At 35.4% G+C, this 72,089-nt stretch overlaps 2 protein-coding genes across 4 annotated transcripts; both read right to left on the reverse strand.

Moving 5' to 3' along the window:
- Window positions 1-8,910: 8,910 nt before the first annotated feature.
- LOC142336035 (uncharacterized) lies at window positions 8,911-54,576 on the reverse strand. 2 transcript variants are annotated; one of them, XM_075384524.1, is made up of 13 exons: window positions 54,254-54,576; window positions 53,549-53,824; window positions 48,595-48,813; window positions 40,508-40,654; window positions 39,963-40,114; window positions 33,956-34,302; window positions 31,247-31,395; window positions 30,934-30,960; window positions 25,976-26,132; window positions 22,431-22,689; window positions 22,100-22,234; window positions 19,540-19,710; window positions 8,911-9,298 (listed from the first exon to the last, which is right to left on the reverse strand). In XM_075384524.1, the coding sequence occupies exons 1-13, from the start codon at window positions 54,438-54,440 to the stop codon at window positions 9,140-9,142; spliced, it is 2,385 nt and encodes a 794-aa protein (XP_075240639.1). In that variant the 5' UTR covers window positions 54,441-54,576; the 3' UTR covers window positions 8,911-9,139. The 2 variants fall into 2 exon arrangements, with proteins under 2 accessions (XP_075240639.1, XP_075240648.1); XM_075384533.1 differs by lacking the exon at window positions 30,934-30,960.
- Window positions 54,577-56,469: 1,893 nt separating this feature from the next.
- Window positions 56,470-68,290, reverse strand: LOC142346476 (ataxin-3-like). 2 transcript variants are annotated; one of them, XM_075398868.1, is made up of 7 exons: window positions 68,206-68,290; window positions 68,086-68,134; window positions 67,847-67,957; window positions 67,347-67,497; window positions 66,670-66,736; window positions 61,895-62,152; window positions 56,470-56,836 (listed from the first exon to the last, which is right to left on the reverse strand). In XM_075398868.1, exons 1-7 carry the CDS (start codon window positions 68,227-68,229, stop codon window positions 56,549-56,551), a joined length of 948 nt encoding a protein of 315 aa, XP_075254983.1. In that variant the 5' UTR covers window positions 68,230-68,290; the 3' UTR covers window positions 56,470-56,548. The 2 variants fall into 2 exon arrangements, with proteins under 2 accessions (XP_075254983.1, XP_075254982.1); XM_075398867.1 differs by having other exon boundaries at window positions 67,347-67,500.
- Window positions 68,291-72,089: the final 3,799 nt, after the last annotated feature.

Here is a 72,089-nt window from a genome sequence, read left to right on the forward strand (position 1 = left end):
TTCTTGGATCTACTAATTATTTATATCAAAACGTCAAGAAAACGTTTTTTAAATTTTTAAATTAAAAAATGCAATTTTGCCAAATTCTAAGTGCCTCTATGCTAAATTGCAAAATCCATAAACTAACTTTAAAACTTGTATTATAGCAAACTGAGGGGGTCCAATCAATTGATTGTCTTGGATTTATTAAAAAGTTTTCATTTAAAGGTTGGAATAACGTTTTTTGATTTTTGGCGCTCATTAAAGCACTTTTCCGACTTTTTCGTTTTTTGAGCAAAAATTTTACATGAAAAACTCGACTAAAAAAATCAATTCAGGGTCCAACTGAGGTGCTCTCTTCAACTAGTAATTTTACTTTCATGTAGATTTTTTGCGACAAATTGAGAAAGATGTTTTTAAATTTTTCTGATGCAAAAAACGCTATATCGTTTTTTTTCGTACAATCTGTGTGTTTTTTGTTGCTAAATGCTGACATGTGGTTTCTTATGGCTATTTCTTTCATAAACCATCGACAAAAGCTCGTTGGGGAACAATTTTTATATTTTTGAGATTTTTGTCGCAAAAAAATTCAAGTTTTTTGGATACGTCTAACCGGGGAAGGGACTTCTGAGGTGACGTCTGGAACCTCGGGCGATCATCTCTTGATGACGTCTGCAACCAAAAAAAGTCAGGCATTCTTGATCGGGTGACGTCTGGAACCCTTGAAAAAAAATCTTTGGTGTCGTCTGAGACCAAAAACAAATCGTCGACTTGGGGGGAGGGGGTCTTTTCTTGATGCTGATTGCCTTCGTCTTGATCAGTATTGGTCTAAGAACCCATTGAATTCTCGTCAAATGGAGGTGTTGTGTAACTGGGGGGCAGATAGGCTCCGTTCGGACAATCTTGGTACGGTTTCTTTGTCTTTGGTTGGGGAGGGGGGGTCTTTTCTTGATGCTGATTGCCTTCGTCTTGATCAGTATTGGTCTAAGAACCCATTGAATTCTCGTCAAATGGAGGTGTTGTGTAATTGGGGTGCAGATAGGCTGCGTTCGGACAATCTTGGTACGGTTTCTTTGTCTTTAGTTGGGGAGGGGGGGTGATGTTACCCTCTTTGTTTTTTTTAAAAAATCCGTTTCAGAAGGTTGTCAATGTTTCTTAATCACGTCGGTAGGTCTCCATTTTATGTAATGAAACATATATTCTAGACTTTTGGTTGCGACTTCTTGTCAGATGTTTTTGGGAAAGAGTAACTCTCAGGTTTTTGGCGGTAGTTTTAATCATCAGCAAATGTCATGCTTTTCTTGAGTTCCCAAGGTCATTGGGAACAACGAGAGTGCCTTCTCAGAATCTCTGAATCTCAGAGGAAAAATCAAACTACTAAAAATCGAATATTTGGTTAGTATCTTATGATATGTGGAGACAAAGTCGATAGCACTTCTTTGTTTGGACGAATTGAGACATCGTTTAGATTAGGCTAGTGGCACCCTTTTTCACGAATTTTAAAATAAGGCGGGGAATTTATGTACGAAATGTGCTATTGACTTTCCGAGTTAGATCTACGATCTGGATGCAACATTTGAAACTTCTTAAAATTCTGAAGGCTATAGAAGTCTTTATCTAGGTTCTAAAAATGAAATTTGAAACTTCTAACATTATTAATTCCCATGATGTCAGGCTTCGAAAGTTTTTTCTTTTTAATAGTTTTTTCCATGATATTCGAAAAGTTACTGCGAATATATTGACATATAGATTTCTCAGGTGCTTGAGGCCCTGAGCAGAGTAATTAAAATCGTTGTAATAATGGCAAGCGGAATTTTTGGTGGTACAAACAAATGTTCATATGTTTTAGCGTTTTGAGCACCATAATATCAACAAATATTGGACTTGACCTAAATTTTATTGAGTGAATTATTTGTTTGTTTTGACTTCTTTTCTCTGATTATCATCAATGGAGAGCATGGATGCAACCAGCAAGAGCACCGGGAAGAGTATCGTGAGTATAATTGAAAACCATAAGGTAAATGATCTTACAAAATAAGTAGAACAACAGAAACAAATTGATGCGCTAAAAGATAAACAAGGAAATATAGACGACCGCCTCAGGACTCAAGAACGTTATACGAGGTAAAGAACGAAAAGATAGTGTACTAATAATAAACCCCACTTTTGACGCCAGAACAGCTACGAGTGAGACCATAGTTTTTTTTGAAAAAAATTTGCAAATCCAGCTGGTCTATTGTGATATAAAAGCATGTCATATCGTACCAGGGAAGTTGAAAGCTAACTTAATGCCCACCGTGATTTGCAAGTTTCTCTACTTCGCGTATAAAAACTTGATCTGTACAAAAAACGGAAAATAAGAAACTTGAAAAACTATATCAACGGACTGAATATCTACATAAACGAACCATTGCCTGAGTGCGAAGCACAAATCAAGCAAGAGGCGAGCAAACGAAATTTTATCAGGTATACTCATAATTGCACTGTCTCTGTTATGGTGAATGATGATAAATCGGATAAAACAAAGTTCGTTAGACTAAATGGAATCGAGGATTTGGACAAACTGGTCCCGGTTAAACAAAAACGCCCTTTCGAAATCACCTTCTCGGCAAATGATCGCTAGACGCCTGATGCTAAACGGTCAAACAACCAAGCAAACTAAACTGTTACCACTCTCAACTCACTATGGAGGTACATGTAAATAAATAACTGTAGCATAATTTTTTCTGCTTGAAGTAACTTAATTCCTTTTGCTGCTACAGCTAAATATAGTATCTTGTTTCTAGCGGATAGAAACTCTTTCGGCTAAGACCTTAAACCTAGTTTAAAACAACTAGTAGCTGCTTTTAAAAATATTGTCCTGTGTTCGCGGTTTTGGCTCCAACCTGTGATTTCCGCGGGAAACCTGAACCTGTTTTGTGATTTCACATTCCAGGTTGGGTTGTTTGAAGCTGACTATTTTTCCTCTACCTTCTCTTGGCTTTTTGAACTCCACTCTGTGATTTCTACGGAGTCTCTTCAAATTATCCAGTACAGTAATGGTAAAAAGAAAGAACAGAAAAAGTTAATGATAAAATGAAGTAACAAAAACCTTTTTCTTGGCAAAACTCTTAACTTTTATTTTTTTGCTCTCTTCCTCATATACGAGGAGCCGCAAAAATTATATATAATTTAGGCTAATGTTTATATGTGGCGATTGATTTGGCCTGTGTATTTGCCTTTTATGAGTATAAACTGATGATCAACAGAGACACAAAGGACGCTAGCATTACAAAAAATTCGTTATTCTCTCTGCAAAACATGAGATCACTGCCGCGAAACTTTGACGAGTTACATGTTTACTTGAATACCGTGGAATTGAAACCCGATTTGATTAGCATAACAGAAATTTGGTTTTGTGAACAGAAATACTGTGAAATTTTTAGTAGCGTAGAGAAAAAAATTCGAGGCGTAGATCTTTATGTGAAAGAAGACTTTTGTTACCGAGTGGAAAAGTCTAACAAAAAACAATCTGCAGATCATTAGTGTTGCGTTGCAACTGAAAAATCTAAGCTATTAATTTCATGTGTATACATTCCACATAACGCTACAACTTTTGAGACTTTCGAGATACTAGATCAATATACTAGATCAATATCTTAATGAATTTTTTGTTCCACCAAAATCTCATCAGATTATTTGTGGTTATTTTAATGTTAATTTTATTCAAAACGAAATTAAACAAAAAGCGTTTGAGAAATCTAATGAACGGAAACAACCTAGATATTCCAAAACTTTTGACAGCAACTAGAAAAACTGCTTCCTCAAAATGATGCCTGGACGTCCTATATTCCAACATTCCATTGAAATTAACATTAAACCAATCAGATGTTTCAAATCATCTCACCGTACTAGCAATTTTTAACACAAATTTTGAAGTTAGCTGCAAAGAATCGGATACTATTTAGAGAAATTGGAAAGCATTGAAGAATAAAGATGTGCTCAAAGAGGTCCAAATTTTTCTAGAACTGAAAAATTTCTCCAGCCCCATTAAAACAATATTTAAACAGATATCTGAGCTTCATAGCAGTTTTACGATAACGCTAGAAAAATTTTGGGTCGCATGAAAAAAGTGAAACCTAGTAAAAGAAAAAAACTGGATAGACTATGACACAAAAAAGAGGCTACTAAAAAGAAACAACTAAAAAAATGAATGAAATAAATTACGATCAAATAAAACTTGCATACAAAAATCAAAGCGCTCTTGTAAAGAACGCGGTAAGACGAAAAATTTGGACTTTCTTTCAAGAAAAATTACACGTGGAAAGTAGGCAAAATACGAGAGAACGTTTCAACATCTACAACGAATTAACGGAAAAAACACAAAAACCAGAACAAGATATTTTCAACCAAAGCCATGTTGAAAACTTCAATGACCTTTTCGCAAGTATAGGAAAAAACTTTTTTCTGAAATTGAACCCATCAACAAAATTAAAGTAACTCCGAAAAACAGCAACTCTTTCTTCAGCAAAATTACCAAGAAAAAAGAAGGGGTACTGAATAAAAATCGACCTAATTACTGCTTTGACTGCTATGGCCTAAACTACCTTTTTTTTTAAAAAAAATGTCCGATCTTGCAACCTATTTCGAACAATTGTTTCATAGATGCATTAAAAAAAACTATTTTCCTAATGCTTTAAAGATTGCCAAAGTTGTACCCGTACACAAGCAAGTTGATGAACTTGAGCCAACAAACCACAGGCCAATCTCCTTGCTACCGACAATCGCGACAGCTTTTGAGAAACTGATCTATAATAGATTGGTTCTGTTCTTCGATCGCTATAACATTCTAAGTGAAAAACAGTTGGGTTTTCGGAACAAACGGATCACATTTGATGCTATTGCTACCTTGGTGGAAACAATTTGTCAATTATGGACAAACAGAACTAATATGTCTTGCTGCACATTTCTTGACCTAAAGAAGGCGTTCGACACTGTTGATCAAACTTTCATTACAAAAAGTTTATTGTTACGGTTTTCGTTAGGAACATGAAACATATCAGCTTATTGAATCATTCTTAAAGAACCGAAAGCAATACATTCAAATTGAAACAAAGAGGTCTTCGTTGCCACAAGTAGAAACAGTTATCACCCATGGGACTTCTATACCGGGACCAATTCTGTTCCTTGTTTTTTTAATGACATCAAGTCAATGCAGAAAGAAACTGATTCAATTCTGTTTGCTGATGACACAACAATTATAACAGGAAGCAAAAACGTATCATTACTGGAAAATCATCAGTTAACACTAAAAGACACAAATCATTGGATAGAAAACAAGCTAGTCCTCAACGCAACGAAAACAAAAAAACGTGCTCCTGAATGGTCGACGGAATTTTCAGTTTGAAAAGGATTTTTTTGGGTAGAAAAACAATTGAGTCATTAAAGCAGTACAAATATATAGGTGTGATTATTGATTGTCAATTAAGTTTCCAACACCATGTAAGCCATATCGAAAAACGTCTTGTCAAGTTTTATGGCCTTTTGTACAGGCTCAGAAAAGTCTCATCAAATGGAACATCTCATAAAATGATCCAAAATTTTTTGACATACATCATGCCAATATTGCAATATGGACTTCTCGTCTATGGCTCAACTTCTAAAAATGTGCTAAAAAATCTGAAAAAACTTACCAAACGATTTAAATTATTTTTTTACAAACGGAGTTTCGAATCGCTGGGCTCATTGAGAGAAAATAAACTCAACACTGTTAGGGAACTTCAGATATATGAGTTTTTCAAAACTCTGATTAATAGACTTCGTGGCGAATGCAAAATTGGATCTTTGTCAGAATTGTTGAGTGGTCAGGATCTAGAAAACCTTTCAAGCAGTCGGTCTAAAAACTTTCAACTAGTAAACGCTCATGCTTAAAAAATTGTTCTTATACAAGATTAAGAAAGTTTTTAAACCTAGTTTTAATAATCGAACCAATGATTGTAGACAAAGTAAAAAAACCTCAAAGAAATTGAAATACGTAAACTTGCACCCAACTTTTTAGACAATTTCATACTGGAAAATGAACAACTAACGGACGCAATTTTTAGTTAAAACAAAAAATTACTGATTATGGCTTTTCTTTTCTCTCTTTTCTCTTTTGTTTTCTATTTGTTAAAAAAAATTTGTTTTTACCCTTAGTGAATACGTATTGAAAACTTATTTTCGGCTAGAGGCACTTGAAAACAGGTCAGTGAGACTTAATAGTGTGCTCTAGGTTGGTTTGATTGCTATTGATTTACCCAAAAGTGTTCTCTTTCTGCAATCTTTGTAAAATTAACGATAATGATTCTGTACCAATCATAAAAAATTTGTTATTATTAATTGTTAGCTGAAAATTTAAATCTTTTGACATTCTACTCAATCATTGCATGTCGCTCTAGCACCAAGCATTTTTGCAAGGCAATTCTCCAGTCACTTATTGCAACATCTTAAAATCCAGTATTTCATTATCTACTGTACGAAACAGATTTAGCTTCTCAGAATTTCACCTGTTTCAGATGGCAACCTTGTGCAAAAAGGTTTACAGTAAATGTCCGTTTTTACAATTAACATGAGCTAGTATTTCAAGTTAGTATTTCACACCACTAATTCACACTTTTCTTAATTGGTTATTTTCTTGCATCTTTAATAACTTAGAATTTTTTCTATTGTCGCCCTCGAAACGGATAATTTTCAAATGGAAGGAGGTGTCAAAAATTGCATTTTTTTCAAATGACCTAACTTAAGTCTTGTAATTTATTGACCTTTCCCAGAAGCTTATTCGTATAATGCTTCAATAAAAAAACGCTGAAACAAGATTAAACCGATTTTAAAAACCCAAAGTCGTCGAAACCCCCTTGCATTTTATTTTCAAGAAACTGCTTTTTTAAAACAATACAAATGAGATCCATTCCATGTTCGATGGGTTACAAAAAGAGTTCGAAGAATAACATACGTATTCCAGGTAAAATTTATAATAAATATGGAGGATGTCAGAACATGTTTCTGCTTTGAACACATTAAGGGATTCTCAAAATTATAGTAATCAACTATTGCCTGACGAATTGCTCTCGAATGACAAACTTCCGCTTGGTTTTATTGCAGCCAGCATGCTTGATAACATTAAAGCTGACTGCGTTTTGCGAACATCCCCATTCAAATTATAACTAACTTTACACAAGCAGATCTGGTAAACACACCAAGAGAGCGAAAAATCAGTATGAAACGATTAATAAAGTATCCCCGTTAAAAAAGACTAAACAACTAACGTCTGACAAATCGCTCTTAAACAACTGGCAAGAGCTTGGCTTCGTTAGTAGCAAACAACGGTTTAGGGAGGCTAGATTTAGCTTAACTAAGGGACCTGGAGTGAGCGCGGCTGGGAAGGGGGTGCACTTGGTAAGGAGTGGAAGAATGAGCAGGAGTTTAGATGGGGGGGGGGGGGGAGTAGTGGGGCGAGCCGCCCCTCACGCCGTGAATTTGTGTCTCCAAAACAGCTTCGGTGAATCACAATCCATAGAGTCTAGTAAACATTTTAGGGAACTTTTTGTCCTCTATTTTAGGGCTTTAACTGTTCATCCCGTTTTTGAAGATGAACAGTCAAAGGAGTCAGACAAATCGCATAAGCAACGAGTAGAAAACAGAAAACGAATCGAAGAGTCGTGCAATTAAACTCTCGCGGGGTGGAGGTAGGAGTAAAGTCGTTGGGGGGGGGGGGGGGGGGGGAGGGGTGTCATTAGATAGGTGCCCAGGTGGTGGAATTAAGTTTGTACGGGGTTAGGTTTTTACCAGCAGTTGATAATTACTGTACATTACAAGCAAAGCTACGGTTGAAATCCCATGTTCGAAAAATGTGATCTATTCCGTTTTGCCCCCCCCCCCCCGCGCGCGCTTAGTATGCTTATATTTCAACGCCTCCAAATGGCACGTGCTAATTTCTTACATAGCAACGTGCTATATAACAAACTTTTAACTGGGGGCGTAAAAAAACACGGGGAGCGGGGGGGGGGGGGTGGATAACAGAATAGATCCCAAAAATGTAATACAATTTCAAAAACCGAGGTAAATGTTCGAACAAAGTAAAAATTTTGAGTATAAACAAACTTGCTTCAGCTTAAAATCTGTGTAATAAAAAAAAGTCATAGTAGTAATATAATTGCTACAAACTGCGTCTTCATCAAGTCGTTAAAACCTAGGGCCAGTTAACAGCTCCGCGTCGCCAGATTTAAGAAAAAGTGGTTCCTGGCTTGCTTTTATTACAAAAATGTGTACTTCGCTCTTGTCACAATATTGCACTTAGTCATGGAAGATTGCCGTTTCCAATAGAATGTTGCCAAAAATTCTTAGCTCATTGTGGGGCACGCATCCATTGATATTCAATAACTATTGAGGGAGTTATACATTCGCTCCATTTTTCGCGAACTCTACATTGACCACATAAATCTTTCTCTCATTTTGAGCAAACTCCACAACTTTGCTCCCATCATCTTTTATCAAACGAACTTCGTTTCCCAGATATCAGAATTCTTTGCGGAGGCAACTCATTTTTGGCATCCAGAAATTGTAAATTAGTTCGGTTTAAAATGAATGGTTATTAGGTTCTCTGGCCGATTTCGCCTAAATAGGCATTGTGTCGAGATCTAATTGAGATCAGATGCTTTGGCTATTCGATCTGGTAAAAAATAAAATACTTCTAAACTAGTTGTTCCGTGATCCAATTTTGTTTCTCTATTCATTTTCCCTTATCCGAAACAGAATTTTTTTGTTTCAGCTGTATAGCAAAGGAGTTAAAATGGAAGAAAGCTGCCTCAAAGTATGTTAGTTTAACACTCGAAACTGCTTCTGGCACAACTTACTTTTGTTCTCATTAGCTTTTGCATTGAAGGCTGCTATTTTTTCTCCCCCAATCAAAACTCACAAAAAGATACAAATAAATTTTGCAACTAAAATACTGCATTTCAAGTACAACATAAATATTAATCCGAAAATCCAAATATATCTTTCTTTACTGATGCAAAGTTTAACAGTAAATCAATTACGAAGTCGTCACTATAATAGCTAAGGTGGCAGCAACACTGCATAACTGCACAGTGATGATTTTAATCGCTCATTTTAATATCTATATAATATCAATCGGCGAGAAAGTCTATGTAGCAGCAGGAGGAATAATTTCACTGAATCTTTGGGTGATGATGGCGACTTTAGTCCTGGCCAAAGCCAGAATGTCTTCAGCTAAGTCCGGCTCCGAAGAGTATCTGCACTGTGACTGATCAAACATCTTGCGCACAAAGTCTAACACTTCCCCCTGAACAACAGAAATATATACATCAGCTCCTCCTCACCGTAAAAATACGGTTGTTGATAATGAACTCTCAACACTGAAGAATGAAATTCATAATTCATAACCAAGTTGTACTAATTTACTACTGGAAATCGCTTTTCACACCATGAATTTGTCTTCTGAAAAGTTTCAGAGAATCGCTTACTTAGCGACTAGTACAGCGTAAGGCTCTAAGAGAACTTCTCAACAACTTATTTCCCGCCGGTCTTTACCTGTTTTCAGGAGGAAAAGTCAAATGTTCACCCATGAAAAATATATCAGAACAATAGTCGGTAGTACGCAAAATCGCACAAAAACAGACCAGCAGGACTAATTGAATTGCTACCAACTACGTTTGAGAGCAATTGAACAAAAGAGAACAAAATCGGAAAAATAACAGCAAAATATCGAAAAATGTTTAAGCGTGAATATCTAAAATTATTACCCGGAAATTGACTTTACTTGTCTTTAATAGCATTCACTTATACATCACAACCTCCACGTCATAAGCATAGTAAAAAAACAACTTACAAAAGCCAGTCAACTTCCGACAAATTGCTCTAAAACTAACTATTATCGAGAGGGGCAAGAAAACAGATGGTATGACAAAAAGTGAGGCTGATGGGGTTAAGAGGGGAAGACCGGTCAGACGAATAGCTGCTGTACAACAATTTGCATTAAAACAAAACAACAAAAATTTTTAAATGGTACAAACTTTGACTTAGAATAATTGAAAATCCTCAGTTTAGAAAAGATTTTTTTCACAGCAACTTTTTATCTGAAATTTATATCTGAGTTCTAACAAGAAGCGTTCAAACTGATTTCAGGTTGCTTGAAGCGCTTAACAGCTAAACCGTCCAAACAAATTGTTAAGCCACCAATGCTATTCGATGCACATCAGCAAATGCTATTCAACCCAGTTTTGAAAAGTAAACACTAGCTGGCAGATTGACAGAAAATAGCCACAATAGCTTCGTATATCTGCAGTCTCAAGAAGATCAAAAAATAAACAGACCAAAAAAGAACTTTACTTATTTTTATTAAATGCTGAGATGTTATATTTTGATTTAGACTTGTTAACTTATTGCTGCTTCTACTAGCTGTTCTCAAATGACATTCAATTAGAATGATACGCACTCAATTGACATTACCTCTTTAAATTAAAGTAAAGAAAAGTCTATTTCAGACTGAGGAAGTCATTTTTGAGAGAGTTAAGTCACCTGTGACCAACAATTTAATCAAGCAAATGAATAAAAAACTCGAGAAAAAAGTCACATACATAATACAGTTGAAATAGCATGAAAATACAGTTGAAATAGCATGAACAAAGGATCAAAAGGCAGATTTGAAGTGATGAAGACGTCATACGGCCGGAACAAAAATTTTGACGAAATAACAGGACATATCCTGAACTACAATCCAAAGAATTAAAATTACTAATTAGCTGACAACCAAAACTTTACATTAACATCAAACTAAGAAAATCAACAAAATCCATAACCAAAAACGCACAAAAATTTATTATACACCGACTAGAGTCGGATGAATTGCCCTCAAAAGACAGCCGAGAGAATTTAATTCAGGGCTGTAGCCTAGATAAACTTTTCTTTATGGGTGCAACAATAATTGACCACGGTGATTCGCACTATTGACCTCCCGATCCCTCACCAAAAACACTGCCAACTCGATTATCAGGCCCTTCTTTCTTGTACTGCAATAGATTTTAAATTACAAGCTTTACTTCGGAGTAAGAACAAAAGAGATCACTCAAAATGAAGAACGAAAGCGTGAAAAAGTCACTTGAGAAGTCACAGAAGGCTGTACAAAGAGAGAGCAAAAAAATCAAGCGCGAAAAATTTCCATAAACAAGACCAACAGGTTTACAATAATTACTACAAACTTTGTTCGAGAGCAATTGAAAACAATTTGAAGATAACTGTTTCAAAGTTCTAGTATTTTAAAAATAAAAAATATGAACATTACATTATGACGATATTTACTCTGCTCAGCCTTAGATTAAGCTCAGAACGCAATAACTCAGTGGGAATCAATGAAAAATATAGCAAAAGCAGGCAAAAGCCAAAAAATGCAAAAAAAAATTGAATGTTAGTGGTCTCGAAGAAAACCACATAACTACATGCTTAAATTCTTAATCAAAGAATAACATAAAACCATGAAAAAATCAAAACACATTTTAGCAGTTCTAATGAAGCAGAAGGTCATTCAAAAATCCAATTGATAATTGGGAAAACTAATGGTATCTCAGTCAATGAAAATAATAGATGAAAGTTGAAGCTAATAAGTTGACCAAAAGTACGCCTCACTTGAAGGCTAAGGAAAAATTTTATTATACAAAGCGATAAAACCGTTAAAAAACAATAAACACATAGCCTGCTGATTGCCGGAGTAGCTATGACTCAACAAATAGACTTGCGTGCCGTATAATAAAAATAGAAACATATAAATTGAAAAAGTTATCGACGCCGCTCAAAAAGCTATGTAAAAACATTCAGCGATAAATTAACAAAAGGTTGTTAAAAATTATTGCGCAGAAGCCTATCCATTAGAGACGTTTATCACACTTAAACTTAAGTTTTAAAGTAAAAAAGTCATTCTATTGAGTGAGGTAAGTCACGTATGATCAAAACTAATCACGCAAAAAAAAAAGTTGGATGAAGAGAATGAGAAATGACGTCACGCGCGCAAACGCCGTTAGTCAGAGGAAGAATTAATTCAGAAAATTTGACTTTTTCAGCTTTGCTGTGAGAACAAATTTAAAACGAAACGGAAAAGAGCGTCGGACGACGAAAGAAAAAAAAACAAGAGCACCGCATTATAACTCTGCTCAGCTTACAGCTTCACACCTTTAAACATGAAAAGCAAAAGAATCAACTTCTATTTTTGATGTGTCAAAATCGCGCTAATACCTTTTGAAAACAAATATTGAAAAAATCACAGAACTGAATAGCTACGGTCTGAAACAGTTATTGCAATCAATTCAAACGTCATTAGCAACCATGAGACCTGTCATTAATAAGACAAACTGACCACTAAAAACAAAGAAAGCATCATTACTTTTGAAATCAATAAGTTAGATCTAACAGCATAACCCCAATCAACACCCTATGAGACCTGTCTTTAACGAGATTAAGCCATAAGACAACAAAAAGTACAAATGTAGCAAAACCCAAAAATCGCCGAAAATGTAGCAAAAACCAAGATAGCCGCTCATTCAAACCAATAGTTATGCTCTTATGCCTCCTTAGCAATCAATCAAAACTTCAAAACTGTCATCAATGAAACTTAGTGACAAGAACAACGAAAATAGCAAAAGGGGGCAAAAATCAAATCTTCAATAGTAAATCACTCTCAAAAGCGATAATCTGTTAAAACACCAATTTCTCTCTTCACCTGAAAAGTAGTTTCAAAAGCATCACGCCTCAAACCTACTCCAGTATTCATTCATTACTTCAGCGTGACTAAAATCACTTTACTTGAATTTGACTTCTCTCTGGCTTGAAAAACCCATAAAAAGAGTGAACAGATCTGAAAAAAAGACAGCACAAAACAATCCAAATACTTGGGACTGTAAAAAAACAAGATGAGGCAAATAAGAGCTCCAGCTATCGCTTTGCGGCGACAAAAAAGGAAACCTTAAACACTTAAACAGTAGCATTGTATGCCAATTTCTTTCACACAGGAATTTGAGTACTCAAGTAGCATTAAATAAGACAAGACGCAATACACTACTCGATAAACAAATACTCGCTCGGACAACACAAAAACACTGACGGGTCATGTCGGTTAATTTTCCTATCTTTTTTTCCTTTTCGAGTTACCTCAGTTCAATAATTGCAGGTTTAAGAAAAAAAAGTTAACACTTTTTTATCCAAAAAAAACAATGTCAAGAGGCAACATTATCAATGGTAGTGTAGGTTAAAATAATAATAGCTTTCTAGGTAAAAAGACAGGTGGGTCAACAAACAGAAAGTATTAATTAATCTTGTAATGCACTAGAGAAGGATCAAAGAAAACGCACATCACGCCAAAAAACAACTGCTTTTGCCACTTGGTACGCTTCGCAAAAATCTTTAAAAAAATTCTTTTTAATGTTTTTTTGCATCTAGTAGGGATATTTTTTTCATCACCAAAATTTTTGAACGTCGAGTTATATAAGGGAACAGTTGTAATAAAAAATCAGTTCTGCATGTATTTCGTTTTTGGTATCAGTTTGCAAAGTAGCTGTTTGTTCGTTTGTTTCTAGTTACTTCGAAGGTTAGGTACTTAATTTTCCGAAATGCTGGTAAATGACCGATGAATATTTTCCACATATGGAAGGTCCTTTTATATTTCCAAAATTCAGTTGCTGGCAAAATTTCGAATTTTAATTTCAAATCTCTCGATGATTCATATTTTTTGAGATAGTAATGGTCTTTAAAGCCCAATTAATTTGTTTATCAAAGAAAATTTTCAAGTTTTGACTTATTCCTGATAGAATTATTGAAGAACAATGTAGATGGCCAAAAACCAGTGACTGTAGAAGAAGTAGGCGAGTCTGAATGTCGAATGGTTTTTCAATTGCGGTAATGATTTTAATTCGGCAATGGTTTTAATCCGCATGCCATTTTCTCAAGAATTTTCTTAACTTCTTCTTGGAAATTTAAATGACATCAACCATGATCTCTAAATATTTTACTTACTTTTTGGATTCAATTATCTTACCGCCAACTTTAATTGACCCTCCGGCAGTTTTTCCAGCAGTTTTTTTTCAGCTGCTAAAGGACCGCTGAATATATTCCACAAGTGGAAGGTACTTTTATATTTCAAAAATTCAGTTGCTGGCAAAATTTCAAATTTTAATTTCAAATCTCTCGATGATTCATATTTTATGAGATAAGTAATGGTCTTTAAAGCCTAATTAATTTGTTTATCAAAGGAAATCATCAATTTTTGACTTATTCCTGATAGAATCACTGAAAAAAATGTAGATGGCTAAAAACTAGTGACTGTAGAAGTACGCGAGTCTGAATGTCGAACGGTTTTTGAATTGCGCCAATGGTTTTAATGGTTTTAATCCGCATGCCATTTTCTTAGGAAATTTCTTAACTTCTTGAAAGTTTAAATGACTAACAATCATGATCCCTAAAAATTTTACTGACTTTTTGGATTCAATTATCTTACCGCCAACTTTAATTGACCCTGCGGTGTTATTTCTATTTTTCTTTGTAATTACAATTAATTCAGTTTTTCAGCATTAAGGTTTAGTGAATGTATATTGAAGTAATGATGAGCTAAGTTGCAAGATTCGTCAAGATTTTGTAAGCATTGCTTCAAATCCTTATGTTCTGTGAAAAGTAGAGTGTCATCTGCGTACTGAACAATTTTACAGTTACTTGGTATGTTTTTTGACAAGTCATTAATGTAAAGATTCAATAGAAGTTGGCCCAATACCATACCTTGAGGCACACCTTGATAAAGTTTTATCCAATCAGATTTGACGTTGTTAACAATGGTTTGCTGCCTACGATCTGTTACTAAATCAATCAGTACTTCAACAGCATTTTCACTGAAATTCATGGAAATCAAATTTTCAAAATGTTATGCTTGATGGAATCAAAAGCTTTTGATAAATCAAGAAGAGCAACTGTGATGATTTTGTTATTGTCAACAGCCAGTCGAAACAATTCGAAGCAATACAGAAGAGCATCAATTGTTGAATAGTTGTTTCTAAAACCGAATTGCGTTTCTGAATAAAAGCGTTCGTTATGCAAAAACTCTACGATTTGTAGTTGCAACAGTCTCTCGAAAAATTTAGACAGAGAAGATGTCACATAGGCCTACAGTTCTCAGGGTTATCAGGATCATCTTTTTTGAACAGAGGGGTAACATATGCGGTTTTTAAGGTTGTTGGGAAACTTTTTTTCACTGATGAAACTGTTAATGACGTTTGTGAAGTGTCCTACAATTATATCACAATCATCTTTTAACGCCCAGGGAGGTATACTTGAGGGTCCTATTGGTTATTGATTATTTAAAGACATTAGTTCTTTTTTTTAGCTCGAAGTCTGTAATGAATCGGAACTGAAACTGATTTTGTGCGCGTACTAGATGCAAGCTATTGGAAAAGCTTTTAAAATTTGCTGCTGCTAGAGTGTTTCTTTTACAGAAGAAGTCACCTAACATGGAAAATTGATAATTTAATAAATTTGCCATTTTAAAATTTTCCGACACGTAATTACCAAAAGAATCTCTTAGGCGAAAACTTTCTGTTGATGTCTTTATTGGGCTTCTATTGGGTTTTCCATTTTTCTTTTGAGAAAATCGACAACTCGAATAAACATTTTACCAATCTATCGCTTTGAAGCTCTTGAGTTTTTTATCATTTCTTATGAAAACGCGTTTCATTGGCGCATTTGTTTTTAATGCAAGAGTCATTATGCTGTTGAAGTACTCGAGTTTATGATAAGCATTGTCAAGGCAAAATAAATACGTCCAATACAAAGATCTCAAAGTTGCAGAAAAATCTTCCTTCGAGTAATGTTTTTTATCAAAAAAGAACTTTGTGGTGGGCAATTTTTTGAGCCTCATTCTAAAATTAGAAAATAGTATCGTTGCAAGATGATCGGTTGTTAAATAGGTTTTGAAAATTTTGGTTCTATGCTTGTCTGATGTATCGTCTGTAATGATATAATCTATTGATGAGGTAAATTTTTGCATAGTTGGCACAGGCTAATTACATGGTTGCAAGCTATATGGCGTTAGAATTGCATCTAGAAGATTTTTCGTTCGTATTTAGATAATTAATATTGAAATCGCATATCAGGACAAATTTACATTCTATAGTAGAAATTTTGTCAATCTTGAATACTAATTCATCTAAAAAATCAGAACTTAATGTTTTTGTGGATTGTAGTCTACGCAGACGATTAGTTTAATATATGCTAGGGAGATTTCTAAGAACAGCTTCGAAGCTGGTGTTCATCTTCAAATCGTTTCGATTCTTGTGTTTCAAACATTTAGGCACAAGTAGCATGACAGCACGGCCTCTGTTGTTTGCTATTACGCTTAAATTGCGATCACATCTAAAGGAAACTAGCTTTTCACTGTCTATTTACCATAGTTTAGAATCATTTTCCGAGGAAAGCCAGATCTCGGTCAAACCTATGATTGAATTATGCCCAAAATCTCTAATAAACCTCTTAGATCTCCGCGTTTGCGATTTAGACTCCTGCAATTCAAATTTATGAACTTCAATTGATCTTCTGCCTGTTTAACAAGTTTTAAGACATCAGTATAATTACTAACAGGGCCTGGATTTTTCTCAAAATCCCCAGATAAAATTAGTAATAGTGAAACAATTAAACTTAAATTGCTAGCATCAGCAAAAATGTTGAAAATGTTCAAATGAGTTTTTTTGTACCAAGTGTCATAAAAAGAGGGAAAATTTATCAATGTCTGGTTTCGCTCTTTGAGACACATTATACTCTCATTATCTGTTACAGTGCACAAGATATAAATGTTATATGAGTGCTGCTGGTTCAAAACACTTCATTGCAACATTTAAAAGAAACAATACGAAATATCATTAAAGCGCAAGCCAACAAAAACTAACAGCCTCTCAAGTAAGTGTAAGTCTGCAAGGGTTATATAGAGAAAGTATGGATATAACAATAGAGAATATTTGCCAGAACATTGTAACCAGCTCTGGATAAATAAATGTAATCTAACGCAAAAAATGCGTCAAAGAACATCTGATCATGACAAAGAGCCATATTTATATTAGGGCACAGAATTGATTGACCAAAAATTGAGTTAAAGTGACACAGAGCTTCTCGAAGTGCCAGGTTTATTGCACTAATTTTTTTTAAAAAATGTGAAAAATTGGCATTGAAATGGTTAGAGGCACTATAAGTTTTGCCGGCTGATACTTTTCTAACAAAATTGAGATCAATTTTATCCATTTTTTATCGCTCTCCATTTTGTTGCTGTCGTTGAAACCTGCCACAAGTATGACAGTATTCATTTTCTTTTTGGGATAGTCAGCGCAAACTTGACTCAAACCGTCAAGAGATCATGTTGGGCTGTCTATCTTCATAAGTTGATCAATTATTTTGTCAACTGCATAGCTTTTAACGCATTTATGACAATGCAGAAAACTAAGCTGAAAAGTAAGATTGTGTATCTTGAACTGTATTGCAGTTTTCTGGAAATATTATTTACAACCAAAATATTTCAGTTTCCAATTAAGAGAAAATGTGAAGTGAATCTCAAAATGGCCGAAAAAAGAGTCAAACTTATAATTTTTCGAAACATTATTTTACAGTGAACAGATTAATAAACTGAACACAAAACCACTCGCAAAACCACTCGCTTTTCGCTCCACTTCCTGTTTCGGCGTGACAAATCACTACTCCAATTTGACTTCAAAAATCATGAAAATGTGTGAACAGATCTTTGAAAAAAACATAGCCGGAAGAATTCCGGAAACCACTCGAAGTGAAAATCCATTTAAACGCAATCCAAATACTCATCAAACCAAATACTCACCAATCAAAACGTCCCTTCACTAATTTATGATTATCTTGAAACACAGACATGAAACTAAAAAGCAAAAAACAGTAAATCAAATCTGTCATAATATGATGAAACATAGCCGGCAGATTGCCGGAATAGCTGCGAAAGAATAGACCTGCGTGCCATATAATATAGACAGAAGCAGATACAGATCTAAATTGAAAAAATATCGACGCCGCTCAAAAAACTAGGTAAAAAACATTCAGCGATAAATTAATAAAGCTTGTTAAAATTCATTCCGCAGAAGCCTCTTGTTAGGGACCTTTACTGCACAAATGAGTTCCTTTGACCTTAAACAAATTCAAACTGAACTTAAGTTCAGCAGTCATTTTATTGAGTGAAGTAAGTCACGTATGATCAAAATCTAATCACGCAAATAACCTAAAAACTTTTGCTAAAGCGAGTGAGAAATGACGTCACGCGCGCAAATGCCGTTAGCGAGAGGAAGAAGTCATTCAGAAAATTTGACTTTCTCAGCTTTGCTATGTGAACAAATGTAAAACGAAAAAAGAGCGTCAGATGACGAAACAAAAAAAACAAGAGCACAGCAATATAGCTTCGCTCAGCTTACAGCTTCGCAGCTATAAAAATCTGATCAAATTTTGTTATAAATTGAGATCCTGAAAAAACTATCTCTGCCAAAATAACTTCATCAAAACAACTAGTACTTACAAAAACCAATTATGTGAACTTTAAATAAAAAACTGGAAAAAGTTACTAAATTTTTTAATATTTCAAAAACATATAAATCCAAAGAAAAATTCCCTTCAGCTAAAAGGGTATCCAGCTGCTCGCAAAACAAGAGGCAAGTCATAATAGGCAAAAAAACTTAGCTAAAAACAGAAAAAAACCGAAAAACTGCTAAAAATTAAGAAAAATAGTTCCCATTTTCGCTACTTTTTTGTCATTTTTCTCAACAAAAAAATGATTCTTACCCACAAAACTGTAATCAATTGTTATCATAAAATTGCTCAAGTAGAAGGCGTTTCTTCGATACCCATTTGAGCCAGTAAAACAAAATAATCGTCAAAAAACGCAAAAATTAGCCCGAAAATCAGCAAAATACATTAAAAACCTCTGACTTATCATAAAATTCATATTAATTTCCAGAAACCTTCAAACCACTACCGAAACCAGCCTAAAATTAAAACAAAATCATAACCAAACCTCTTAACCAAAATAAATGAAAAAACTGCTTTAAAATGCCGCACGAGAACAAAAAAATTTCGCTCGCTTAGAGAAAATTTTTTCACACATCAATTTCTCGCTCTCTCAAAAACAGCGGTATGAACAAAAACCACTCTCTTTTCGCTCCGCTCTTCACTTTTGTTCAGCGCCAAAATCACTCCAAATTTTTCACGCGTTTCATTTCCCGCTTCAAAAATCACTCCAATAAAATTGATTAAAAAAAGGACTTCTCCAATTCTCCTCTTCGAGTCGTAAAAAAGACAGCGCCCCAATACAATTCAAATTCTTTGAATTGTAAAAAAAATAGGAGCGCTAGAATAGCCGGCTGAGAAGATGAGGGCGGCTATTAATCACTAATTACGGGAGACAAATTTCAGACCTGTCTTCATTAATGAAATTAAAACCAAGATACTCCGACTTAAGAGTCAAGAATATAAGAAATTGAAGGTAAATTAAACTCTCACCTTGAAAAACAAGCAAAGATCCTGTAGATCTCCAGGAGGTCCGAGGAATCCGTAGGCAAACAGAGGAGACATGACTTCCGAGATAGCGTAGAACCTGTTGATGAAGGCATCCGGGTGTCTCAATCTGGCACGTTTGGCTTTCAGAACCGACCAAACTGCTGTGCGTAGAGCCTGACAAGCAAGAAAGTTTTGGTCAGAATTGCTAACATACCCGGCAGATTGCCGGAAAATAGCCGCCGTTGATTCCAATAAGCATGATTGGGATTGAACGAATAGATATTGAAAAAAAAATATTTTTGTACAAAAGAATTTTTTAAGTCCGATTTATTTTGATGGCATTTCGTAGTTGAACATACTTCTGCTTCTCAGAGAGAGGCTACAGGGGCTACTATCAATACCAATAAGCATAAGAGATGGTAACTAAGACTTATAGGAACGACGTTCAAATAGCGGGCATCTAAAGTTGGGCTTTATGGGTTCATCCCGTTTCTATTTCTGACTTCAATTTTTTATACTGACTCTGTTCATTTTGAATTGCTTTGCTGAGCAACTGATGTTCTATTCACTTTTAGCAGAATGAGAGAAGAGAGAAACTAGCCTAGAGAAGTCAAAAAGATATCACGCAAAATGTTGAAAAAGCGGCAAAATGAGGTGAAGCGAACATTTTTTTATTCGACGAAGTAAAAAAAAACATAGCAGGACAAGTCCTGACGTACAATTCAAAGAATTTTCATCGACTAAACAAAAAACTAGACCTAAAACGGACTATGAATGGATTGGGAAAACCATTTAGAAAAAAATCCGATCCAAAAAATCGAAAAAACAGTAAAAATCAAAGTGAAATTGCCGCATGTGAACAAAAAACCACCAGCGAGAAAGCGAATTTTTGTTCAAACACCGTTTTCTCACTTTACTTTAAAATTAGAGCGAAAAAAATTCACGCCGCAAAACTACTCGCTTTTTCGCTCCACTTCCTGTTTCGGCGTGACCAAAATCACTACTCCAATTTGACTTCAAAAATCATGAAAATGTGTTAACAGATCTTAAAAAAAAACAGCGCCACAATACAAATCAAATTCTTTGAATTGTAAAAAAATAGGAGCGCTATAATAGCCGGCTGAGAAGATAAGGGCGGCTATTAAACATTTTAATAACATAAATATATTCGTAGATCTGCAGATCTCACTTTGAAATAAAGATCTCACAGTGTCTCTTTGAAAAAAGTAAAGAAACGTCTATTTCAGATTGAGAAAACCATTTTTGAGAGTGAACATAAAACTCGCTACACGAGTGAAAGATGACGTCACGCACACAATTCAGTTAAAATTGCATGAACAAAAAGCAGATTTTACGAAATTGTGGCATCAAAAGGTGACAAAAATTTAGACGACGGAATAAAAAAAATCATAGCAGGACAAGTACTAACACAATTCAAAGAATTTTTATTGACTCAACAACAGACTACATCTAAAATGGGCAATTGGTGATTAGATGGAAAATTTCATATTATATATATATATATATATATATATATATATATAATATATATTGAATGTGTATACATTGTATATGTGTAGATAAAAATAAAAAAAAATCCAATCATAAAAATGATTTTAAAAAAGAGAATAATTTCGGCACTTTTCATTTGACTTTTAGCAGTGAACTGCTGCCACTTAAGTTCAGCTGCTAACACACGTGAATGAGAGAAATTAGATCACGGAAAACGAAAAAGTCAAGGGCGCTAAAGTCACTCAGAAAATCACAAGGTCAAGCAAAATATTGCATAAAAGAGACCAACACATTAACAAATGATTGCTTCAAACTTCGTTCGAAAGCAATTATTCAAAGTCAAATAGCCTCATGTGAACAAAAACTACAATCGAGAACACCGTTTTCTCACTCTACTTTGAAATTGGAGTGAAAACATTTAACGCCGGAAAACCACTCCCTTTTCCGCTCTACTTCCTGTTTGAGCGTGACCAAAATGACGTCTCCGATTTGACTTGAAAAATCATAAAAATGTATAAATGGATATTCAAAAAAAGACAGCACCCCAGTACAATTTAAATTCTTCGATTTCTTAAAAAACAATAAGCCATTAATAGCCACAGCTATCACTTTGCGGCTATTTATAAACTATTCGAAAAAAGGTAGTAACTAGAGACTCTCGAGACATTTGAAAAATTTAACAAACCGACTACCGTCAGACAAATTGCTCTCGAACGACTGGCGAGGCAATCTATTTAGAAGGGGACATAGGCTGGAGAAACTTTTTATGGCGCAAAAACCACTGACTAGGGATCCCATGACGTCTCGGAGTTAAAAACCACTGACTGGGGATCCCATGACGTCTCCCGAGGGGGAAGAGTGATTTTTGTCTGAAAAATAGCTGCTAGGACCGTTTAGAAGGCGACAAGGGCTAGAAAAACTTTTTTACGGTGCAAAAACCACTGACTAGAGATCTCATGACGTCTCGGAGTTAAAAAATCACTGACTAGGGATCCCATGACGTCTCCCGAGGGAGAAGAGTGATTTTTGTCAGACAAATAGCTGCACGGACCGTTTCTTTAAATGATTGGGACAGCCATCTGTTCTGCAGGACATTGACGATGGAGGCTGGTGGACTCTCCAAGTCATCGAAGGCGTCCAAGAAGATGAAGTCAATCACGATGTCAAAGAAGTTCATGTCCACAACCTACAATACACATTGTTCCGAAGTTACAACATTTTCAAGCCAGTTCGGTATCAATTTCCTCGAGTTGATATTTGTTTGCATCCGTGATTCGAAATCAGACAACTGTGTCTAACTGCCTTAGCGTCAATTTTCTACGTTCACATTTTGAAATTCATAGCAGAATAACAATTACATCTTAAGGGCATAACTGACTTACTCCTCTATTAGATAGCTCGTCATCAATTACAGGCCAGTTGTCCTCGTCGTCACAGAATCGGATGATCTCGTCGAATGCAATCTGGAACTCAGTTGGACTGTGATTGCAAGAGAGGAGGAAGTCTGCCACCACCCGCTTCCCAGCCGACTTCAGGAAGTCTCGGTTGGAGGAGTCTTTGAAGATGAGAGTGAGGGCACGACGGATGCCGAACAGTTTGGCAAGAAATTCCGAATCACTGCCCAGGTTCAACAGCTCCGCTCTTAAACACAATATTACAATTATAGATTCCACAGAACGGAACATTACTTTTCATTAAAATTTTTTTCGGTAAGGACCTTCGTAAAAATCTCCTTTTCCAGGAAGCTACAAGGATCTTGATCGAAAACGGCACTCTTCCAAAATTAGTCGATAACATTACTTTTTAAATTAGACTTGTTGAAGCCTCGCCTCACATACCCGTGGCGAGGGGTGGTGAGCGTGAGGGGTTACGCTGGGTGCAAAGAGGTGGAGAAGGGGGAGGGGGTCAAACTCATAATAACCTCTCTCTACACCATGAATTGATTACTGCTGCTCAACAGTCTTGTTGGATCACATACTTAGAAACTAGTAATAATCTAAGAGATCTGCTCAGCAACTTAATGCCCTCTGGGCTTCACCTGTGTATCCTGTTCTTGAGGACCAGAAGTCAAATTGTCGGACGAAAAAAACAATCGGACAATAAGTCGGCAGTACGAAAAATTGCATGCAAGACCAGCAAGACTAATATAATTGCTACACACTTCGTTTGATAACTAACGTCGGGCGAAATGCTCTCAAACGAATGGCGAGCGGTTCAGTTCGTCAACGACTGCCGAACGGCTGGCTGCGTCAGAAGCTAGCTGCGGCTTAGGGAGGCTCGCAGATTGTCAAAAAAAGTTGACTAAAAAGAGTGGTTAACGACGTCACGCGCGCAAACACCGTAAGTGAGGAAGAAGTCATTCAAAAAACTCGACTTCAGCTTTGCTGTGTGAGCAAATGTAAAAAGAAAAAAAGCGTCAGACGACGAAAAAACATAGCCGGTAGAATAGTGGGAGGGAGCGTAGCTAGGTGTTGGGTTCAAGGCAGATTGGGGGTGGGGGATAGGTAGGAGATGTAGGTTAGATAGATAGGGCTTTACATGGAATAAAAAAATGTTGAAATGACGTTGTCACATTGAATATTACCACCAGTTCCTAATACTAAAAGAGTCGTTCAAAATAATCTTTAAATCAGAATTATCAAACAGAACGAGCCGGTGTTCTACATATATCGGAAACATCGCAGAGAAAATTAAATGCCTAATAGGACTATACTGTTTTAAAGAAAGCAGACGCACGTTTTAGTTTGAGGGTGTTAGTTGGTTATGTGGGTAGGGGTAAGATTGGCGGGGATAGACAGGTATGTAGGGGAGGTTAGGTAGAGGCGGGTTAGGAGGGGTAGCCAGGTGAGAAGGGGTGGGGCGTGTGATAGGTAGGTGGGGGGGGGGGGGGGGGTAGGTAATTGGGGCGGGGGTGTAGGTAGGTGGCGGGTTCTGTAACTGGGATAAGGAGCAGGGACTGTAAGGGGAAGAAAAGTTCTCAAAATGACATTTAGACCATGAACGGTACCAGCACCACCTAATCACTATGTATTTTTAACAAAGTTATTGTTGAAGTCCACTGTTCAAAAACACAAGTCAACGTTCTAAAACAGAATTCAATGTTCGAAAACAAAAGTTAAAAGTGCAAGTTATGAACAAACTTCCTTCAGCCCAAAAAAAACTGAAAAAAGATCTGAAAACTCTTCGAGACGTGAAAAAACCACGAACACAGCATTATAGCTCCGCTCAACTCAGAGCTCTTTGAAATTTCGTGACATTTCATTTCCACGAATGTCACAGATTTGAGGGGAGATGATGAGCTTGCAGTGTTACGAGTTGAAGAAGGCGGATAGGAAGACGGTGGACGAGGGGAGGAGGGTCAAACTTTTCAGAACCGCTCTTCACGCCATGAATTGACGACAGCTCAACAGTTTCGTTGGATCACTTACTTAGAGGCTAGTACAACTCCCAGAGCTCAGCAAAACTGCATTCTTGGTTATACCTGTTTATCCCAGTTTTGAGGACGAAAAAATAAAAGGGTCACAAAATCAGTCAAGCGAAAAATCTCGTAAAAAAGACCAAAGGACTAATATATCTACCAACCTCGTTTGAGATCAATTAAACACATTCAAGCTACTTTCAAAAACTAAAAAGCCGATATCATAGTTGCGACGAATCGCATACTTAGAGACTATTAAAACGTTAGGCACTAAGGTTACTGCTCAGCAACTTAATGAATTCTCAGCTTTAACTGTTTATCCTGCTCTTGAGGACCAAATGTCAGATCGTCAGACGAAAAAAAAATCAAACGAAAGTAGGCAGTACAATCGCATTAAAAACAATCGTACTGAAAAATAGCATTAAAACCTCGTCTGAGAGCAATTAACAACTTTAAACTTTAATTTGATGGTTCGTGTGAATAAACAACAAATTGAGTTTGCATAGTTTTAGACATTGCGCTTTTGCAGTTGGAATTAAAACGAGGGGTCTAATTTGCTTTGTTCATGAAAAACATTCATTGTTGTGGTTGAAATGGTCAAAAAAATATACTATTTACGCGAATGAAACCTTTATTTACCATTTATTGAACGGAAATAACTAAAAAAAAGACAAGAAGTAAACATAGGATATGCTAAACTCCTTATACAAGAAAAGAAAATAACGGCCGGCGCATTGTAAAAAAAACAGCAGATTGCCGAACTTAGATGAAATAGAGTAATGCTTTCTTGATGAAATGATAGCGGGATTATTATCAATGCCAATTAACTTACAGACAACGTGATTTCTATGTCAGTCAATAATGAATATTACAACACGATTGTTATCGCCACCGAGAAGTTATCAAACTCCGAGGCGAAGCCGAGGTGTTATGATCACTCCGAGGGCGATAACAACCGTGTGGTAATTTTTTAATCAACACCTGTTGCGATCATGTTTGTGTTTTTCATACTACAAGTTTATCAAACTGTTTCCAACATTAGACTACGAGTTTATCACCACTCTTTTATTACCACTGTTTACTTAGTAACAGTGGCGATAAAAGAGTGTGACAAAATCGTAGTCTAATGCTGAAGTGTTTTTCCAGTGTCGATCGGGCACTAAAAATTAATAGTGGCAGTTTATTTAACTGCTGTTATAGCAACAGGTGTTGATTAATACGAGCAAAACCCCAGTTATATTGTACAACAACGCCACTATCCAGAAACATCAGAAATGCAATTGTACTCTAAAATCGCACCTTTACAAATTAAGCACATTAGACTACTGCTGTTCCTAATGTTATTAATGGTTTTGATCGGCCTCATTGCAATCCATTAAATACCCGATACGGCAAATTTTTCTATCACTGATTTGACTTTAACAGACGTCACCGGAAAGCCTGAAGATGTAAATAGTAATCTCATCTTCCGATTCAGAGCTCCTTTACTGTACGCAAGTGTTGAATTACCTGAGAACTCTGCATGGAACTAGATCGTCATTGACTGCGTTGAGTCCCTGCTCGTATAGCAAGAGATTGGAGGCTGCCACTTCGTGATTAGAAGGTGTTCCCATTGCAGACAGGAAGGGATCCGACATCGGACTAGTGACTGAGTACGTGTTAAACCCTAAATACAGCACAACAAATCTTAGTTGATTCATAAAACCGCAAAAAAACATGACATGGGTTAGTGACTGGGCTTTATTGGTTTATCCCGTTTTTTGATGTCGCTTTGGGAAATGCAAAATTTTATTTTTTGTTTATAGTTTTATTTATCTTTATATAAACAATATATCTATGGCAAAAATTTGCTAAATTTTATAAGAAACAAAATGACTAAAATTCTGTAATGACCAATAAGCCTAAGTAAATTTACCAAAAGGCTGAAAAATTAAAAAAAAAACTACACCACCAAGGGGTAAAAAATTTAAACGATTACCATCAGAGTCTTCTCATCAATTGACCATTTTTTGAATCTATTTTTGGAGGGAAAAAGAGCAAAAAGACTGGCCGAACTCAACTACTTGTTAGAATTAGTCTGAGGGCAATTGCAAAACAAAACTGTTAGATTACAAAAAAATAAAAAAAGTCACCGTTGATCCCCCATTGAAACAATTAGAGAAAAAGAGAAAAATCGACAACAACCTAATTTTTAACCCTATGGGCTTCTAAGTGCCTAATTGCCAATCGCTAAAGCGCTTCTATGCGCCTAACATAATTGGCAGTTTCATTAGATTCGATAAATCTACTGGATTTAGTCCTTAGATTGGAGGAAAATAAAAAATATAGCTGGCATATTGCCAGAAAATAGCCGCAATAGCTTTATTGATCTGCAGTCTAAAAAAGATAGCAAAAGAAACAGGCCAGAAAAGACACTTGTTTCTATTAAAAGCTGAGAGGTTATATTTTGATTAATAATCTATTTAACTTATTGCTGCCTCTATTAGCTGCTCTCAAATGGCTTTCAAATAGAGTGGCACGCACTCACTTGACATTATCTCTTTGAATTAAAATAAAGAAAAGTCTATTTCAGATTGAGGAAACCATTTTTGAGAGTGAGGTATGTCACGTGATGACGACACGCACGCAATTCAGTTGAAATTGCATGAATGAATGAAAAAGCAGATTTAAAGTGATTGTGACGTCATAGTTGTAACAAAAATCTTTTCGACCAGGAGAAGGCCAATAATAGCCTCAGCTATCGCTTTGCGGCTCTTAAATAGTGATAGCAGTTAGCAGTATACTCTAAGGAACTTTGATAACTTAAAGCAAACATTAGATCTCAATGCCTGGGCTTTGTTGGTTTATCCATTCTTTTCTTATCGCTTTTCGACAATGGGAGTAGTCACCCAATTTACTCAAAGAATTCTAAATACTATTCAGTTGAAGGAGCGACTGAGGTCAGTCAGAGAGTAAAGATGAAATTCTCATGTAGAACGAATAAAAAACATAGCAGGGCAAGATCTGAAATAAACTCCAAAATTGAATGGACACCCTGAAAATCAGTTACGTGACCAGCAGACTAAGAGAATTTAAGAGACTAAGAGCTAAACAAAAAAAGTTATCGCGAATTTAAGGCGAAACAACGGAACTAGCATAAAAATTAATGATATTTTTGGAATTAATGTATTAAAAATGTATTGGTGTTAATGGATCGAAGAAGTTAAAGCGCGGGACGTGGTGTTTCAAATCACCGGCTTGAGGAGGAGGGACGGGAGGGGTGTTGAGCGGTTTAGTGGGGGACTGACGGGGTCAAAGTTATAAGATTAATAACCGCCCCTCACACTAAGTATTTCTCAAAGCAGTTATGGTGAATCGATCACTTAGAGTATAGTAAGGCTTAGGGCTCTAGTAAGCCGAAAAGCTTTCAGAGCACTTAATGCCATCCACTACCTTCTTATTTTGTTTTTGAGGACAAAAAGTGAAGAGGGTCAGATGAAAAATTGGTCAATCGAAAAATTGCAGAAGACACACAAACCTATTGGAAACAAAAAGCGTGAAAGTGTTTATATTTGGATAAAATTCATTTAAAATAGGGCAACACGAACTATGAAATAGGAAAAATTAAAAAAAATAGCGACATGTTCTGAAAAGGTAGTCTCAAAGTCATTAGATATGAATTCAACTGTTAAAAAGCTTCAACAAATCCGCTTTTTAACAGTTGCAATTCATATCTAACGAAAACGCTTTAGAGTTATCAGAGGGCAAATCATATGCGCCCTTAACCAACTCAGCGATAGGACAAAAAATCAAAGGGCAGAACTAATAAAAATGACCAATAATTGTTTTAAGAGGTAGACTCAAAGTCATTAAAAACGTTAAATGTGAAATTAAACCGTTAAATAGATTCAATTATGCAGACCAGTGACTAATCACACTAAGAGCAAGAACAACAAAACCGCATAAAGTGCGAAAGAAAAATTCACTACGTTATGCAGAAAAATATTGTCTAAACCATATAAACCGCTAGTTGACCTTTGCTGAATTCAAAAATCAAATAATGCACTATTAGTTAACATTTGGCACATTTCAAAACGGAAAAATTGCTCTTGAACGACAGGAGAGGCTGTGGCTGTTAATTCAGGGGCTGTAGCCTAGATCAATTTTTCTTTATGGGTGCACAAAATCCTGTCCCCGCCAGCGATTCGAACCATTGACCTCCCGAACCGTGACCCCAAGCACTTCCAACTGCTCCATCAGAACCTTATTCTTGCTTTGCTGCAACCAACTTATATTAGCAACAAGCTTAACTTCGGGGTGAGAGCAATAGAGATCACTCAAAAAGGAAGAACGAAAGCGTGAAAAAGTCAATTGAGAAGTCAAAGAATGTTCTAGAAGAAAAGCGCAAAATTGTCAAGCGAAAGACTTGCATAAAAACAGACACGCACGTTTACAATAATTGCTATGAACTTCGTTCAAGAGCAATTAAACATTCCTCCAGAAACGCTCTTTTCTCAATCCCTTTCAAAAGCAGTTTGAACAAATTTTACCCCCTAAAACTACTTGCTTTTCGCTCCTTCTCCTACTCCGGCGTGACTGAGAAAAGATCTTCAAACAAATAGCCAAAGAAGAAGCGACTCGAAGTGTCAAAGATTTCCGAGTAAGCTATCAAACCAGCAAAAACGGAGAAAAAACAAACTGAACTAATTTAAACCTTCATAATTTAGTTGAACAAGAAATGAAGGGCATAGCAAAAAACAAACATTAGAACCAAAGTAAACTCGATTGAAGTGAAAACCAAGATTTTGCAGAAAAACCACTATCAACAACGTTTTTTGATACTTAAACGCGTGTCGAAAAGAGAAAATTTTAGCGTCTAGATCATTGAAACAAGAAAAATTAAAAAAAATAATAGTCTATGATTCAAAATCAAAAACAAAAAATTACTTAACAAAACATAGCCCCTAGAATTTCATCAGATTGAAACAATTTTTTAAGATTATCTCCCGTAGATTATTCGCAACGCCTTAATAAACTCATAAAACTGAATCGATAAAAGCAGAGCGAAATAATGTTTTTAATTACGCGCGAAGAAACAAATTCACTGTATTTATGAACCAACATTTCATTGCGGAATTGCAATAAAAAATCAGCTTTTTATTGAAATTCAAACAATCAAAGGCAAAACATTTGAACTGGCAAAGAAAACCAATACTCTTCGAGTTGTAAAAAAGACAACGAATCAATTATTCTTTGAATTGTAAAAAAGTGTTTAATAAAAGCCCGCTGAGATGCTAACGACGGCTATGAACAAAGAACACAAACACACTAACGAAAAATTGCTCTTAATTAAGAGCAGACATTAACTGAGATGATTTTTATGTATGCAAAAAATTTGGCCAAGGAGGTGATTTAGAGACGGCAGCCTTTCACACTCGGCTATCAGAGTGTTGTGTGATTGCTGATCTTGCAATCGATTTCCTTTTAGCAACAGACGTTATTTCGAATAACAGCAAATGAGGTCACGCAAAAATAAAAAAGTCAAGATTCAAAAGTTACTCGAGAAATGAAATCGAAAGAATGTTCTAGAACAAAGTGGTCAAGCAAAAATTTTGCATAAGAAGACACACGTGTTCACAATGATTGCTCCAAACTTCGTTCCGGAGCAATTAATAAGAGTAATTGAATTGCAAAACGGTAAAAAAAAACAACTGATCATATTTTTCTGGCCTTGATTGAAAAGCGGTATCAAGAAATTTTAAGCCCCAAAATGTGTGCCTTACGAAGGACTACCGTTCGATTACCCGAAAAGTAGAATCAGAAGTCTCTCAGATTATTGGGATAAATACATCAAAATAGTTAGGAATTCACATTAATATGTAAAACTCGGCAATAGTTAAACGTTATCACATTTTTGGCAGGTTTTGGAGGAAACGCCTTCTGATAGCAACATGCTGTTTTCTCACTTAAAAATTTTGGAATTGATTTACGTTAATTGTTAAGAAGCCGTTGGATCTGAAACATTAACTTTAGTCAACATTGCCTAAATTTGATCAAATTTTGAAGACATTGCTAAGTTCATGAAGTTCCGCTTGGATAGTGCTGCAGCGCTTTATAGCATCTCTTCAAATAAATTTTGGCTGACGCCAAAATTTGAGAGCAAAAAACATCAAATGAATTTTTTGAAAGGGCAGTTTGAAAGCATTTTATCACTATCCGCAATGACCTAAAATCAATGAGAATTCAGCATCCTATAAATCTAGCCGTCACCTTTTATTGCCAAACTTAATTAGCAATCAAGTTACAGCAATAGAGCCCAAAACCACAAGAGATGATAACCAAATAGGACATGATACGCAATATGATTTGCTGAATACGTTTGTTAGCTTTCAAGTAAAAGAAATAGGCAGGAAATTGAGTTAGCCAGCCCTTGAAAAAAAAGGGAAGACAGCCCAAACAGTGATCAGCAGGATTACAGGTCAACTTACAGTCTTCATCGTCGTCATAGTCAACTCCTTAAATTCAAAACACCAACTTGAGCACCAATAGATGCAAACTTTCTTGAACACTGTTTCAAACAGAAGGAAAAGAAAGCCAAATGCTTTGATCGCTTTCTTTGATGAAGAGGGCGCTAATCAGGTCTATTGTTAAAAAAACGAATCATGGTAAGATAATTAGGATATGAATATCCAGAAATCTGCAAAGGTTTGATTTTTGTAGCATTATGTTGCGTGTCGTCAGGACAACTGCAAAAGATTTTTAATTTTAAGATTACTTTAAGTCCAATTATGTTGATGTTACCTTGGGCGGTCTGGTATGTCATAGTGGTGTTGACAGATGGATCTGAACTAGGGTGGCTGATGAGACTGGTCCTGTTACTCACTCCTTGTACACCTCCATTCACACTCTCATGTCCACCACCAAATCTCTCGTTGTCCTCACTTGACAGCCTTTAAACAAAACAACGAAGCTAGAACACAGCTTCAGTTACCGTTTGAGCTGACAAGGCCGTCTCTGCGAAGTTCAACGACGCCATATTGTTCGAACGCAGGAGTAAAACGAAAAAGACATATTTGTTTGCAATTAAATTTAGTCAACACGCAAATGTATAAGTCATATACGTCAAATACGCAAATGTATATGTCACTTTCGAGGTACAAAGCTAAATGATTTACATGTCAAAGAAAGAAAGAAAGAAACAAAGAAAGGCAGAAAGAAAGAAAGAAAAAAAGAAAGGAAAGAGTTTATTTTCTGATGCATTTGACAATACTATTGAATAAGAAGTACAATATAAACATACCCGGCAGGTTGCCGGAAAATAGCCGCCGTTGATTCCAATAGGCATGATTGGGGTTGAAAAAATATATATTGAAAAAAAAAGGATTTTTGTACAAAATCATTTTTTAAGTCCGATTTATTTTGATGGCATTTTGTAGTTGAACATACTTCTGTTTCATAGAGAGAGGCTACAGGGGCTACTATCAATACCAATAAGCATAAGAGATGGTAACTAATACTTATTGGAACGACGTTCAAATAGCGGGCATCTAAAATTGGGCTTTATGGGTTTATCCCGTTTCTATTTCTGACTTCAATTTTTTTTACTGACTCTGTTCATTTTGAATTGCTTTGGTGAGCAACTGATGTTCAAAATCAATTTTACCAGAATGACAGAAGAGAAAACTAGCCTAGAGAAGTCAAAGATTTCACGCAAAATGTTGAAAAAGCGGCAAAATGAGGTAAAGCGAAACATTTTTTTGTTCGACGAAGTAAAAAAAAAACATAGCCGGAAAAATTCCGGAAACGACTCGAAGTGAAAATCCATTGAAACGCCATGCAACTACTCATCAAATAAAACGTGCCTTTACTAATTTATGATTATCTTGAAACAAAGTCATGAAACAAAAAAGTAAAAACAATAAAATCAAATCTGTTAAAATATGATAAAAAATCTGATCAAATTTTGTTATAAATTGAGATCCCGAAAAAACTATCTCTGCCAAAATAACTTCATCAAAACAACTAGTACTTAAAAAAACCCCTTATGTGAATTTTGAAAAAAATACTTCAGGCTAAATTATGAAAAAAAGCTCTTAAAAACAACTTTTACTGAAAAAACTGGAAGAAGTTACTAAATTTTTTATTTCAAAAACATATAAATCCAAAGAAAAATTTCCTTCAGCCAATAGGGTAACCAGATGCTCGCAAAACAATAGGCAAGTCATAATAGGCAAAGAAACTTAGCTAAACACAGAAAAAAAACGAAAAACTGCAAAAAATTCAGAAAAATAGTTCCAATTTTCACAATTTTTTTGTCATATTTCTCAAGAAGAAAATGATTCTTACCCACAGAACTGCAACCAATTGTTGCAACCTGTTATTATAAATTTTCTCAAGTAGAAGGGGTTTCTTCAATACCCATTTGAGCCAGTAAAACAAAATAATCGTAAAAAAAAACGCAAAAATTAGCCCGAAAATCAGCAAAATACATTAAAAACCTCCGACATAAAATTCGTATTAATTGCCAGAAACCTTCAAACCACTACCGAAACCAGCCTAAAATTAAAACAAAATTATAACCAAGCCTCTTTACCAAAATAAATGAAAAAAACTGCTTTAAAATGCCGCACGTGAACAAAAAAAATTTCGCTCGCTTAGAGAAAATTTTTTCACACATCAATTTCTCGCTCTCTCAAAAACAGCGGTATGAACAGAAACCAGTCTCTTTTCGCTCCGCTCTTCACTTTTGTTCCGCGCCAAAATCACTCCAATAAAATTGAATAAAAAAGGACTTCTCCAATACTCCTCTTCGAGTCGTAAAAATAGGAGCGCTATAATAGCCTGCTGAGAAGATGAGGGCGGCTATTCATCATACAAACTGCTTTATTGCATGAAAGTATGCTATAAAAAAGTTGCACCAGAGGGACCCTCATGTAGGCCATGGGCCTTAATGTAGAGTACCCATGTAGAAACAATAGGATTTCCAATTTTGGATCAAAGTTCTGATGATGGAAGCTCAATTAAGGCCTTTGAAGCTTAAGGGTCTTTTGCGCTTTTGTATCAAGTAGTTCATAGGCTTAGTTCACCGGTCTCTTAGAGCACTTTTCTCGTATTTAATGTCAACTTTGTACACGGCAAAGTCTTATCGTCGTATTACGTGTTCTACTCGACGCAGTCTTTCTATGGTATCGGTAATTCAGGGAGTCAGACGGTGTTCCATACACTGCAGCTGACAAACTAAACTTTACTAACTCGTATCAATAGTGATTATACATTGAATGTATATTGCTCTGGTGAAAGCATCTGATGCTGACCTCCTTTGTTACCATATATAATTTTAAGGACTATTTTTTGCATTTTAGAGAATGATTATAGCTGCTTTGATGAAAAAACCATGGATCAAAAAATTATAACAAATAATGGGTATCACATTAAAATCAAATTTTAAAATTTGAAAAAAAAATAGAAATGAAAATTAAATCTAACTCATAAATAGCTGTAATAGTTTACCTCCCAGAGACACTGGCTGAGTGATAGCTGAAGCTGTCATCTACAACTGACATTGAAGAAGCACCGCTGGAGCGATTAGTGATGTTACTACCTGCACCAACACTCCCACTTCCATATTGTGGGAATGGCTTGGGTGAACTACTCATCCGATTGGGATGCTCTCCGGATGCTCCACCCATACCCACAGGTGTTCCATTCGGCAGAAGGGAGCTGGCATCTGGGGTAACACCCCCTCCAGTACCGCCACCGCCAGGTGTGTTAACATTGGGGTTTATGAATGGGAATTTGCTGATGAGTTGAGATGGCAGTTTTGCAGCCGTGTCCGACGCAAATGAAGTTGAAGGGAACTGTAAACGTTCAAGCCTGATGACAGTATTGCCCATTATTGTATCGATTACACGTATCACTTTCTTTTCCTTAGAAGCTTTACAAGTAAATTCAATAGATGAAGATTTTTGTAAATAACATTTATCTTCACTTTTTCCGACTGGTAAATATAGAAACTAGTAACAAATTTTGCACAATTGTCGCAAAATAAATGAGCTTATACGAATTGGCCAAATTTTCCTTCATCGGCAAATAATTTCACCATTGAAACAACGCAAAACTGTAAAGTAGGTGCAAACTGTTGACCTCTTTAGTGTGCAACTTGAGCTGTTTAAGAAGGTCTCTGCCTACATATACCAGCAAGTCACCCAAGCGAAGTCACAAGTTAAAAAAACGAAGTAAAAACGCAAGTTTTGGAGTGATCAGAGAAGCGTCCTCACTACCGCACATAAATAAAAGACAGAAGACAATAAGTTAAAAAGCACCAAAGAAATAAAAAGTAAAAGTTGCGCTAATAATGGAAGGGGGAAATAATTAAAAGTGAGCATATATAAGAATATATGTATAATCTGTAGATGGATAAAATTATCGTTGCCATTGTGACGAGTATGGCAGGCAAGGTTGGTGACAATGGTGGTTGTGGTATACCTTCGGAAGAGGAGGAGAGTAAGATAAGAGAAGTAGCATCGAAAAGGTCATAGGAACAGATTATTAAAATCTAAATTGCACAAAATTCCTCCCCAGTCTAGCGCGTACACCGCATCCGTCCCCTACGCACAGAGCAACATAAGCATATGCATCACACACTCTCACATACGTAGGTATGTGTATGCCTTCTCTGATTGCGGTATTAAAATACCATTTTCCTGCCGCCTTGGAATTAAAATTTGCTATTACCCTCTGTCACATGTATCAACATTGCATCCTTACAAAGAAAAAGGGAAAAAAGCAGGACAGAATTGATAATAGTCTCAATGCAAGCAGCGCTCAGTGCTTTAAAGGGTAGGGGCACATTCAAACTTAACATCAGTCGGCAATTGCGGTGCGGAGGAGGAAAGCAAGACCGACAGGGACAAATTGGCAGACATAATTATGGATTGCTATGTCTTTTTTGTAACAAACAGCAGTCAGTCACACACATTAAACAATTGAAAACAAAAAAATTCTATACGCCCACAAATAACAAGAATTCCATTATTCTGCAACTCATTAATTTAAATTTCAAAAACAATTAATCAAAGTCCATGTTTTTCCGATCCCAGTACTAATTAGCAAACCGTACGCTGGCCCAGGTTTTTAAATGAACAATCAATCACGGCACGCGGTTGAGAATTCTGGTTCGCATTCGTACGGGAGCAAATGCAGCCAATTAGTTCTGCTAATACTCTGACCCACGTTTTGTACTATTTCAACTGTGTGCAACAACACGTAGTTAATTGAACTTGAGTTAATAATTGGAACTCATAAGCAAGCTCGTAAGTCTCATCTGGCTAGTCAAAATTATGCTCATTTCAGAAAAAAACACATTAGCATAAGGTGTCAGATTGGAACAAAAACCAAAAATGCTGACTTTTCACTAATCGTAATCAACACGAATACGAGGGACTATTCACAGGGATTTTCCTTTTATGCAGCCCCCGAGCTTAGCGGCCAGTATAACCACACCCCATCACCGTAAATATGCATGCTATTACTGGGGGCATAATTAATAAATTCGTGGGGTAGCGTAGCTATAATTTGACCCCTCAAATATTACATTACATAAGTGGGTTTTTGGCAACCTATTTTGAGTAGCAAGAATTGTTTGGTAAAAACATAGGATACCTTCTATGCAGAAAAAGAACGGGTTATAACTGTCTATACAAACCAACTACACAATGGAGAGATGCTGAGACACAAGACAAAGCATCAAGCGATCTCACTTAGAAGTATGACACAATAAGCAGTGTATTTCAGTGCAAAAAATAACTCAACGTCACAAGAACATCACAATGGAAGCCACTAAAAATTATATCCAAAATTTTCAATTGACGTTTTGTCTTGCATCAGCACGAAAGCTGAGAATCAAATCAGTCATTCCATCATTTTTCTAGTAACTCGGCCTGATTGTAATCGATTGATGTCCCTGGGGAATGAAAAATTGATGTCTGCAAATTCTCTTGACATTATGACTCGAATGCGGTGTTGGGGTTAGACATCATTAGAGAAAGAAGTAAAATCTAAATAAGAGGATCAATGATTTATCTACGCTCACAACTGCCTCCCGCCTTATCAAGTGTCCAAATCAATAAAATTCTACAAAAAGACTCCAGTCAAGACAGACTCTCTCTTTACATGTACCGTTTAATATTACTGTTCTAAAACAGCCTTCCAATTGCAAACTCCACTGCTCCTGATAAGGGTTTCTTTCCTCATTGCTTCATTGATTAATATATGCAAATGTTGTGCAACCTCGGGAGATTTTACACCCACCCAGAAGATTAAATTCGACGACGAGTAACTAAAACAATAAATATGCCAGCGTCATTGTATAAAGAGGGAAATTTGAAATTGAAATTAGACATTATACAAAAAGAGAGTGGGATAAATTCGATTCCTGAAGGTAATTTTCCTTCAAAGGCGAGTGAGAGAGGACTTTGAAATGGAATAATGGCCGCAACCCAAATAAGGCGACAGGAAATTTAATTATAAAACACCAGGGGGACAAAGATTATCGTTGGGGATGTTTGCTAATTTTGATATAGCGACAGTTTCGCTCTGCTAACCTGACCTGGAAGACTAACACGCAGCGAAAAGTACAGCTTTATTGCGTCATAGGAAGTAAATCGAGTGCAGGGAAATAAAACTGCCTCCTTGTACGTGTAGCTTAATTTTCTTAGCTTCCACAATGCATAGCACACACTATTGTACGAATGCTAGAATGGTAAACGGTTGTGGAGGAGGCTACGCAGTTTGCTTCCTCACCGAGCATTTAACACCAGGCATGCCTGCCTACCTACTTTTCTCAACCTCGCTGTTTCTACGCACCTCCCTCCTAAGCACACCGATCAACCGTACCACTATAATTCCTTCTAAACATCAGTTGCAGCGGCCCAGCCATACATAGATGAGAATTTAATGCCTTCTATAATTCCTTGCCATGCCCGGCCTCGTTTTAACCTTACACCGCATTCGCTAAAATAATTCGTCAGACAAATTCATGTTTGATACCACTAAGCCTCATTTCCAATGTTAAACAAAGGCCTCCAGATATAAGGTAAAAGTTGAAAAGTAATGAAGGCATGGAAATGAACAGCGATGCACGCATATCTTCACGTATACTTGGCGCTTAAGAAAAGCTTAATTTCTGCAATTGGAGGTTAAATAGGTATAATCCAAATTACAAACATTACAAACCAATATCGTACTCCAAAAGTAAAATGGCAATAGAGTTCACATTTTCTCATTTTAATAGTGTCACAGAAACATCAAAAGAGTGACGAAGAAAATACAGAGAAAAATTAAGTAACATTCCGTAGTAACCTTCCGTAGTAAAATCTAAGGGTACTTTGTGGTGACGTCGTGAAAAAGCAAAAATTGTGATCACAGCAAAAACTTAAAAACAGAAAATCTACTTGATTAAAAAAAGGTGATGTCTGCATGACTATTACAACCCAATATTATGACCCTTTAGATCAAACAGAGGACTAACCCTCACCCTAATCCTAACCCATAACCCTCACACACAATTGGAGTGGCTTCATGTTGAAAAATTATCATAGGCAAAGAACAATAGAGTACAAATGGAACCTTATTAACAATTAAAACAGCTGGGTGTGAAAATTGATGTGTGCAAAATATTGCTAGCGAGATTCAAATAAAACCAAAAGCATTGAATCAAAAGAATATCGATCACTCAGCAGCATTTGCGCCTCTTGATATTCGAGAACAACTCGGTGTAAAAACTCATAAACAACATCTGCATAGCACTCGACGTAACTGATATGCCATATACCGAATTAATGTAACGCTAGCAATCAGATTGGTTTCAACAAACATAACCAACTAACGTCAGGAAAATTTCTCCAGAACGACTAGCGAGTGGCTGGCTTCGGGGTTCAAACTCTAAGAACTATCCATCACACAACGAATATGTCGACGTAAAAAAATATAACCGAAGAATTCCGGAAAGGATTCGAAGTAGAAAGATAGCTGGCAAGCCAGAAAATAGCCGAAATAGCTTCGTAAATCTGCAGTCTCAAAAGGATATTAAAAGAAACAGACCAAAAAAGAAGCTTCTGTCTAATAAATGCTGAGGTCTTATATTTTGATTAAGAATCTGTTTAACTTATTGCTGCTCTCAATTAACCTTCAATTAGAGTGACACGCACTCACTTGACAATTTCCTTTTGAATTTTAGTCGAAAAAGTCAATTTCAGATTGAGGAAGTCATTTTTGAGAGTGAGGTAAGTCACGTGTCACTAAAAACTTTATCACGCGAGGACAAAAAACCGTCTCAATCAATAACAAAAACAGCAGTACAACTCCTGACACACAATATATGGACACACTATTCTCATTGTCTACACAAAAGACTATTCCAAGAATGGACAATAAATGGACTGGGAAAACTACTGGGAAAAAAACTGATACACGATGAAGAAATTTTAAAATTGGCAAAAATCAAAGTAAAATCGTCGCATTTGAAAAAAAATCACAATAGAGAAAACGAATATGTATTCAAACACCGTTTTCTCACTCAACTTGGAAATCGGTGTGTAAAAAATTCCCGCGCGAAAACCACAAACATTTTCGCCGCACTTCCTGTTTCGACGTAACCAAAATCCAATCTCCAATTCGACTTGAGAAATCTTGAAAACCTAACCTACCTAAAAAAGAACCTCCTGCTTAAAAATAATATTCATTTTAAAATAATACCAGGAAAATTAACAACGGAAAAATCTGACAACAAAAGCTGATAAATCTGTTATTTTTCTTTACAAATTGCTACTCCGAAACAAATATTGGCGACATAACTTATGACTAGATTAATTTCGTTCATTAAACGACTACCAGTTAACAGAGAAACCAACAAAAACAGTTCATAAAGAGACAACACAGGAAAGGGCAAGGGAAAGAGGGACAAAGTCAACCAAAATATCTACAAAATCCGTGAACAAAATGAGTAAAAAAGTATGATTAATTCTTTTGCTCAAGCACTTACCCAAACAACACCTGGCAGAAATATTAACAAAAAGACATGCAGGGAACGAAAAAAGGGGGAAAAGCCGAAAGAAATCGCAAGTTTGGTTTAAGAGCAACTAATAATTCGGTACAGGAAAGAGTTACAGATTCATTAGTGTCAATCAAAAATTCCTGCAACAGAGAAACTCCAAAACTGGACTAATATAATTGCTCCACAGGACTAATATAATTGCTACAAATTTGTTTGCGAGCAATTAAACAGAAGTACCCAACAACTTTAGCAGTTGAACCCGTTGTTCTCTGCAAAAGGTCAAATCGGTCAGACGAATCAGATCGATCAAGCAAATATGCACATGACCAGCAGAATTAATTATATTTTCATAGTATAATTGTATTATGTACTTTCATTGTATTTTTATCGGACAATTCGAGTTTTTCTTAAATTAGCTTCATGTTTAGCCAGAGTGAAGGGTAATGGATAAGGGATAAACTCAACCTCTTGTTCGACGGATCTAAAGGAAAGCGTTGAAGAATTGTCGTCCAGTTCACTGTCATCGTTGTCCAAGTAGTTGGTGGATCTCCTGCGCAGTCCCAGTTGTGCTAGAGTTTCTTCCACTTCAGCCGCGTCCTCCTCTATTATTGGCCCTTCTAAATCATCGAATGATATTGACAGCTATGCAGTTGCGTTATAAAATTAACTTACTTTTTATACATGAGACCCATCCTTCTCATAGCTAAGCCACATTGCTGCCAATGTTTATCTTTGCTGTAAGACCTGTCGAAGCCCCTTACCTTTCATTTGAAATCTCAACCTCAGTTCAACTCCCAAAAAGAGCTGTGGGAAAGTACACTTAAACCACTTCAGACTTCTTAAAAAAATTGTTCATCCATTCCTTCATATCTTTGCAGGCAGTTCCCAGTATTCGATCAGGAGAAATTTTAAATTTTCTTTACTCGGTGCTTGACAATTGGATAACTTTCAATCAGCCAAAAAGTACAGATATACTTAACTGCACGGTTGAGCAAACCAAACCCACTTACCCATATCGGTAACTGAATCGCGACTTCTTTCCAAATCACTCTTCTGGTGCAGCTCACTGGCTAAGTCCAACAGTTTTTGAAGTTTGGAGATAAGCTCTTTGCTATTCACAGGAGTAGAGCCCAGAGTCGGAGCCACAGCAGCACGGGCTGAAGAGACATTACAGGGATAACTATTAAAATTCTGCGGTCAAAGAATATCTGTATTTAATAAGTCAGCAAAGCAGTAAAGCTTATCAAATATTGGTGATTTTTGCAACAAAAAATTATTAAGAAATACTACTGTACAATATTAGCTCTGATACCACTCTACTAAATTATCATTTACCAAGGTATTACAGCTCGATATCTTGCATTTAGTATAATAAAAATTTAAAAACTCAGTTTAAGACGCATGTGAACTTAAAATGGACTAATACATGTTCTAACAAGTTCTCTTGAACAATTCTCCATTAATAAAACTCAACCGCTCGGTGATTGTCATAATTATTTTCAATGCAGAATAAAAATAGTATCATATATTAACAATGAATATCAGAAAAGCACGATATGAACATTTCAAAGAACTTCAAATTAAGATTACTTGCATTACAAAGATGAAGAACGGTTATGTGCGTTCGCACATCAAGTACCGACTCCAAGTAAACACGTTTAGAATAGATGCAATATTACAGATATTTGAAAATTATTTTTCGTGTTAAAACAACCACCGGTTGACTAGTCCCCATAAAATACTTTCATACTTTCAAGGTGCGGTGATTGTCCCAATTATTGTTGCGCATCTTTTGTCAAAAAATGTAATCACGCTTTGAAAAATTAAAAAATAACCTTTCCGCAATGGTAATTTTGCACCATTCGACGCCTCATACCTCTATGGCTCGTTGGATTAATTGTAATCTGAAAATTGAACTAATTGCGCGCTCACTCAAACATATTTTCTAGCTAAAAACAGTAAATCAGGAGAGAAAACATTCAAGATTATATAAGAAAACACCTTTCTCTAGATATTGTCAAAAAATAGATCAATGCCCAAAAAAACTTTTCAACTGACAAACACTAATTTTTTATTTGATGAGACAACCAATTAATTCAGATAAACCATAGTTACCTTCATATTTGCAAAATTTAAAACATAGCTGGCAGATTGCCAGAAAATAGCCGCAATAGATTTGTAGACCGGCAGTCTAAAAAAACAGTAAAAAAGACAGACCAAAAAAATTCGTCTTTTCATTGAAGGCTGATCTGTTATATTTTGATTAAAAATCTGTTTAAGTTATTGCTGCCTCTAATAGCTGATCTCAAATAACCTTCATTTAGAGTGACACACACCCATTTGACCTTATCTCTTTGAATTAAAATAAAAGTCAATTTCAAAGTGAGGAAGTCATTTTTGAGAGTGAGGTAAGTCAAGTGTGACCAAAAATTTAATCACGCGCATGAACAAAAAAACTCGCTCCACTAAAAGCGAAAAATGACGTCACACATGCAATTCAGTTGAAATTGCATGAACGAATGAACAAAAAGTGGCTGTGACGTCATATGGTCGTAACAAAAATCATGACGACGAAATAAAAAAAAACCAAGAGAAGGCCAATAATAGTCCCAGCTATCGCTGTGCGGCTATTAAACAGAAACGAAAGTCAAAGAATTAAAAATTAATGATCATTCCGCATTATTCATAGAACTAGATTTTCCGAGTTGCAAAATTCTACTAACACTAAAATCGAGAACATGGAACAAGTTAAACAAAAAAGAAGTGTTGCTAGATGTAAACTACTGGCTATGGAATAAATTTATGGAATCTGCGCCGGGCTTTAAATTCAATGAAACTGAGGAAAACTGGCAAAAACTTGTTGAGATAATTAACGAACTCATTCAAAAATTTGTGCCTATTACGTATGTCCCATCTAAAAAATCTCAAAATGAAAACAGTTGGATAACTAGCCGGATTAGGAATGTACTTTTAAAGAAAAGAAAAGTTCTCAAGGAATACAGGAGAGATCCAAATGAACTCAATGCAGAAAAATTTGAGAAGCAAAATAAATTTGTAAAATTCTTGTTCAGGGAGGCAAAATCCCAATATTATAATCAAAAATGGAGCTGCTCAAGAAATAAAAACTTCAAAAATTTTTTCAGTGTGATCAACGAGTTAAAATGCAAAGTCAAGTTTCTGATTGTCCAACAGCAGACTATTTTAATAAATACTTCATCACGATTCAAACCATTTTGTCAATAAAATTTGAAAACGGTTATCACAGTGAAATTCCTTGCTGTGACTTTACTTTATATCTAGAGGATTGCAATGCAGTAGAGGTTTTCAATATTATTGCCAGCCTGAAAGAGAAAAAAGTGCACATATTTTTGAACACTGTAATTTCCTTCTGAAGAAACTAAATCCTGCAATTTCGGAATGGATTGCAAATTTGTGAATGGATTGCAATGTTGGTAAACCAGTGTTTTCTATCTGGAAACTCCGGAAATTCTAAAAACAAGCAAAGTAATTCCTATATACAAAACGGGAAAAAACAAACGATGTGAATAACTATCGCCAAATCTCTTATCATTCCGGCACTGGCAAAAATTTTTGAAAAGCTTTTTTTCCCGAATTAACCAATTTCTAACTGAATAGAAATTAATAAATCCTAATCAATTTGGATTCAGGATCAAAGAAGTACGATTAATGCTATTTTAGTTGCAACCGAGAGAATAAGAGAAGCAAATAATTTTAGTTGCAACCGAGAGAAGCAAATAATTTTGCTTGCCAAGTAAGAAAATTACGGCTTGAGGGGTAACTTTTTACGCTCTTACTTGGAAAAGAGAAAACAAAATGTTGACTTGAACAGACAAAAATCTTCGATAGAATTAGTAAGCACTGGGGTTCCCCAGGGTAGTGTACTAGGTCTTCTCTTATTTCTCATTTATGTAAATGATCTAGGAGTAGATGAGACTAAAGCTAAATTGACTCTCTTTGTTGACGACTGTAACTTGGTTCACAATGGTATCTGAGCCGGAGGCAACGAGGATGTAAATATGAAAATAGAATCTTTGTTGAAAAACAACAGACTAACACTAAACAGCGACAAAACTGTTATAATTAATTTTTCGACTAAAATTGTTGAAAATGGAAGAAATTGGTTGACTGAAAAATTTCCGAAAAATGGCAGATACCTTGGAATGGAAATTGACAATGAACTGAAATTTGATATACACTGCAAAAAATAGTTAAAACGTGCTTCAAAGGTAGCGTCTATTATATATCATATGCGTGTATTTTCAACAGCAATCAGCTATACCAAGTTTATAGAACATACATTCAACCAATTTATCAATATGGTGTTTTAATTTACGACACTGCGAACAATTAATCAAAACTGGAAAGCAACACAAAATGATAATTCGGAACTCTTTCAAGCTTGAAAAAATATGAAAGCCTGGCTACGGTTATAGAGAAATTTAAAATCTGCTGCATTAGAGAACTACATATCTATGAGTTGTTTAAGTTATTAATAAAAATTCTGAGACGAGAATAGGAATACTCCGATGTAAATAATTTTATAACAGAAGAAGTCTCAAAGTTGCAAAACAGCACTAGTAAGCTGAACATTTTGAGAAAGAAAAATTAACTTCAAATAATAAAAATTGAGAATAGGGTACAATTACTTTTCAATAAATGCGTTCAGTTGGACAAAAACATTTTGATATTGTTAATGAGATGCAAAAAAGAGGGGTTGGATAAATTGTTGCACGATTTCCGGGATTTGTATATATATATATGATAATGATCATCTCTTAAGTTTCTTCTGGGAGCATTTTTTTTCTCTGTTCTAAACAAAAAATGCCAGGGATTACTTTTACGGCGAAGTGGCCATAAATCAGAAGTCATATTTTTCAACTTTTTGTAATTATCACTGCAGTGAGACTCATCAATTGTTTGCTCAGGAGACATCACTCGCAGGACTAAATGTCTGCATAATGCTATCTCAAAAGGTTGTAAATTTTTGCTAAATATATACCTTGACTGTGTTTTCAGCCTTTTGAAAAATTTCATTATTATTATTATTATTAAGTTTGGACTTAGCTTTCAAACTTCAAACAAAAGCAGAAAAACCCTCGATTCACAGTTGACAACCAGACAGTGTTTCATACTTTAAACAAATTGTTCAACAAAATGTTTTCCCTCTAATGTCCCACTTCAGCCCCTTAACTTCCAGCTGTCAAAAAAATGATAGCAAAAGAAACAAATTAGAATTCAAATTTTTTATTAGAAAACAAATGTTTTAAGTTTGATTGGCAGGGGAAGATATCACAAGCCACAGTCTGTTTCGCTAATTTCTCATCTCAAAATTGTCTAATAGTAGCATTTAATAAAGTTAATCAGTCCAATGAAGCTTGAAAATAAGAAGCATTACGGACAGAAGAGAACGGCAGAAAATAATTCCCAGACATTTTTTATTATTAAAAGTTTTTTTTTTATTAATATATAGCACTAAATCACAAAATTATTTCAAAGAACATTCAAAAAAGAGGGAATCTCACCAGTTGAGATTAAGTAATCAATTAGAAGCAATCAAAATTAGGAACCAATCAAATGTATGAGATGAAGGCGACAACGGATGGAACTCCGTAGACTTAATTTGCCGTAACCTTAATATCGTCTCAGAAGACAGTCACTTCTTCAAAAAATCTCATTATGTGAAACCATTTTTAGTGCATAATGTCAAAAAGAGTTACAATAAGTATCAACAAAAATATGATAATTTGAGCAGTTATTTATAATATCAGAAACTTAATCAGTTTGCTTCAACATTCGTTATGTGATGCGTATCAACACACCCAAAGAAAAAACTTTATCGGATAAAAATCAAACTTTGTGGTATTTTCTTTGCGCATTTTTTGATATTGCGACCCGACATTTGAGAAAATACAGAATCTATTAAAAGTATATTTATCGTAGAATTTAAATGTATTCAATTGAATTACCTAAGGTGAAAAGTCTTGACAAAAAAGATGAGCTAGCGATGTTTCTACCCCCCCCCCCCCCCCTCCCGTTCACGGAGGGTTGGAACAAAAAGAACCCAAAAACATAAAGTACAGTTTTTACCCTAAGCATTTTTGCATGCTGCTGCTAGTGCCAAACATACCCGGCAGATTGCCGGAAAATAGCCGCTGTTGATTCCAATAAACATGATTGGGATTGAAAGAATAGAAGATTTTGAAAAAAAAAGATTTTTGTACAAAAACATTTTTTAAGTCCGATTTATTTTGATGGCATTTCGTAGTTGAACATAACGTACTTCTGTTTCTTAGAGAGAGGCTACAGGGGCTACTATCAATACCAATAAGCATTAGAGATGGTAACTAAGACTTATAGGAACGACGTTCAAATAGCGGGCATCTAAAATTGGGCTTTATGGGTTTATCCCGGTTCTACTTCTGACTTCAATTTTTTATACTGACTCTGTTCATTTTGAATTGCTTTGCTCAGCAACTGATGTTCAAAATCACTTTTAGCAGAATGAGAGAAGAGAGCAACTAGCCTAGAGAAGTCAAAAAGATATCACGCAAAATGTTGAAAAAGCGGCAAAATGAAGTAAAGCGAAACATTTTATACGACGAAGTAAAAAAAAACATAGCAGGACAAGTCCTGAAATACAATTCAAAGAATTGGATGAAAAACTCAGACGTACTCTATCTGACCAGCAGATCAAATGAACAATTCCAGCCAGAACAAACAAAATCATCTAAAAAATTGAGAAATTAAAGGAATCAAAACTAAACAAAATATACTCATTGCTAAAACTCGAAGCTTTCAAACCTAAGGCAAAATGTTTTCCGTTTAAAAATACCTATTTCAAAAATATGTTCCAAATCATTTATTGTTTCTGAAATCGGTCCAGTATTATATCTGCAAGACCTGAAAAAAATTCATTGGCCCTTGAAGATCGATGATTAACTCGAAAATGACCAGAAAATTTAAGAAAAAGAAATCAATTGCAAATTATCAGAAACTGTCGCTAAAAATATCTTCAGAATTATTTCTATGTCTCTAGAGGCTATCCAGTAACCCAATTCCAAGCTTTACAAAACTCACTGGCTCATAGATCGATAGGCAATAACTTTCAGAAATTTCAAACTTCAAAAAATAGAAATTCGTTCTATTGCAACGTTGAAAGCCATTCAATTGCCCCCTAGCATTAAATAATTTTTTAATAACATGCTATCAAACACTGGATGAGGTTACCTGTCTACTGGGACAAGAAAAAATAAAATACAAATGTTTTGAAAATTGCAAATTTTAAAAAAACTTCCAAAAGTCGAAAGGTTAAATTGTTGAAAACAAATCCATTGAAACTAAAAACAATGCAGTAACTTTTTATCAGAACGTGGAATAGGTTTTTTTGCACTTGAGAATGGACGAATATCAAAAACTGACAAAAACTTTAGGAAACCTTAAAATGCAGATTTTATCAAAAAATGCTAAAATTCGAGACACTAAAATGTTAAAAACCATTCCATTGTTACTAGAAACTAAGAAGTGCCCTATTAACAAAACTCAAAGGAGACTGGCTGGTCCTTGAAGCTGGAAAAACTGAAAAAATGAATAAAATTTTCAAAAACCCGAAAAAAATTACGAATTTTGTCAAAAAAATTGCTAAAATTTGTAATATTCAAAAGTTGAAACCTATTTCATGGCAACTAAAAATTTTTTAGTAACTTTTCACCCAACCGCTAATGAGGTTTTCTGGCCCCTGGGACTCAAACAACTTGAATAATGACAACAAATGTCAAAAAAATATGAAAAAATTGCAAACGTTGTCAAAAAATGCAAACATTCATGATGGCAAAAAGTTGAAAACCATTTCATTACCACTAGAAAATATGCAGTAATCTATCGTCAAACTCTTTATCAAACTCTAGAGGAGGTTTCTTGGCACCTAGGGCTAAAAAAACTCAAAAAATGACAAACATTTTCAAAAAACCTGAAAAAAATTGCAAAAATTAGTATCCTTTCGCGAGTTTGTGTTTGTAGTACCAAAACTTATAGCTCATAAAATGGTCATAACAAGCAATTTTGTGTCGCAAACGACCCTAATCAACTCTTAAAAACTTCAACCTAAGACTAATCAAACAACGAAACTCAAAAAATCACAACGAAACTCAAAAAAATCACATTTTGAGCCCAAAAACTCTTAAAAATGACCTTTTAACCTTAAATTAAGTCCATCCCAGCAGCTGCACCACTATAAGCACTTGAAGGACAACTAAAACCGACTTTGGGCCTCTAATAAAACTTAATGCCTGCTGGGCTTTACCTGTTTATCCCGTTTTGAAGGATCAAAGTCATTGAAAAATGTGTGAACACATCTTAAAAAAACACAGCGCACCAATACAATTCAAATTCGTTGAATTGTAAAAAATAGGAGCGCTATAATAGCCGGCTGAGAAGATGAGGGCGGCTATTAATAATTAGAAACTTCGTTATGTTAACCAAGTTAATTGTCAATTAAAATGGTGATTAGAAAATTCCTGTTAATATTGAAATATATTAAGCAAATGATAATTAAGGGATATTTAAATGGTGCTCAAGAAAAGCTAGGCTTACCATGGGTAAAATCATAAATCAAAATTGATATTCAGCTCAGATTAATAATTCATGTTTGCTAAGATTTCAACGTAAGTTTAAGATTGAAAACTGATGTTTAAGCTATCTTCTCTCTTTAATCTCAAAAAATAATATTCGTGAATCCCTCTAATTGGGTTTGAAATATGGTGCTTGTGAATAATACAGCACCTTATGAGATCTGAAACCTTTGGCTGAAGTTGTCAGCAACCTTAAATTGAGTTTCAACTTCCTTGCCATTTTTACTTAGTTTCTCTTAACACATTTTAATTTCAGGGAATTTTAACGTACTCTTCCGTTGCCCCTTGCTCTCTGCATTTAATCACGTGCAAGAAATTCTAATCGGATCTGAAACCGTTCTTATCGGGACTGAAACCATTAATCTTCATACAATTTTCCTCAGAGAGCAATGGTCTATTGGGACCTAAATGAGCAACAATTTCATGGAGCACAATTTTTGCAAGCTAACCTCCCTCGCTAACTGCTACCTGTTGTCCTACCCCACTTGCACCGCTTGTTCTGACACTTCCCACTACGGCACCTGAAGAAGTGTGTTTGCGATTGGCGTACTGGAACAGAGCAGCTTCCAGTTCATTTTGGAAATTGTTTAGCACATCGCTGTAGTGACTCATGTTAAGCTCGCCCAACAACTGAACACTGTCTTCCACGGTGTTCCGGGTCGATCGAACTACAAATTTTTCAAAATTACTCATTCCCCATACATTTGAACTGAGGGCACTTCCTTGGTTACCGACTCTCTCAAATTACGGTTCTCAGTTTCGGTCAAATCATAATGAACTCGAGGACCCGATGAAATCCTGGAAAACGTGTTTATCATACATGCGCATCCTCATGTATGCATGTGAACATCGTCATGCTCCTGCTAACTACCAATTTAAAGGTCTACTCATTTCTAGAGTAATTGTGTTAATCATCAAAGATTTGAAGATTGTAATTCAACATTCCGTTCTCTGCAAAATACAGGTGACATTCGAACAAAGAGAAAACAAATTTCTCAGAGACAAAATGAGCAACTTTTTTCCGTTATTAACTGATGTTGCCTGATGATAATTAGAATTGATTACGTTTTCGCTCAAAATTTTATCAATTTGGTGACAACTATTGGGAGCTTCAATTGCAAAGTCAAAAAATGCGCTGTGGAGTCAAACGACAAGTGAAAAGTAGCTAGAATGTTAATAACGCCACAGCAGAAAAGATCTCAGAACAGCACAGAAAAAGACAAGACAATATCATTTTTGCTGAACAATTTATTTGAAAGTCATTATCAACAAAGCATTTCAATCTTGTTCTGGCGGGTTAATTTTATCTTATACAATCAAACTGGATAAATAATACAAACAGAGCTGGAAATTTCAGACACCAGAGCAGAGAAATGATAATAAAACGACCTTAGCTTCCACATACGTCAAAAAAATTTTCCATTCTAGAGTTATGTCATTGAAAAGAATCCGTCCGCTTGAGCGTTGGCAGATAACCTTGGTTTGTAACTTATCTTTTTGAAAAAACACAATAGAAAATCGAGAAAACAAAATTTCGGCTTCTTCAATAAAGCTGAATATTCTTTTTTGTATGATCGATCTAAGCTAACAGAATTAGAAACTAGTTTGCATATTTAAAGTTTTCTTGAAAACTGAAAAACTAAACCGTTAGGAATATTGTCTACACATTTTATAAACCGTTTCCACGTTTGCAACTAGGAAAAAAGTAATAGCTTAACTGATTAGAAAAAAAAAACATTTTGCCTACACAGCAAAAAATTTAAAATGACAAATTCTAGATAAAAAACAGACCAATTTTGATATATAATAGCTTATTTTTTGCAATATAAAAAGTTCACCAAAACATGAAGAAACAAAGAATTATCCGTGAACAGCAAAAAGTTTCTAAAAATTGCTATCACGCGTCAAAAAGGGGACAAAAATTGTCATAAAAGCATCTCTAAAAGTCTATCAAATGCTTAAAATCGTCAAAACTGATCTATTGTCGACATTTGCAAAATTCACGTCAACAAAAAATGGATTGAAAACTTTAAAATGCTTTAAACATGTCACATTAGGAAAAAATTTTGCACGCTTCGAAAAACCTTGACGCAACGACTTTTCTCACTTCCTCTCAAAACAATGTTCTCGTCTCACTTTGCTTTCTTTTCTTGACTTTTATTGAGAAAATAGAACTACACACTAGTTTTCAAGTGAGCGTTGATTGTCACATCTTGTTTCCCTGACACTTGATCAATTTAAAAAAAACATAACCAACTAAACGTCGGAAGAATTGCTCTTGAACGACTAGTGGGAGCTCTAATCAATTGTATCCTGCTTCAGTCGGAGGGGGGAGGGGGAGCCTAAATGGGACTAAGAAGTTCCATAGTGCGCTTCAAATAACCACAATAGAGGTTAACATATACCACTATTAAGATTTAAAGTAAAAAATGACACCAGTTTGGGCGCACTTTTCCTTTGACTTTTAGTATTAAATTGCCGCCAATTGAGTTCAGCTGCTTGAAATTGTGATTGAGAGAGAATTTTAGATCACACGAAATGCAAAAAGTCAAGGGCGTAAAAGTCACTCGAGAAGTCAAAATTGTCAAGCAAAAATTTTGCATAAAAAAAGACACACACGTTTACAATAAATGATATGAACTACGTTCAAGAGCAATTAAACAGCCGGTTGAAATCCGGAATCGACTCGTAGAGGCTTTTTCGCCAAAAAAAACGAAACTTGATAAAAACGGATCAACAAAACAGTAAGAAACAACATTAGTCAGAAAACAGTACATAAGGTAGACAAAAATGAAGAAACCAAATAGACAAACAAAATTAAAATAATTTTGGCGTTTCTTCAAAATGCTAAAACGCAACTGTCCGATTACTTTTCTCAGAAAAATATGTTATATCAGTCACCCACCCAATACTTGTCAGTCGTATTAAACGGCTATTAAAACATCAAAAAAACTGTAAATTTATTTCAGTGAAAACTGCCATGTCTAGTTTTCAAGTGTCACTTCATGGGATCAAAACCTATAGAATAGCTCTTCGTTACAAATTGACCGAGAAAACTTACGCGAGAAGCATAAAATCAGAAGAAAGACAAAATGTTTAGGACAAAAATTGACAGAAAATTTAAATGTATTCTTTTTCAAAAATAACTCAAAAAATCGATTAATCTGAAAGACCAGTAAAACTGCTATTAGATTGCTGTTTGAAACCACGAACTGGAGACACGAAAAACCTACGTCCAATTGACTAGTTATGTTCCTTCACACCTCTCAAACTTTATTGGTAATTTGATAAAAGCACAAAAGAATTCAAAGTTTCATTGTAAAGCACCAACAATTGCGAGGTCAATTGGTAGCCAATTAAATCACAGAGCTAGAGTAATAGCATTCCATATCTGATTTTTTGGAAAAAAAAGAAAGGAGAAAATTTGCTTGGTCAAATGAATTTTGAAAACACAAAGAACGCATACAAAATTTTCCTTTTTCTTTATAATGTAAAGAACACAAAAACAAAAAATTCAAATCACTTTATTTAAACGCTAACTGCTAAGTGCACGAGAAAAAAAATCTACACCAACTTAGAATGAGTCAAAAAGCAAAGAATAGTGAAAACAAAAAAATACTTGCCATAACCTGAACGTTGTCTAATTAGCCATAAAAATTTTTGAAGATGTTTTGCCACTGACTCGGTTCTCGAAAGCAAATATTATTAAGTCCCTAAAAAATTTATAAATAAAAAAATTCAGATGTTGATATCCAAATTTAATTATTGCTGAAATTATTCCATAAACCACTAGAGATCGGAGAAGCAAATATTCTTCAAGTTATTACATGTATTTACTTCAGGTACCAGAGCGTATTGGAAGCGTATTTGAACGTATTTATCAAAGGCTTTTTTATTGGTGCTAGATTTATATATCTCCACCAAAGAAACTGTGTCGAAAATAAACTTAACAAAATATGTCGGGCTATTATTAAGCAACCAACTCTCGAGTGTTAGAACAACTCCCTCATTGAAGAGGATGAATGCTTGAGTAACAGCCGAGCAAAAGTGATTGTTTCCAAAGACGAATTTTCGAAAGCAATTTTTATAATTATAGTAAACGACTTATCATAAAAAATAACCACAAAAGTACTACCAACTCACTGTAAATAGCACTGCAAAAAAACGTCACGCATGGAATTCAGTTGCTGAGCGAGAGAAGTCAGATCCGAAAACAAAAATTCAAATAACAGTGAAAATCAAAGTCAAAATTCCACATGTCAACAAAAAACTTTAGAAAACAGTTTTTGTTTAATAATTGAGCACCCGCATGGCACCGAAACGCAGTAAAACACTTAAAGCAAGAACAGAAAGGAGAACTAAAAAATTACAGCAATGTTTCATTTAATTTATAAAAATGTGGCCTGTCCAATCATTAATTTGATTCATTTAGTAAAAATGCCCTACGAAAAATCTAATTAAACCATCGGACATGTGAAACATCTCCGAAAGGCGAAAAACCAGCAGAATAAACTTTAAAAAAACTCAAAAACTCAAAACTCAAGATGAGCAACAATTTGACTGAATTAAGTGAATTTTCGTCGACTAACACTAACTTGAATTGATATGAACCAAACAAAAAGGTCACAACAGGCAAAATAAACACTTTATGAAGCAAAAAATACTCCTTACAGTATATATTTGAAAACCACTAAAAACGTATAAAACTGCGAATTCACAAAAATAGCTCAAGATTGCACATAAAAGTCTAAACTGCTTGAAAATGACTAAAATGCTCCTAAACGCACGGCTACTCGTTAAATTGGTTTGCAACGCACCTGATCAGAAAAAACTTTAAGTGAGCTAAATCTAAAACCACTGCTTCAAAAAAGCCGCTCGTGATCAAAAACGTTTGCCTCACGTGATCAAAAACTTAGCGAAAATTTTTGCAGACTTACTTTTCTTGCTTTCTCTGAAAAAACGACTCGAACAGAAAAGCACTCACTATTCTTTCCAATATGTTCAACCGTTTGAACTAAACGCTTAGTTTTCACGTTCGGCAGTGACATTTACATCCTCTTTTAAAGACACTCTCAAAACATTAACAATTATCGCTCAAAGAGAAGACTCTCCACCAATCCTCCTCTTCGAATCGTAAAAAGACAGCGCCCCAAACTACGATGAAATCGACGACAGCTTTGCTAAAGCTTCGCGATTATTAGACGATTATTGTTCTCGCCGTTTTCTGTCTACGTCAAAATTTTCCTCAGTCTACGTCAAACCTACTGACGAACATTCGTCTCAAAGCAACGAGTTCCTTTTCATCGATCGATGTCACCTTCATTTCACGCAAAATTCAAGGGATGAATAATATTTGGAGATATCTCTTTGGTGACAATGATCAAATGTTTCAACTTTTAATACCTGATGATATGGAAGCCCTGTCAAAACTGTTGGTTCTAGATATTCGTCTGTTCTCAGTGCCGCCACCACCTCTGCGTGATCTCAAAGACAAGCGCTCTTCACGGCTTAGTTGTCTACGAGCAGTCGAGGTGGTACTTGCAACCGAAGATGTATGTCGAGGGTCCACCTGTCCAACTGGCTTATCAGAACGATATCTTCTTCCTTCTGGAGGAGCAGACACTGCAGATCTCGATTTTGCGCGTTTCAACGCCAAGTCGCTCCTTCGTTTGTATAAAACTAAACATTGCAAAAAGCTTAAATCCTAGCTTGATTCTTTACATGAGCATCGTAATGAATGTACGTTAAACATAATAAACAGACTAACGTAGCATGAATTGCCCTTGAACGACAGACGGTGGCCATTTAATTTAGAAGGGGCGTGGCTTAGAAATGTTTTATGGTTGCAAAAAAACTTACGCAATTGCTTCCAACCCTGATATTAGAACGAGAGCAACTGAGATCACTCAAAAATGAAGAACTGAAGTGTGAAAAAGTTGATCAGGAAGTCAAACAATTTTCTAGAAAAGCGCTAAGTGAAAATTTTGCACAAAAAAGCCACACACGTTTACGATAATTGCTTCAAAGTTCGTTCGAGAGCAATTAAAAAATCAAGCGATAACAATAACAGTTTCAATCTTTAGGAGATGAAAACACATATGGACTTACAAAATAATAAAGCAGAGGCGAGACCAGATGCTGACAGAATCAGAAACAAGAGATGTCTTTTTCTCATTGTCTGCAGCCGTACTGGAATTTCTTTGATTGCCTGAAGCATCCCAGCTCCATTTTGAACACCATCTGCCAGGGTACCCGCACCTCTGGGCGATATGGATGGTAATGAAAACGAGGGCATACTTTTAGATACGACTTATCACTGCTCCTGAATATACAATTTTAGCCAGAGCTTGAAGGCCGACCGATATTTCCATGTCTTTCCATTTTGTAATATTAGTTCTACATAATTGGTTCTGAAAGATCACAAATACAAAATCAATCTATATTTGTCTAATTTACTGATTCTTCGCAAATAGGGTAAATCTTACCATTAATGTTTAAGCTAGCTAGCATTGCATACTAAGTAGGCCTGGAGCAACAACAGATGTTCTCCAAACATGCTTCGATTGCCTATGTAGCTACGGAATGAACTGATCACAAAAACATTAACTAAAGAAGTGCGCAACCACTCAAAAATAAAAACTCATGTCAAACTGATTGTCATGTGCCAATATCTAAAGATTATATGGCAAGATTTTGTTAGATAGGCATCCTTTATTATCCTCAGGACGGTACTGTGAATTATTTAAAACCTATCAAATTTTTTAATTAAGAGTTCTTATAATAATTTTTTGGAAGCACTAGAAATTACTACAATTGCTACGAAATGATGTAAACTGAGAGCTCAGTAAGTAATGCTAAGAAATTTACGCCTATCCCGTGTTCGATTTGTTTATTCAAACTATACGATCACAAAAACTTGAGACTATCAGAAAGTTGAAGTTGAATAAAGAGAAAACCCGGGATCTTTCTCCAGCAGATGCAAAAATTTCAGCAAGTACTTGTCAATAAAAACTGTAGCTGTTTTAAGATTGCACTAAATTACATAATCGAGGATCAGATCGTTAATGTGCATTTACACAAAGCCCCAACTCACAGTATGAAAAACAACAGGATTCATTTGAAACTTACTTATTTAAAATTTCCAGTCTACAAAAATTCCAACTGCAACAAGTCCAAAGTTGCACCTGCTGAGTCCAACATATATTTTCTAGCTAAACGCTATGCCATTGAAGCGACATCATTTTGAGCTTAAAAAAGCGAGTTTTGAGATGGCATTGTCCTTCGCTATGGTCGGGACCCATAAACACGCCATTATGCGCATGCAATGAAAATTTCACTGCGGCACATGCTCTCCATTGTCCGACAGGAGGACACACACAGAGAGACACAAATAAGTTCTCGATTCCTTTAGGAATCTGTCAAGTGATCTGTCAAGTCCTCATGTTGAGATTGAACCTCATCTTCAACCATTGCAGGGGGAAACTTTGCTTTTAAATCAACGAAAACTGATGATGATGCAAGACTAGGCATCAAGGCTAACGGACTTTGGGAATCCAGCTTCAGAAATCTTACTTTGAAGCTAAAATTTTCAATCCACTTGCCAAAAATGGCCTCGAAAGCAGTAGCCTAACTGCTTCACGAATGTATTAAAAAGAACAAATATATATCAAGAAAAATTGATGTTGAGAAGGCAACCTTTTATCCAATTGTATTTGCATTCACTAGTGAAGTTGGACCATCAGCTTCCAAAGCGCTGACACAACTATCATTGGAGCCCTCTGCGCGAAAAGAGAAATGCTATGCTGACATGTCATATCTACGGACAAAAATCAGCTTCGCTCTCTTGAGGAGCTCCATCCTCTTGTTTCGAGGCTCTAGGACGCTTAGGCGGCGCGAAACCGTTGATGCCTCAAAGGAAGCTGTTGTTGAAGAAGGAAAGCTGTTAGTGTCACTCAGTTACTTTTGCCATTAGTTTGTTTTCAAGAGTTGTCGGACTTTTTTAGCTGCTATTTGCGTGTTATTTTTTATTGATATGAAAAATAGGAAATTCTTTATGCGTTCACAACACTGAATTTAATTAATAAAAGCGAACCCTTGTAAAACTTTTGCATAAAGCGTCTGGGGAAAAAATTACGGCCTGCACTTAGGGTTGATCATTATAACGCATCTGTACTGTGCTCAGTTTTGAGACGATTTCAAATATGATCAAAAAGTCGAAAACAAATTAGTGCAGAAAAGTTGAAAACAACCTTAAGTCTCCACAACCAAACTATATTTGTACTGACTTTAAATATTATCCAGCAAAATTTAAGAACTTCTCAGCAAAAGCGTTGATAGAATAAATTCATGAGCAGTAATGGAAAAAAGTAAATTAAGTTTAATAAAAAAGTTATAATAAAGCACCTAATTTTGAAGGAGAGACAATCTAATAGCCTCGGCCAATTCAGGGTCTTCATCAAAGGCATCTTCATGTGAACGTTGACCACCGTCACCTACGGGCTCATTTGCGTTTGATACGAGGTCCTCAGTTGATATTATAGCGGCTGAGCAAGCACCTTCGCTTCCTTTTTCTTGAAAATACTTCAAACGTTTATCACGTATTGCATCGGCATCAGAGGGTGATTGTGGAGTTAGTCCACGAGATGCAGCGGTCGAATTTGAAGTAGTTTGAACGGTGCCTGCGGGCTTTCCCTAAAGTTAGTAAAAACCACATCTTGATGTTCATAAATCAGCAAACAAACAAAAATAGAAATCTCTTACCTTTCTTTTATTAGCTTGATCAAAAGTCGCTTTCTCTGCGGTTTAGGGCCAAAAAACATGAACCGACTAACACCGGACGAATTGCGCTCGGACGAAAGACGGTGCGATGAAATTTAGAGGGGGGTGCAGGCTACAGAAACTTCGATGGGTACAAAAACTTCTGACAAGGGTGAGGTTCGGACTCGCGCTAGCGCGGATTAGAGTCTTTGAGATTAACCACTAACCTTCACAGATCATGTTTGGTAATCCCTCACAACCGCATTCATTTTTGCAACAGACCTAATTTCTGAATGAGAGCGATTTAAATCACTCAAAAAATTTGAAAGTCAAGCGTGAAAAAGTCACCCGAGAAGTGACCGCGAAAGATGTTCTAGAAGAAAACGGTGAAGCAAAAATATTGATAGAGAAACAAGTTTACAATAATTGCTTCGAACTTCGTTCGAGAGCGATTAAACAAGAACTTAAAACCTAGGGAACAAAATGAGAAAAACAAAGGCACATGTGAAAATCAGAACAGCTTGACAAGTCCTACGGTAGAATGAAGAGACAATATAACAGTCAGAAAATTCCTCTGAATTATTTGAACAGTATCGTACGAAAAACACGTTTGACAAAGGAATGAGAAGCGGGTTTTAGAGGGGGAGTTGTCTAGAGAACTTTGTATGGGTGCAAAAACCCCTGAATCTCAGGATGCCAGTCTGAAACCTTAAACAATCATTGATAGCTACTCCGAAATCTAGCCACATACAATCTTAGGTATTGAAGGAGACGAATTCAGATCACGCAAAAATTAAGAAGTAAAGCGTGGAAAAGTCACTTGAGAAGTCACATAACTCTAACGAGCGAATGGCCTAGAACAAAAACGCAAAAACATTCCAGCGAAAATTTTGCATTTAACACATTTTTACAATAATTGTTTCAAACTGCGTTCCAGGTCAAATAAAAACCATCTTTTTTTCAAAATAACTGAAATAAAATTTACTAGTACACCCAAAGCCCGATAAAAAAAATTACGTCAAATATTACCAAAAAAGAAAAACATTTCTAAATATTATTGCATTCAAGAACAATACTCGAATTGCAACAAATTGAGGTTAGCAGCTTAAAATTTCTAATGACGGAGCAATTCAGGTCGCACAACAATTTGATTGAAGACAACATAGCCGGCAGATTGCCGGAAAATAGCCGCGATAGACGCTTCTGGCCTTTTATGAATCGAAACAACTAAACAAAATAAGATTGAACAACTAAAGACAGATTGACCGCCAGTCCTATAACAGACAACTAGACATTTTTGGTTAGCTTCGGAATGTCACTTTTATATGGCACATACGCTCTATACGGAAAAAGAGCCCTAATAGAGCTTTTTCAAACATAATAATTACAATTAAAAGGCTAATACTCAAGAATTAGGGCATATACGTTTGGCATTACTTACATGCACACAATTGATCTTTAACTAGACTTTCATCAAATTTGAAGTTCATTAAGTGATTTCAGAAGTCATTTCTTTAGTGAGGTAAGTCACGCAATTGACCTAAAAGCAAAACAATTGACGTCACGCACACAAATTTTAACTTCAAGGCAGTGGAAGTCACTGAAATCGAAAAAGTCGATTTCAAGAAGTCATGTTGCAAAACATCGATGGAGACGACTAATTAACCAAAACCACGATTTCCCGCCATAATAGCCGCTATCGCTTCGCGTCTATTAGAAAAAGACTACAAAAATTGCTTCAAATTTCGTCGGAGAGTAATTAAAAAATCAAACGCCAAACTTGAAGCCCTATAGTTGTGAGCAAATTCCAGCATAAAACTTGTGTCGGCCACACAAAAATCAGAAAGATACCCGGCAGATTGCCGGAAAATAGCCGCCGTTGATTCCAATAAGCATGATTGGGATTGAAATAACAGAAGATATTGAAAAAAAGATTTGTACAAAAACATTTTTTAAGTCCGATTTATTTTGATGGCATTTCGTAGTTGAACATACTTCTGTTTCTTAGAGAGAGGCTACAGGGGCTACTATCAATAACAATAAGCATTACAGAGAGGTAAATAATACTTATAGGAACGACGTTCAAATAGCGGGCATCTAAAATTGGGCTTTATGGGTTTATCCCGTTTCTATTTCTGACTTCAATTTTTTATACTGACTCTGTTCATTTTGAATTGCTTTGCTGAGCAACTGATGTTCAAAATCAATTTTAGCAGAATGAGAGAAGAGAGAAACTAGCCTAGAGAAGTCAAAAAGATATCACGCAAAATGTTGAAAAAGCAGCAAAACGAGGTAAAGCGAAACATTTTTTTATTCGACGAAGTAACAAAACATAGCAGGACAAGTCCTGACGTACAATTCAAAGAATTTTCATTGACTAAACAGAAAACTAGACCGAGAACAGACTATAAATGGATTGGGAAAACCATTTACAAAAAAATCCGATCCAAAAAATCGAAAAAAACAGTAAAAAACAGAGTGAAATTGCCGCATGTGAACAAAAAACCACTACCGAGAAACCGAATTTATGTTCAAACACCGTTTTCGCACTCTACTTTAAAATTAGAGCGAAAAAAATTCACGCCGCAAAACCACTTGTTTTTCGCTCCATTTCCTGTTTCGGCGTGACCAAAATCACCACTCCAATTTGACTTCAAAAATCATGAAAATGTGTGAACAGATCTTAAAAAAAAAGTCAGCGTCCCAATACAATTCAAATTCTTTGAATTGTAAAAAATAGGAGCGCTATAATAGCCGGCTGAGAAGATGAGGGCGGCTATTAATAATCATCAATGGCTTCATCGTTTTCACTGCCACTCACATATTGTTTCAACATTTCTTTAGAAAATGAGCAATATTTATGCGAGGACCAATTCGACAGCTTCATACACACCCTCAGACAATAAAAGTGATTCCAGAGTGAGTGAAACATTTGAAACAATTTCCATTTTTGGTTGCGAAAATGTTTGGGACATGTACAAACTTTATTGCAGCGCACCGCACGTCAAAGTTATCCAGCTCTTTGGCCTATAATTTTTCTATGAAGAAATCAAATTAAGCTGTCATAAGTAGTCATTTTCCAGCTCATTTTCACTTAACGTCGACAAAATATTAACAGTAGTTGAGCGCATACAAAATTAACAAACGTTGAGCCGACTCGTAGTATATAACTTTTTATAAGGCAAATTTTGAATCTTCGTTGGAGGTATTCTAAAAAAATTTTGTCTTGCTCTATCAGTAACAGCATACTTTTTCATCAAAGTTGCCTGCCTCAAATAGTTAGACATGCACTCAGTTACATCGCATTTTACGTTGTGAAATTACTCTCAAATTGTGCCTAAATCATATCGAGCAATTTCATTTTCATCTTATTCAACTGCTTTCAATTACTGCTATCGCCGAAATTTGAAGCCAACTAAAACTTTCTCAAGTCAACAAAAATTCAGGTTAGATCCGAACTGAGGATGCTTGGAATAAAATCATGCTGTTAGATTGCGGCCTGTCTTCTATAGAGCCATTTTTCATGATTTTGTCCTTCTGCTATTCGATTTGAGTGTGATGTCTGCTCTGTTGGATAAGTTTAATTTAGAACAAAGTACTAACAAAAAATTCAAGGAGCATCGCGATTTTTTCGCTGTAAAAAATGAGAATACATTTATAGTCGCATTCAATATTTAGATTTTTCACGTATAGCTTGGCCTATTTCCTGAGTCAAAAAAATTCGAAGTGGAAAACAAAAATTTTTGGGAGAAACAGTTAAAAATAATTGTCTCTATATGTTTTCATTGCCGTTTTATACCATTGCTAAACTTTACATCCACTTTTCAACAATTCTACGTTTTGAAAGCGTTCAAAACAGATAACTTGTGTGTACTTGAAAATCTGTATTTTAAAATATATAAAAAATGAGACATTAAGCTAAATATGAACAACTCCAGTGATATCGCAAATTTGGAACAAACATTGACCAAACGTTTTGGAGCAAACGTTTTTCGTGGTGAGGTTGAAGTCCTTCCGTAGAAAAAAAAGAAAGCAATAGAAAATGAACAGAAAATGAGTATCAAAAATTGGCTATTTTACAAAAAAAAAATGTTTCGCCTTATACTTTAAGATTTTATTTAAGTCGTGGGCTTTCAATTTAATACTTTTAATCTATTACAGGCTTATCATACTTATGAGGCGTAAGAGACATGATTACTCAGAGAAAGGAAAGCAGAAAAAAAGACGCACAAACGAAATATCGTTTCCTGATAAGCATTTCGCACCATTAGTTTAAAAAATATTATCCACTTTTCGATGATCCTTGCTGCTCGATATGAAAAATCCACGCAAAGATTGATGAACGTTATCTTAATAGTGACATGGTAGATAAAAGTCAAAAGGCCGAAATTTAGTGCTTTTCAAAATGTTCATTTACATTTTCTCTCTATTTCGTCCTGTTCTGTTTGATCTTTGCCCACCAAATGTAGTATTTGCATTCAACAGGGCTTTGTTGTAATGCTGATAAATTTTATATTGCTATCAGAAATCAAAGCAGAAAAATAAAACAGGCACCAATGATCGGTGGGTTTTACCAAAACGTTCAACATCATTGCTGGCTTCATCCGATCACCAAACTAGTTGCAATTGGTGCTTTAGCTAGATTTATTTTCAGTGGGGTTGGAATTGATAATTATACTGAACGGCAAAAGTAAGTTAGCACTCCTGATTTTCCTAACCTAACTTGGGCTAAACCTTGAACATAAAATTTTGTGCTCTGTTATTTTTACGGTTCTGAGATTACCAACTATAAGGCTCAAAGACTCGTTTGTCTCGCTTTTTGATTTCGAAATTGATATCTTATATGTGCTCGAAATACAATGCTGGAACATTCTGTGCTAGCATAGTATCAGGCGAGCAATCTTTATTAAGTTTCCTCCCAGTAGTTGCTCTGATAAGCAGCAATTAAAAAGCTATCTAATTAAATTTTTCAGTAATAGTTAGTGATCTAACCCAATGATGTCCCTTAGCTTTATCGTCGATATCCGTACTTCTTTTAGTCTCGTTGCCCGCTCGCGGCAACAGTGTGTCTTTCTCGGTTGACGGATCATAAGGAATTAGAGTGAGCATTTGGTCAGCTTCACTCTCAGGAAGCTCGCCTCTCACCACAAATATGTAATATCCCTCTGCTTTCAGTTGAGCCAGAAAGAGGGAGAGGTAGGTATCCGATATGAACTTGGGGCCTCGTTGCATGCTGTTTAAGTTAAACCACTGAAACCCAACATTCAATATTTTACCTCGTTGTTCAGCTGTAGAGAAAGCAATTCAATCAAGTCTCGTTCAAACGCCGGATGAAATCACTTGCAAACACACGATGAACACGTCTAAAATCGCAAACAGTGGGTTGCCTAAGGCTGCTCTTGAGAACAGAAAACGAAGTTCTATCACTAGACAAAACTATACCAAGAAAAAGCTAGGAATTGATTCCAAAAAACAGTAAAAATCAAATCCAAATTGCGGCTCGTGAACAGAAAATCACCGAAGAGAAAGCGAAATTTTGTTCAAAAAGCGCTTTCTCTCTATTTTAAAATTAGAGATAAAACTTGACGCCGCAAAACCACTCGCATTTTCGCTCTAGGTCCTGTTTCGGCGTGACCAAAATCACTACTCCAATTTGACTTCAAAAATCATGAAAATGTGTGAACAGATCTTAAAGACAGCGCCCCATTACAATTCAAATTCATTGAATTGTAAAAACCAAGCGCACTGCAATATAGCTTCGCTCAGCTTACAGCATCGCAGCTATAAAAAAATGTTTTGCCTTATACTTTAAGATTTTATTTTGCGTTGTTAAGTCGTGGGCTTTCGGGGGGGGGGGGGGGGGATCAACCTCTAAGGAGCGCCCCTCACATCATGAATTTGTGTCGCCCAAACAGCTTCGGTGAATTGCATACTTAGAGTCTAGTAAGCCGACGAGAGGCTCTAAGAGCAATTAATGCCCTCTGGGCGCTACCTGTTCATCTCGTTTTTGAGGACAAAAGTCAAAAGGGTCAGACAAAAATCGGTCAAGCGGCAAATTGCATTAAAAAGATCACCTGACTAATATAATCGCAAGTTTGATAGGATCACCTAACTTTGAAGAGACCAAACATTAATTAGGAAAAACATTTAGAACACAACCCAACTCGAAACAACAAGAAAAACAAGTCAATGCCGCACGTGAAAAAAAAATCCCATTGAGAAAGCGAATTTGTCCAAACACCGTTTTCTCACTATACTTTAAAATCAGAGCAAAAAAGTACTCCACAAACAACTAGTTTTCTGTGTCAGCGTGAGTAAAATCACTACTCCAATTTGAATTCAAATCATGAAAATGTGTAAAAAGATTTTAAAAAACAGCCGAAGAATTCCTTAAATGACTGAAAGAGTCGCTTCGGCCCTAAAACAACTCATAAAGAAAACTATTACATACTGACACAACTTCAATCAAATTAAAAATGGCAATTTGAAATCAATGAAATATTTCGCCCAAAAAAACCAACAAAAAAAGAAAAATAAAACTATTTCATATAATAGAAGATCACATAAAAACAACAAACGTTCCTTAATCAAATAATCAGATTCAGATCCCTAAAAGCTCACACGACAAAAAATAAAGTCATAATAGGCTAACGGATCTGTTCAATTTTGATGAAAAATCAAAAAACAAAGTAACTGTCAAAAAATTCAAATTTCTCGGTTTCTAATGAGATTTCTGAATAAAATTACTGTTTTATACAATCAGAACTGCACTAAGGCGTCTATTCAATCACTTAAGGAGTTCAATCACACCAAATAACTTAAGGACACAAAACAACGGGCGAAAAATAGTTTACATAGTCTAAAAACCAGCCAAAGGGAAGAAAACCTCTAAATTGACAAAAAAAAACAAACTTGACAAAACTATCAATAAAAACTTAAAATATTAATATAGATTAATCAAAGCTATTAATAAAAACAACAGTCGAAACCAAAAAAAACTGCTTGAAAAAGGGGCACGTAAACAACAAACTTCGCTCGCTTGCAGAAAATTTTTTCACACAACTTTCTAGCTCTTTAAAACAGCTGTATGAACAAATAAAACACTATCGCTCCGCTAGCTAATTTTTCTTAACAATCCAACAACTCCCAATTTTTTTAAGTATTTCATTTTCTGCCACAAATTCATTGAATAAAATAGATTCAAAAAGACACTTCTCCAATGCTCCTCTTCGAGTCGTAAAGACAGCGCCACAATATAATTCAACATTTTGGAAATAGAACAAAACATAGCTGGCAGATTGCCAGAAAATAGCCAAAATGGCTTTGTAGATCTGCAGTCTAAAAAAACAGTAAAAAAGACAGACCAAAAAAATTCGTCTTTTCATTGAAGGCTGATATGTCATATTTTGATTAAAAATCTGTATAGGCTGATATGTTATATTTTGATTAAAAATCTGTATAAGTCTTTGCTGCCTCTACCAACTGCTCTTTAATAATCTTCTTTTAGAATTACACACACCCATTTGACGTTGTCTCTTTGAAATAAAGTAAATAAAAGTCAATTTCAAAGTGAGGAAGTCATTTTTTGAGTGAGGTAAGTCAAGTGTGACCGAAAATTTAATCAAACAAATGACCAAAAAACTCGCTCCAATAGGAGCAAAAACTGACATCAAGCACGCATTTTAGTTGAAAATGCATGAACGAATGAACAAAAAGCAGATGAACAAAAAGTGCTTGTGAAGTCATATGGTCGTAACAAAAATCGCGACCACGAAACAAAAAACATAGCCGGAAGAAATCAGAAAGCGACTCGAAGCGTCAAAACTTCACAAAAAACCGTAAATGCAGCTAAAGCCATTAACTTTTGAATTAAATCATTAAATCATAACCTCTTCAGGTCTGATCTAAAAATTGGTGAAATTTAAACCACTGTCACCAAGAGAAACAAAATGCAGCAGAAATTTATATTATTGAAAACTATTGACAACGTTAAAATCCCATATAAAATAGATCGTCAATTTATTAACTGGCTAAAAAGCTGACAGGTCTATCAGTTGCCCTCAAAAAATTCATGATTTTAGTCTCAAAAAGGTTGCGAACGCAAAAGGCAGATAAAACTCTTAGAAAACTAAGTTAAATTTTTCAAGAAAGAAAGCTCAAATTTAAGAATCAGAAAACCACTACACTTAGATCTCTAAACACTGCGAATAAAACAAGATTAACACATGCTTCTTTCTTGTTGTATATATGCTAGATAAAAAGATTTCATACTAATTCAAAAAATAAATTAATCATAGAAAAGACATAAGTAACAGAATAATATTCGAAAGCAAACCATAACAAGGCCACAAGAAAATTACAATAGGTAGAAATGAATCGAAATTTTGGAAAAAGCTTTCTAGAAAACTCAGTAGTGCCTTATGTTGAATGAAATCAATTGCAAACCAAAGAATAAACGAAAAGAAAAAGCTGAAATCATTCTATTTTTAACGGAAAAATCAGCATAACCAGTATAAATGTAGGTGCAAGGACAAAGCTAGAATGATGCAAGCTGGAATGTGAACAATTTGGACACAATGTAAAGAACACCGTAACAAAAAGACTAATTCTTGATTTTTGAAAGGCCAAAATCAAATTTAAAAAATCAAGAAAAACGAATACATTTCATTGGTCAGCATTCGAGACATAGGAAAGACAACGAGTCATCCGAGACAAAGATTCAACCTCCTGAACAGAACAAAAAAGGCAAAGGCAGAATTCAAACATACGAAACATTGAAAAATTTCGCAGAAAAATGGTCAAAAAATTTTTAAGCCTGCATTTGAAAAAATTTCTAACTGTTTTTCAAAAAATCAACGCCAAAAAATAATTGAAACTTTATTAAAACGAAATAAAGTCGCTCATGTTGTACAGAACGACTATTTCTAGTAATTAAAACCAAAATACAAAAATACAAACAAAAAACTGAGAAAAATTGAAAAAAAGCTACCAAAATCGGATCATTTTTATAAAATGTACATTTTTATAAAAATAAAAGTACATCGAGGTAGAAGGAGGCGTTGAGTATATTAACTATCAAAAAGAAGTTGCCATATTAACTGATTCTGGACTAAAAAACGGCTGAAAGATCCAAAAATGAAAAAATTAATAGAAAAAAGCATTTTCAGGCTCTGCAAAACACTGTGATATCAATTTACGAGGTTTACATTTCAATATAGCATCGAATAAAAATTATTTCTACAAAAAAAACAAATTACAAGCAAAAAAACTGGGCCACTTAGACGAAAAACGGTTAAAAAGAGTTATCTGTATGCCTCATTCTGTCAAAAAATACTTTTCAAAGTCAAAAAGTCACTCACAAAACGCGGCGCATGATTAAGAAACTTTTCTCGATCAGAAAAATTATTTCACACGGCAATTTTACTCACTTTCGCTTTTAGCTAAAAAAACAGCGTCTGAACGAATAGTACTTCCGGTAAAAAAAAACCTTAAGAAAACCAATACTCCTCTTCGAGTCGTAAAAAAAACCAAGAGAAGGCGAATAATAGCCCCAGGTATCACTGTGCGTCTATTAAACAAAAACGAAGGTCAATAATAGCTCACTATTGCAGCTATTAATAACAGCCAAGTGGTAAATTAATATTTTGCTTCTTGAGAGGTATTGATTTCACGAATTAAATTGTTTGAACACCTGCCATTCATTATAATCAACTCATATTTGGGTCCCCGAAAGAAAATTCTGATAACAGCAGGTAAAATTGAATTACCTGCCTTCCGAGTTTGCGAATCGTGAGCCAGTGATTGTTGAAATTACAGATGAAGGCAATTTCAGCACTGAAACAGTACAGCAAACAGTTCATCGTGAACAGCAGCCAAACAGGCAGTCAGTTTAGTGCGATCAGACAAACCATGGTTTCAATTCAGGCACAGCAAGAAGTATAGTTGTCATGTTACTCCGATAAAGTCACCGAGAACTTCTGGCAATAATCGAGAACAACGCCGCGGTTCCAATGTTAGCCTGAACCTCGAACAGATTTCTGCAGTCACGTAAGCATTTTTACTTAACACATGCATTGCGCAAGAACAGTCGGAAAGCATTGTGCAAATAGACACTGCTAACACTCGGCATTTTCAAACTTGCAGGAGCGTTTTAATGAACTTTGACACACTGATGTGCAGATCCAGATACTGGAAGGCCAGATTATCCTATACAGTGTATGAGATCTTGAATCTAACAAAGTTCGCGTTTCGAGCAAGGTTACGCGAACCTGCCTAGAAAATTCACATTTACCTCTCAAACCGCTCCTCGGAAAATGTCAAAAGTTCTCAGTGATTTTATCAACATCACAAACGATATTTAATAAGGTATATTAAATAGATTTTATGAGCAGACCAAAAAGCAAGTTATAGATCAAAGGTCCACCATGGGTTCTGTCCAACTAACCAAGGATTCTCAAGCACCATAGGAGCAGCTGCACTGCCAGCAAGCTCCAGTCTAATACTCCACAGCTGCAATGCTTTCTCTATCACTTGGACTGAGAAGTATCCACTGTCATCATAATGGTGGCTACCATTCGGACCACCTTCCTCTTCCTCTGCTTAAACAACACAATAATCACATTATAGCACAACACAATTATAGTCCTGTAACTTATGGACCGTTTTAAAATCAAGTGATTAATCGCGGGTTAGTATTTCCTGAACTTGAAATAATTGTTATCAAGAAATACTCAACATCAATTAACGAAGAACGTTTTATCGATTAGTAATCAATTCTTTGTCTCGAAACCAAAGCATGGTTTGACAACGTCCATGTACTTTGTGCCACGGGTAATTTTAGATATTTTTAAGATATTTTTAGATATTCACTACCAATAATTCATTATTGCTATTATTATCCTAATAGAACAGTTTATTTTAACCAAATCTACATTTTTTTTTTACCTCCGGCGGAAAATGAACTTTCTTCAACGCCAGCCTCCTGTAAGTTGTCGCGCTCCAGCTGGTCTAGATCTCGCGCTATGTCTGCAAGATCAACAGCAGAAAAGTAGTCACCTAAAAGCATCACTTTTACAGACATCTTGGTGTCTAATCTGAGTCTCAATTCGACAGAGTTGCAATTCAGCTATTACATAATTTTACAAAATTTTATCTCTGATTTGACCATATGCGATGTGAAATACCTTGAAGCAAAGCGTTCAGGCAATGCTGTGCACACAAATTGCCTTGTTGCTAAAAACAAGAGCATCATTATCAGATCACAGCTCACAATCTGAAAGGCTTCCAAATACAAACGCCCATACCTTTTCAAAGAAAATTGAATCCATAGATGTCAGCACCTTCAAATCTCCAGTAATCAAAAGTATCTAAAAACAACTACGTTGGTAAAGTAATGTTTATGATATCTTTCAACTGGTTTTGGATTACACTGACATTGGAGCTGACAGAACAAAACCACGAAGGACAAATACAGTATTTAATATTCTAACCACTTGCACTGCGCCATCTGAGGGGTCTATAAGAAGAGTTGATTTACATCTTAATGATTATACACACGTTTCAATTTCGGGACTAAGGTTCGCAATTACAACTGTTTTTTAATAACGATTCGACCTAATTTAGGATGAGCTAGAGTTCTTTTAAAAATTGGGAAAATGATAAACCATCAGCGGCAATAATTAATGCAGACTTGAGAAAAAAAATAATGGTAAATGAAAAGCTTCTGAAAACAATTGGTAACCAATAAAAAAGGGCTGAAAACATTAAATTGAGTCAGAAATCTACATAAAACGCACTTAAAATTTATTTTTTAATTTAATTAAATGTCACTTTTAATTTAAATTTTACAATTCAGTGGAATAGCCCACTAAAATGTCTGCTAACAAGTAATCGATCACACTCTCCTAACTGTTTGACTCAAAAAATTAAAATCACATCACAGAAAGACTAAACAAGAAACACGAAAAAGACCTTCTCACACGGTGTAATGGAATCCCCACGAAAAAATTAACTGCTGCATGAATATCTTTTCAGAATTTAAGAGTAGACGTTCTTCGTGAAATTTGAAAACAAAGAAGCGGGACTAACAAAAATTTTCGAAAATTTAATGACAATCGTAAACATAGCTGGCAGATTGCCAGAAAATAGCCGCAATAGATTCGTAGATCGGCAGTCTAAGAAAGACAGACCAAAAAAATTCGTCTTTTCATTGAAGGCTGATCTGTTATATTTTGATTAAAAATCTTTATAACTTATTGCTGCCTCTATTAGCTGATCTCAAACAACCTTCATTTAGAGTGACACACACCCATTTGACCTTATCTCTTTGAATTAAAGTAAATAAAAGTCAATTTCAAAGTGAGGAAGTCATTTTTGAGAGTGAGGTAAGTCAAGTGTGACCAAAAATTTAATCACGCGCATGAACAGAAAAACTCGCTTCACTAAGAGCGAAAAATGACGTCACACATGCAATTCAGTTGAAATTGCATGAACGAATGAACAAAAAGTGGCTGTGACGTCATATGGTCGTAACAAAAATCATGACGACGAAATAAAAAAAAAACCAAGAGAAGGCCAATAATAGCCCCAGCTATCGCTGTGCGGCTATTAAAAATGAAAAGCAATTCCAATGTTGCAACAACATAACTTTCAAAGATCCGCACACCGCTAAATGTCTCTAAAATCAAAATTTATACTCGTCACGAAAAAAAAGTTTCTGTACAAATTATCGGACACAAAGTTGAAAATTAGTGACAAGAATAGCTTTTACCGAAAAGGTTAGTTTCTCAGTTCTCGTTGCTTCAACAATTGAGTACCACTCAAATTGGTTTACATCAAATGAAATAGACGTATAGAAATAGAGAAAGAATGGTAAATAAAGTACAAAGTTCACTGGCCGAAAACGAATGGGTAGAAGATTGCCAACACAGAAAACAGGCAAAAAAATCCAGACTCAAATCCATAAAAGACGCAGTCCCGCTTCAAAGTACAGTTGATTGGTCATTTATTGGCCAATCATTAATTGTGCACAAAAACAGCATAAAAAGTATACACCAGAAAAATTTCGTGATCTCAAAAGCTGCACGACACGGAAAAACAATTCAAATACAGACCAATGCAACTACATCGGTCTAAAACAACGGAAAAAAATTCTGACAATAAATATCACTGGTAGACTGAAAAATCCCTGATAAAATCAAAAACAAAACACGCTGAAATTTAACAGCTCGGGAAAATTTAATGAAAAAAAACTATCTATTTTGCTTTTTCCCTATTCGGAGAAAATCAAAAACCAAAAGCACGACAAAATGGCCAAAAAAACTCAATATTTCAAAACAATTTCAATCAAAGAAGCAATCCAACTTAACTCTATTCAACTGTTTTAGTACAAATTGATCTGACTCTAATTACACTTAAAATAAAACTTAGAAACCTACAATATATTAAAAACAGAAATGGGCAAAATTGTACAAGTCAAATTTGTTACCCTATTTATTGTTACTCAACAAAAAATAGAGCCAAAACATGAACAAACTTGCTTCAGCTATAGAAAAACCTGTAGAGTCCAATACTTTTCGAGTCGTAAAAACCTGTAGAATCTCAATACTTCGAGTCGTAAAAAAACCAACACGTTTAAAATAATTGCCTCAAACTTCGTTCGAGAGCAATTAATAAGAGAATAATTTGAGCAGTTATAATATCAGAAACTTAGCCAATTTGCTGCAGCATATACGTCATCTGAGGCGTAGAAAACACATCCAAAGAAAAAAACAACGTTATAGGATTTAAAAAAAAAACAATTCTGTGGTATTTTTTTCGCGCATTTGTTTGACATTGTTACCCGACATATTAAAAGATACAGAATCTATTACAAATCTGTCAAGTATGTTATCGTAGAACTTGAAAGCATCTAATTGAATTACCCATATCTGCCTCAAAAATTCACTTCAATAAAAAAGGCATATCTCCAATACCTCTCGAGTCGCAATAAGATGGCGCTTCAGCATAGTGCTCTTCGAGCCGTAAAAACAGAAAACCATAATGCCTCCTCGCGTCGAAAAAAACCCAGGAAAATCCATAATCCTCTATGAGTCGTAAAACCAAATTGACTACAACTTAATATATTGAGTTGCTCAAAATAACTGGCCATTCTAGCATAGAGCAACTTCCAAAGATCTTAGCAGTACTTAGGATCAAGGAAATCGGCCTTTACTTTCCAAAATAATTTATTAAACCCTTAAAACGTGGCAAAAACTTGGGAAAATGAGACAGTCTGGAAACTACGAAACAGAGAGACAACATTGAAACAAGTTAAAGAAGGTAGGTACGACAACCTCAGCACTTGTTTTCAAAATATTCAAATTAATAAGGCCCTAGCCACAGAGTTTTGATTAAAGATAATTGATGGCACTTATAATTTCTGCTTAAGAAAAATTACGGCTGAAGAAAGAATGCAAAACCGCCTGGGGCAAACATTTAGGAGCTTCTTGTATATTTGCACTCAGTTTAGGTTCAAAATGTACAAAAAACGATTCAATTTCGATCTGTAGTAAAAACTGAAATCCTTACTTTTTAGTGCGTAGGAGTAATTTCTTTTCGTTTTAAAATCGATGAAAATTTCATCCGTAGGTTAACTATGATACTATTGATAAGCACTGTCTTCAGATTTGATGACATTTAACACCTGATTTTAAACCCATTCATTTCTTCCTTTTCGAGAAACAGAAGTACTCAGAGCCTATCATAGCAATGTTACTCTAGAAATGATCAATGCAAGTCAAAGTTAGAGCAGTTTCTCTCGTAGCAGCGAAGAGAGATATCAAATACTAATCAAAAGATCGAAAAAGAGCTGTCAGCTGGCTAACTCGTACATGATTCACTTAACAAATAAAAGTCTGTTAGTATGTCCTGCCGTTGATTTTAGGTTACCTAAAAGTTTCCTTCAACTCTATTAGGCATTGAATGTTTTTAGACGGTTGCCTGTCAAACCACGGTTATTGACAGAGGGGTCAAGTCACGTGCACGTGAGTTGACCCCTTTGTCAATAACCGTGGTTTGACAGGAAACCGTCTAAAAACATTCAATGCCTAATAGAGTTGAAGGAAACTTTTAGGTAACCTAAAATCAACGGCAGGATATAATAACATGTGACTTCAACTTTGATTTGTTAAGTGAATCATGTACGAGT

This window comes from Convolutriloba macropyga, chromosome 1 (assembly GCF_964194025.1).
Source record: "Convolutriloba macropyga chromosome 1, txConMacr16.3, whole genome shotgun sequence".
In the NCBI taxonomy this organism is placed as follows: Eukaryota; Metazoa; Xenacoelomorpha; order Acoela; family Convolutidae; genus Convolutriloba; species Convolutriloba macropyga.

Excerpts from the sequence above, each read along its gene's own strand:
- LOC142336035 (XM_075384524.1), bottom strand. The coding sequence starts at position 54,440 with ATGCCCTCGTTTTCATTACCATCCATATCGCCCAGAGGTGCGGGTACC. Across the intron at positions 22,690-25,975 it reads GTTCCATGCAGAGTTCTCAG|AGCGGAGCTGTTGAACCTGG; the intron begins GTAATTCAACAC and ends ATTGTGTTTAAG. Across the intron at positions 9,299-19,539 it reads ATCTTTGCTTGTTTTTCAAG|GGGGAAGTGTTAGACTTTGT; the intron begins GTGAGAGTTTAA and ends TCTGTTGTTCAG.
- LOC142346476 (XM_075398867.1), bottom strand. The coding sequence starts at position 68,229 with ATGGATTCAATTTTCTTTGAAAAG. Across the intron at positions 67,501-67,846 it reads AAGTTCATTTTCCGCCGGAG|CAGAGGAAGAGGAAGGTGGT; the intron begins GTAAAAAAAAAA and ends GTGTTGTTTAAG. Across the intron at positions 66,737-67,346 it reads ATGGTGCTTGAGAATCCTTG|TGCTGAAATTGCCTTCATCT; the intron begins GTTAGTTGGACA and ends GTACTGTTTCAG.